Genomic DNA, 72,089 nt, shown 5'->3' with positions numbered 1-72,089 from the left:
CTTTCATTTTGCTTCCTCAAAGGGAGTTAGGTGACCCTAGACCACATTACAAATATTACACCAAAAACCCCCAAAAATGTGAAAAAACCTAATGAAGGGGGTCCGAATAGGGGCTGACAAATGCCACACTGTTTCCATGCTTTGTGTAGGGGATAAGGGCTCATTAACAACACTTTATGGACCACGGAGTCCACCCCTCTTTTATAAAGTGGGATTTGAGACTTAAAAAATATTATTAAGCTTTTGGATGGACATAAATGCCCCTCATCCTCTTATGCTATAGTAAAGAAGAGTTTAAATTGTCACTATAAAGAAATAAAACAAGCTTATGGCCAACACCCCATGTAGGGGAAGGGGTGCAAGTTCATGAATCACATCCTTTGGGTGTCAGGAAGGCAGGCAGCAAAAATCACTCTGCTACCTTAAAAAACCCATTCTTTGTAATTGTAAAACCATTTATAGACGAGATTGAAAAAAAGAAAAAAAGCATTCAGGATGAACGAAAAAAAGTGTTTTTAACAAAATATTGTAGTCCATGCCCAATGGCTGTGGATTAATAAAAATGGCTGCTGATGTAACCAGCAGCATCTAGTGGCTGTAGGATGGATTGCACTATACTGTACAATTTTATTTATCTCTGTGTTTTTACTTCAAAATGCTTTAGTCAGGAATGTGAATGAAGAAAATTTTTCAAGGAACATTGGTTTCCAAAAACTTAAGTTTTACAATCTTATTTCAACCCAATTTGATCCCTAAAATAACAATTCAGTTTCACTATCCTCAGGTAAGAAATCATCTTTTAAAAAAACCTTATTTACAGAAGAAGACTTTATAAGTAGAAGGTGCATATGGCATCTATAAAAATACTGTAAATACACTTAAAATCTGAAAGAACTCCCCTCCAAAAGATATCACTCCAAATTAGTAGTTTTTTCTTGTTAATTCTATGAACATCATTTCTTGTTAATTTGTAAAAATATTCCAGCTAATGCCAAGTATACATTTATAACACTCACTTTAATGGACCTGACCAAATCTAGTGGTTGTCAAAAGATAAGGAATGGTTGTTCTGTCCACAGTATTAAAATAACAATTCAATGCCCCAGAGTAAAAGCAAATGAACAATCATTCTCAGCCAAAATTCACGTAATCTGTAAGCGACCTAACCACACCACAATGTGCATCGTGAGAATAGCCAAGCCATTAACCACCAATTAAAGTAAATTAAAAATTACAAAATGACATTGGTGTGTGCTCTTGACACAGCAAATGCTGATTACAGCCAAATGGAAAACGTGCAACAGCATTTCCAAATAATGTATTTAAACTCCTGCAAAACCGTTGCCAATAGTCTGTGGATGGAGGTTTGTTGGGCTACACCTTCTTTCTTAGCCAATGTATTATTTAGACCAGCCACCCCCAAAGGTACTCTGATACCACTGAGCTTCTATGGAGGAACTCACATTTACCTAAGAACTTTGCATACTATAAGGCCAGTCTATGCTCTGCACCCTGGCAAGCAAACTTACTTTGTTTCATTAATCCCTTCCCATTCTCACAACCATATATATCTGTTTTCCACATCCTCCTTCATTCTCTTTCCTCCTTTCTCTTCCGACCTCTCTGTCCAAGATCTTGCTAGACATTTTAAAAATAAAATAGAAAGCATCAAGATAATATGTTCCCTCATGATGCTGCTCACATGGTACCTCAACCCCTTTTCTTGTTAGCAGTCACCCTCAACTGCTCCAGCCTATCATATCTAACAAGGATTTTAATTTCCTCTTGTCCCCCAAACCCATCGCTTGCCCAATACACCTTAATGTCTTGTATCAATGTCTTTTCACCACCAGCCTATATCTTTAACATCTTTTTCCATTATCTTTTCAGTAAAGGGAAGCATAATGGCAGCCAACTACCTGGAGCTTAATATCTCAATGACTGAGCTGTTGGGCTATTCTCCTATATACTTTATTCCAACTTCCTGATTCCACACTCACCCAACAGACCACGATCTATGCCTTGGCGTATATGGTTTCTCAACTGCCTACTGCCCTTATCTGTACAATATTATCCTTCCTCATACAATAAACTACTAAAAATTGAATACATTTCCTTGTGATATCCTGTGTGGATTATTACATCTGCCTACTAACAGCTTCCTCCTCTCCCCCTGGTTTCTGTTACATATGGTCATGTGGAGAAGGTGCTTTGGGAATCACAGGGACCACCCTCTCTTCCATCCTCACAGTGAAGGGATGGTGAGATTTGAGGGGTATTCAAATAAAAAATACACCATTCCATAAACTATACTTTATTTATTGATGTACAACTATGTGGCCTTCTTTGTTGTCAAAAAGCACTAGGTGCGTTTAAACTGTTGTATAAAAGCAATGTGTTTTTTTCTTTATTACACCATCATGCACACACATAATTTGTGTAAGAAGGGATTCCTCATTGAACACATACAACACAAACTATCATTTTTTTTTGAATGAAATGTGTCTAAACCCCTTGAATATAAATAGGTTAAAAATAATATGATCTTACCTGCGGATTAAAGTTTTAATCTTCAGAGGAAGTGTAACTCTTTAACAACATGACAACTTTAGCAATTTAAGTCTGTGATTGATATTATTTTACATGGTAGTTTATGCAGTACAGGCACCGACATAAAGTTTAAATAATCTCTGCAAATACAGCTTGAAATTATATTAGTTTGACAGTCCATGCTAGAGCTATTTTGGATTGTGGCTTTACCTAAGCAGACTGCCAAGTTTTCAGTGGTTTCTCTTGGAGACATAATTTCATGAAGGGAAAAGGCTTGGACAACTAAGGTTATATTTTTCCAGACATCTAGCAAGCTCCTTCCCCTCATCTTCATACAAAAATGTCTGATGATTTAACCCGCAAAACCTTCTAATCTTCTCAGATTGACTATTTTTAGAATTTTAGGGACTGTAAATGGCCGTTTACAGAAAGCTGGCAAGTCACAGGAGACACTTGTTCTGCTACAGCTGACCGCAAAGGAGGTGATGTGGACAGAGAATAAAGAAGTGTTGTATTGCGATGGCAAAGTAAGGCTGTTGTATTCTACCGTATGGTAATCTACTAAACTTAATAAATATGTTTACTGATGTGCACAGACATACGTATTTATAGTGTTTTAAATTGATTTATGTTAGGTATGAAATGACCTTTTATTACTTTCTAATTAACAATGTTAGGACCGCATGATACTCAAAAATAAAAAACATTGTCCATTCTGTAAAATAAAACAAACAAAAAACCACTATTGAGGTTTATAGAAAAAAACAAAAAATGTGTCCCTCCAGAGATCAGACCGCCCACCCCCCACTGAGAAAAAAAAAATGATGTCAGCATACTTCTACGTAACCATATCAACTTTCAGCTATAAACACTGAAGGAAAAGAGGGTAGATATCTCCTCCTTATAGGCTCCCTTAAAAATGTAACTGCTATTCTTAATATATTTGCCCTATCCCACTAAAATGAATCATTTTACACTAGACCTGGGATTCTTTACCTGTAGGTTGGAGCCGGATTTTGTGTGCACTTTGGATAATGAGAGAAGACACATATGTGTGGATCAGAGGGGGCGAACAGGGATGTAGGGTGTTAATAGCTCTTTTAGGTAACAGGGTCCCTGGTCCTTTAGGGCTTTAAATGACAACACACCTATCTTAAAGTGAATTCTCCATTTGATAGGAAGCCAATGGAGAGACCATAAAAAAAGGCGTAATATGGCAAGAGCGGGGTTGATTTGTTAATAGTCTGGCTGCTGCGTTCTGAACCAACTGCAGTTTGTGAAGATCTTTTTCTGGGAGGCCTACATACAGAGCATTGCAATAATCCAGACGAGATGTCACAAATGCATGGTTTAGGGTGGCAGTATCCTCTGGTGGGATTAGGTGCTTTATCCTGGCTATATTCCTCAAGTGGAAGAAGGCAGATTTTGTTGCAGCAGAGATTTGACGTTTAAGTGACAAACCACTGTCAAGGAGTACTCCGAGATTTCGCACTTCACTTGACCTGTTCTATCTTCTGTTTTATCAGGATTTACCTTTAACCAGCTAGCTTGCATCCATTCTAAGAGATCTGCTAAGCATCTGTTGAAAATAGATGTTGGATCCTTAGTTCCTGGTGCAAAGGAAAGTGCGTCATCTGCATAGCATTGGTATCTTAATCCATGTTGTCTGATGATGTCCCCCAGTGGCAGCATGTATATGGCAAATAGAGTGGGAGATAGAATGGATCCTTGTGGTACTCCACACGTTAGGGGTGCGGGAGCTGAGGAACACATTCTTAATGACACCCTCAGTGACCTGTTTGTGAGGAAAGATTTAAACCATGTTAGAACTGCATGCAAGTTATGAGTGATTATTTGTAAGTACTAATGTGAGTTGGCTATAGTGAATTTGCGAGTCTGTATCAATGCTGCCCGTATTGCTTAATTAATAACTGGAACATATCTAACATGTAGCATGCATGTATGTGTAAAGTGTTAGTGGGTATGTGTATACGTACGTAAGTTTATGGTGTTAAGAGTGGCTGTGTGTATGTATGTGTTAGTGAAGAGCTGCTTTGGTCCATCATCATACCGCCAACAATCTAATTCATTCCAATACCCAACCACAATCGTTATCCTACCACCTTCACAAGAATTTGCAAAGTTCTCCTGGAGTCTCCTACTTTCAAACAGCACCCTGGGCAGCTGCCCTCTGCTCCACTTCAGTTATTCTACCGAGCATGATTACATATTCTGCTTCAAATACATATTCTGCCCCTATACAATAATTGTCACTATGGGACACGTTGTGGTTTAGACGCTGCACATTATTTAGCACTGGCATTATTATTTTTACATTTTATATTACATATCAGATTTACAGCAGATTACGTAGCACTATTATAATGTGGGGAAAAGTGTCAAAATAATACAAACATATTGATACAGAAGAAGAGCGCCCTGCTGTTTAAACTATTGGAATTTATTAGGTAGAGGTGATTAATCTCAGGGGAGTCCCTAGGGCTAGGGTAAGGGGGCTGAAGACCTAATTGTTTTTGGTGGGCAGCACTGAATGAAGACTGACATATACTCTGGCTTTGAGTCATTGGAGCTGCCTACTAATTCATCCTTTAGTCCTCTTGCCCCAAGCATCCTGAGTAGGGGTATCCGGAGGCTGATGCATGGCACCTAGTCACCCTTTTAACAGAAGAGCACGTCGGCCTACACAAGGCTCTGTGAAACATTAAAGGGAGGGGGAGAGAATGGGAAGAAGGGAGAGCTGTGGGAGGGAGAGAGGATGAGAGAGTGAAAAAGTGAGAGTGAGTGTGTGTGTATAAGTTTATTGTGTATGAGTGAGTATGTGTTAATGTACAGTGTTTTAGTCAGTGGCTGTTAGGAGGGGATATTTTACTCATGATACAAGTGGTGCCATTTTGATATGAAGAGGGAAGTCACAAGATGAAAAGCCCCTTGGGTAAAGTCACATTTTAGTGGCACACGTCACAGTTACTACGGGGCTTTAGCCCCAGAAGTTTTTCAAAGCTAGTGTTATCCATGAGTCTGTAAATATTTAATTTACCAGAGAGTTGGAGATGATATTCTAAACTCCATATGTTCACTACGCAATTCTATTTGGTTTTCTGTTTCAGTTTCAGGTTTTCATAAGCAGGTTTTCTCGAGTATTTTTATCCAGAAGTATGGTTCATTTGCTGATTATGTGTAACATTGATGCTTCCTGTATTTGCTTAAACCAAATGATTTCCTCATTTTGGAATTGGACCATATTACCTTTTTTGACCTTAAATAATGGTAAGTTATTCATAAAATGGTGACCTGATATTTTCAAATAACATGCTCGACTCCCCATCCACCTCCCACAGCATCATACTTATATAATGAGAGGCTGTTACCTAGCAACGATTATATCCATTTCGCTGGTACTATTTGATTTTGAATTTCTCTCCTGGCTACCTCATTATTTCCATATTCAGACTTAATTTCTCTTTGTGTCATTGTCTTTGTGTCTAGTTGGAAACATTTAGATTTTTTGTTATATTCCACACAGTTAAAATACTAGTGTTATGTTAAAACAACAAGTTGTTCTAATTATGTTTACACGCCAGTTATTTTATTTACTCCAAAGAATATATAAAAATATATAAATATATATAAAATTTAGGCCAAACATATACAGTTTAGTAACTTAAAGGAGAACTCCTGCCGTTCAGATGAAAAATATGTTTTCAAATATATTGTGCTATTTGGAGTTCGGAAACAGTTCTACTCTGTGCATAATATGTTTTCTGCGAAACGGAATATTTGCTATTTGTATGTGTTCTAGCTCAGGCGAGAAATGTTAGAACAAGAGGCCATAGTCTAAAATTGGAGGGTCAGAAATTCAGCTGTAGTATAAAGTTGTTTTACTTTACTGAGAGGGTGGTAAACAAGTCTAACAGCCTCCTCTCAGAAAGTCTATTACGGACTGAGGAAATGTGAATATTCATAGGCATTAAGCAGAATCAAGTGTCAAATTCTATTTTTCTATGTTACCTTAGACTCCTCAGGTCTCAGGAGTCTAAAGTCTCCGGGTCAATGCTAACATACATTACCTACCTACAGAACTGGATTTTTTGCTCAAGGAGAATTTTTTTTATGTATCTACATTTACATTTCTCAATTACAGTTGTTAAAGTCCTCCAACTTTCCCTAAAATAAAAATGTAATCAGGGAACCCTTTCATAGTGCCACGGCTCTGATCCACATGTGCCTAAGAAGTCTTTTTTTCATGTATGGGGTAGAGACTCTAGTCTCAGTCTGGAGAGAAGAATTATGACATCTTGACAAAAATCTGGACATATCTACAAGAAACCATATTGCATATGAGAATATATCTTATTTCTGAGTGTAGTTCCTGGTTATAGCTCTTCCTTGTTCTTGCCATATGGCCAGGGACAAGTGTACAGTCTTATTAACGTACAAGACATTGTTTTATCGCCATTTGTTTTTAATAGTTTCACATATCATAAATATATAAGATGCCTCTTTTCCGATATAAACAAATTCAGCTTTTCCAACCATTCTTCATAATTAAGCTGTTCACTGCTCTTATTCTACTCTAGAGTGGCATGGTCTTTACACTCCTTAAGCATATTTCCCGGTAGTAATAGGGAAATACTTTTTCCTATGGTGGCTCCGATCGATCTATTTCATTTGTCAGCCTGCCATAGCAGAATTCAAGTGTCATGTAAGTACAGAACAGCACTTTAAGTTTACAAAACAAAAATATATTTACCTGTCTTAGTTTCCCACCCACAGAGTCCCTGCATCCCTCTGTAATGTTGTACACTGTTGGACAGTTGTTGGAGGGGTACGCTACTTATATGGATTCACAAATATTATTCTTGTTTTTTCCTATTTCACCAGCAAAATAACTAGGTGGAATAACTTCAGCTTCACGTTCCTTCAATACTGCAAAGCCTTATGTAGGTATTCAAGTTTGCCCACAATTATTTGTGGACTTCGGGTTGCTTTCCCTGTAACACAATTGACTTTTTGTCTCTCCGTATCTCTATATACATTGTTATGCTGGGAACAAACAGGTCTCAAGATTGGTCCTGCTGAGTTTGTCAATTAACGGTTTGTTGTCTGCCACCGAACACTGATTAGTAATGTATCAATACTGTTTTTCCTTTATGTCTTGGCTGGACTTTGGCGTAAATGTCTAACATATTGGCACAGAGCAACATGTTGTTGTTGAGATACGCATTTACATTACCCAAGTCCCTTTAGAGCGGGGCACAGGACAATGGTTACAAAGCAGGGACTTGCGTAAAATACAAAATGTAACATTAGAGAAACAGTTGATGATAAGTGCACTTTAGAAAGAAATTGTAACCATTTTCAGCTTTCTGATGGTTTATACCCTTTAGTTTTATGTTTATTCTTCAGCAACATAGCAGAGTTTGAATTCAGCAACTGAATATTTCGCACACAGGCATTCCATACTTTTTTTTTTTTAATAAAAAGTGTATAAAAGGCTACACTTCAACACCCCACTTTTCATCGAGTGAGGTTGTTTTACATGAGGCTGTGACAACATCATGGAGGAAGGGGTTGTTGTAACATGTAGTGTATGCTGCAGCTTGGGGGTGTAGTGTGTGTGTGTGGGTGGGAGTTCATGATGTACAAGCAGGACATGTGCCTCTTCTTATGGAGGGCACCCTGTGTCCCATCCGGCACAAGATGTGTTCGAATTCCTGCAAAATGAGAACCCAAGACTGGTGCATTGTGCCGTGCTTGGCTGAATCGAGATTTTTCCCAGAGGAGAATATCTACTCCGAGGACTGAGGTTTTTTGAGTCGACATGGAAGATACTGGGGGTTGGTGCTGCGCAGCCAAGCTTGCGGTCTTCCACAGACGGTGAACAGAGCATGGATTCCATGGACATACTTCCTGCGGAGTACTCTGCGAGGATCAGGAAGCTGCAGTAGAGAAGCGTTTGTATGCAGCAACTTCTCTAATAAATGCGTTTATTACCTTTTTGTCTGTCTGGATGATCTTAGCCCTTGTGTTAACTCTCGGGTCTACCCCTGAGAAATGCTACCATGTCGCCTTGAAACCTGGTCCCCGTTACACCCTATAATGGAGTAAATACATGTTTTCCATTAACTCAAATCAAATGATATTTAATTACAATTTAAGCAGCCCTTCATACAATATTTATATATATTGAAGGAATGTGTTGCAGGCTTTGAGAGGGCTGTAAGAGAGAGTGGTAAATATACTGTTAGAGTGGACAGAGGCAATAAGAGGGCAAATATATAGGAGATAAGGGCTTAGTGGAGCAGAAAAAGAAAAAACAAAACAAAACAGACCTAAGAGAAGACAGGCATGACATACATTTTAGAGTAAATGATGAGCAGGAAATATTGCACAACCGGGATAATTACTAGCGTCTTGTTTCCACTGAGTGCGGCACGGGGAGATGTCTCCTTCTGCTATAGGGCTCTCCTCATACTTTTATGATGTGACAATAAAGCTTGAATTTTTTTACCTAGACAGAGGTGGTAGTACTTTATGAGTTATTAGTTCCCTACGAGGTACACAGCAATCTGCTCATGTTTTCTTATGATATAAATGTTGCCAAATAAAAACCAGTAAGTAATCAGTAAGTAGAGGGATGTGTCCAGGCTTTAAGAGGACTTTCTACAGACATGTACAATATATATATCTTTCCGTGTAATATTTTTTGGGGCAATGATGACAGAAAAAGTAATACTTAGAGCTATAAGGTCATTATGCTACCTGAAAAAGGTAAAGCCACCCAAGGGACCTTGTGTAGAACACCATGGAGGAGCCATGTGCATAGGAGCTTGGAAACATCAAGATGCAAGGTGTTTGTATATAAACAGATGATAGATAAATAGATATACATACTCCTTTAATCTCTGAACATACTGTTAGATTTGAAGTGTAATGTTATAAAACGTGAAAAATCTTTTTAATCTATATTGGGCTCAAAATGTATTTATGGTAAAAAAGATAACTTACCACTAATATAAAAAAAAGCTAAAAACTGCTCCATTTTTCAAATTCAGGATTTTTCTTCTAGTAGAGAGATATTTCTAATAAAGTTCTGTTACCTTATACAGCTCCTTGTGCTCTCATAACGCCAAGACAGAAACAGAATTTGACGACAGATTCAGTCTGCCTGTTTTTCGTGGTGTAAAGTCTCAAACATTAATCGGCCCTTGGTCTTCTAAAAGTTAATAACCAGCCCAATACTTTTTTACATGGAAACGTATCACCACATTGTGGAAAATAACTAAAACTTGCCAAATATTAGTACTATGCAAAATAACAACATTGTCCAAAAAATAAAAACATGGATGCATCTGTCTTACGAAGGAAAGTAGGAGGATATTACACTATCATTTCTCAAAAAAGGGTCATGAAAAAGTTCTCATATGTTCCCATCAATATTCAACCATGGATGGATAGTATTAATGATTAGATGATAGATGATAAGAGACCTGCACATTAAGATAAACATACGGACAGGTAGGCAGACATAGCTAGAAGGTACTTGGGAGTACTTGGGCAAGTTGATGCTTTAAGTGAGCATTAAAAGCAGCAATAAGTAGAGGAGCGTCTGAAGAACGAGGTAATAAGGAAAAACAATTAATTTTATAAATTGGGGATCAATTAGGAATAGAAAATAAACAAAGACTGAATGTGGCAAACAGACGGAAACGGTTAAGTGTATGATCAAACTGCTATGCGACAATGTTTCACACAAAAGACACACAAAGCGAGTATAAGAAAACATGTACTGATAGTTGATATGTGCTTCACGGTGTACAAGGGCTTCTTTTAACAATATAGACATAAAAAACGCACTAGAGACAATAGTTCACTATGAAAGACAGTCATTTTACTTATTTTTCCGCAAAATACAAATGATACCTTGATTCCAGCAGCAGAACGTCTTCATATTTTTTCCTTATTTGTGCACTACAGACAGCTGAATTAAGTCCCTTGAGATACACAGATGTTTTTTACTTAGTTATAATACATCTTGTCATCTAGGGGCGACAAAGTCCAGCTTATGCCGCTGTAAGCCTCTGTTTGCCTGGATGTATATATATATATATATATATATGTGCGTAATCTGCCTTCTTAACTAAATTTGGATTTTAAATACTACTTTTAAATTGAAATAAAATTTCAAAATATATATATACACATAAAACCAACTGGAAGCAATCCAAAGTTTTAAAAATATCAGATTTCCCTGCACTAATCGTTTTTACATATGAGAGATATGGATAGCCAACAAAATCGCACACTCAATCTATAAAGCAGAGGATTGTTTGCCGGCATAGAACATTTAATACAAACGCAACATTCTTTTGAAAACTTGGAGCGCTCCATGTCTTTGGGTATAATAATTTAACAAAAGCTTTACTGCACAACCAGTGTGAAAATACTATAACAGATAACAAGTATTCCAACAGTCTTTCATGAAATCCGGAGTGGGTGAAAAAAATAAAAAAAATAAACATAAAAACACTGTGAAGGTGATTGCATCACAGCAGATGGCACAAACGAGAACAAATTAAGTACTCTGTGGTTAGGCAACCGCCTTTATTCAGTTTCAAGTGGCTTGTTAAAAAAGGAAAGAATACATATAATTTAGGATCCTTGGGGGAAAAACACAATGGTAAGAACAAAACACTATATTGTTATATCTACGATAGAGGAGGGGAATAAAATTCAAGATAAGACGCACATGCAATTATTAGAACTGACATTTTTTTTTTTTTAAGATTATGGGTTTATTTTCCTTATTGCAGCTTATTGTAAAATCATATGGAAATTATAGTAATCCTTTTGTTATCGCCGAACTGCACACTTTCATATAAATCTATGCGATCTGCAATGTTTCCTTTAAAAAAAAAATTTTCTTCAGGTTTCTACATGTGTAATCATAAGATTTAAAAGGAAAGTAAAAAAAAAAAAGCCACCCGGGTTAATAATGCTTTGAAATGAACATGGCGTTATTTTTAATTTAATAAAAGGTCAATTTAAGGTAATTTTGGGGCTCTGCCCCAGTATCACTCATTACAAAGGGATTGCAATAAACACCAAAATTAACATTGCCAAAAAATAATTGGCCAAGTACTTCTCAGAAATGTAAAAAGTTATACTTTACAGAAAGTGACTCATCACAAAGTTGTGCTATTTTTTTTTTATTAATTCAAGGGGATCATTCTCCCTTTACACCACTTTTGCTGGAAACCCGAGGACACGATTTCATCCGTTTCTATCCGATTTTGTCCCATTTTGGTAAAATCCTACATTCTGCCCTAAGTTCTTCTAAAACTGCACTTACATACTTATTTCTGCTGGTTATATGACTTTGCAATGCCATTAAAATGACAAACTGTCTTTACTACAGAATGCTTTTCTTGTGTTTCTGAAACACAATGCTAGGTATACGTTAAGTATGGCTATTTTTTTTTATAATTCCCTAGAAAAAAACCCGTTACCGCTAACATTACTCGTAAAGTCACTTGGTTATATTTGCATATTCTGGACACATCAAAATGTAAAGATTCTTTTTAACAAGAGGACAGGGGCGCAGGTTCATTGCTACATTGAGAAAAGTGATTCGGAAACTGAATATCCTAGCCGAGGCATAATAAATCCTTACTCGTATTTTGTATAAAATAGAGGAGAATAAATATAATTATTATGCACAGTAGAGATTAGTTCCCCCAACTGAATACAAACATAGGTTTACTTAAAATATTTCCAGCAACGTTCAACCTTGCATTTTATTCTTGTGATGTAGCTGAATTTGGATCTGCAAAAAGCATGCCAAGTTAACAAATACATATACATTACGTGTGCATGCGCACAAATAATCATTGTTCCCTCCCGGCTCTTAAGATAAGAAAAAAAAATATGCTAGTTCCATGTTTATTATATATATTAGAATGCTATACACAAGCATGTTAATTTCACAGATTTTTTTTTTAAAGATTCTTAATATTATTTAATATCATTAGAAATACACATTTCAAAAAAAAAAAAAACCAACTTCTACAAAGAGAAAAAAAAACAGTTATCTTGATTAGCAAAAGCGTAGAGATCTTCATGGCATGGGGTGGTAATTTTTTTATTTTTATTTTTTACAAAAAACCCTTAATCTTTGTTTTTTCTTGAGGACTTGTAAAATATTAGCGAAGCTATCAAGGAACAAAAAAAAAAATACATTTTGGCTTAAGTTACCTACAAAAAGCCACAAATGCTTTGCAAACTTTAACTTTTTTTTTTTATATGAAAATAAGCAAAATGTAATGTACATAATTTATATTACTATATATTAATTGGTGTATACCCAGAACCTAACAATAACATATGTAAGCTCTCCAACACAGCATTCCGTATGGTCCGTTATGAAATATTCATGGTTTTTAAATAAGGTCCATACTTTCTTAGTATGCTTGTGTTTTTGCTTAGTCTACCTACAATGGGTGGCCCAGCCATATTACCGGTATCAATAGCCGCCCAACGCTGGGACTGTCAAAACTTCTATACACATCACCATATGTTGCATAACAGCTGCTTCCTCTCTCGGTAAAGATCTGCCACCTCTGGCAAACGTCTCCTTTTTTTGTCTATTTACATGTAAATAACGTTGAACCTGCAACATAACACTATCTATTGTAACATACATTTTGCAAAGGGAGCACAACAGTGAAAAAGAAGTTAGCTTCAAAAACCTATTTTTGTACAAGTTTTCTGTTGTACAGCTTAAGTGCTAAGCTTGTTATCGTTTTTTTCCTTACCCCTATCCTGGATCACGGAGGCGATTTAAAAGTACTTTTACAAAACAGAGTACCTGACTTTCCCCCCCACACACACACACGGCACATATAATGTATATCGACCCTCCCTCCCTACAATTCCCGTTAAGGTATAGCACACACACACACACTGCAAAAAAAATCTAATATATAATAATTCTATCATGTCGCCCATCCTTCAGAGAGCCGCATGCGCTTGACTGAGGGACTTTCTCTTTCGTCCGGCGAAGGTCTGGTGAGTCCAATGGGGGAGTGGAAATCGTTCCGGTGATCTTCTCGGTCGCTTCCGTCATACGAACTGCTGCAGCTGCTCAGACTGTCAACAGGAGATCTCCCCGCTTCGTGGCGCGTGTGGTGTGGGTATCCCGAGGGAGTGTTGGTACGGTCTCTAGGAGGAGAAACAGGTTCTGACTTGATGTGGAGGCTTTGAGTAGAAGGCAGGGAGAGATTTGTACTCTGAGATAAGTGAGTGCTAGTGCAAGCTCTGTAGGAGGAAAGGAAACGCAGTTACAGAATGAGGAGGCTTAAAATGCCTCTAAACACTAACACTCACAAAAACAAGTTACTTTAAGCAGCAGTACCACCTACGTTTCAGTTCCACATACAAAGTCATTCTAGATGTCCACCATAAATGTGGTTTAGCGTTATCCAACAGAAAAGGGTTTATACGGGCAGACAGAGATTGGGACCTCTCAATAATGTTAAAAAAGGCCTCCAACTGGAACGTAAAAACAAGTAGATGTTTTATATATTAGGAGGCATTCTGAAGGACATTAGGGAATTGGTCAAAGTACCTTACTCCACGGTTCAAGGGCCATCAAGCTGGGGACTACTGGAATATAATGTATATTGCTTAATCAATACAATAAAACTAACACATCTTCCAAGAGCAAATTCCATATAGGTGACATCATATCGTAGTCTGCTGCTTAAAATAGTTTGGACTTTAAAGGACCAGGGGAAATGAAACGAATAAAGGGGGTTATTGCAGAATTATAAGCAACGGAATGTGAACTGTCACACATACTACTACTCTGAATGCTGCAGGCCTGGACCAGAACTCCTGTATAGGGATCCATTTCTACAACTTTGGCCACTAGAAGCCTGGACAGAAATGCGAATTTGTACATTACTGTCGTTTTAATAAAACAACACTGGGGAGAGATTGTTAATTGTGTTTCCAGTTCTAAATACAACAGCTTGTCATCATTTACAACTATGTGACAGCAAAAAAAAGCCAAAGAAAATGAAGCATCACCATTGACCTCTATAGGGACCACACTTCTCCTGCCCCGTATAGTTATCACAAGCAGGACATGTAATGTAATGTTTCTACTCTCCATTGTTTTTATTTTACTTTGCCTTTACTGTGCATTTCTTTTAGAATAGCGTCATATAAAGGTTGGTTAATACATCTTCTTATGATTTGAGCTCATAGAGCACATTACTTCTGCCAATAAATGCCACAATTGCACTCTAATATTCCCCAACCCTTGAGAATGCTACTTAAGTGCTTCAAGTACATCACTTAAAACAATACTATATATATAGAGTTCAGTTCTTTTTGTAATGGCTAATATATTGCCTTATAGAATATATTAATGTGGTATAATGCGACATGGAGTATGTTGAGCAGATCTAAAATAAAGAAACAGAGGCTCAGCACTCAAATGATAAGGTGAGTTTATTTCACATAGGTCTCACAATCTGCGTGATTATCCCTCCCCATTAAGGAACTGCTCCCATATTGCCAAGTTGCTGGTTGGGTCGGGCAGCCTTTAAGGAATGAGGAGGGAGGTAACCCCAAGAAACTAAACTGATTAGTTTTGTCACTTTTCATATATATTTTATGTCCACTGAGATAAAATAGTCTTTTACTTTTAAACCAAATATAAATGAATTTAGTAATTTTTTTAACATTCTTATCTGTTTTAGAAACAGCAAATGTTTGGGGTTTACTGGTGCATGGGGTGGTTAAATCTGGTAGGCCAATTGTTACAATGGCATCCAAATATTCCAAAACAGAACCTCAATATATATAATAACACAAAAAAATGAAAACGTGCTGCAAGTGAAGATAAATAAAAGTAAAACAAGTGGAAATTGTTAGAATTATAAACATTTTGAACACAAAATACAAAGCATTTTCTTTGATTAAAGTCTGTGCTGTTTAGAAACACAGCAAGCAAATATCACAGAAATCAGAAATAGCAGAACAGCAGAACAGGGGAGGGCTGGCAAGTTGACAGGGGGCAATTGACCCTTGGGCTGATATTTTTTTAAAAAATAGGTCACTTACGCAAGCTTGTTTGCGTGTATTTTGACTCACAATTCCAAATATATATGTATATATATATATATATATACAAGGCTTTCTACCGTAACAATGACTTTAGGCCACATTTGCACCCTGACTGGATCCTTTCTGTGTTCATTCATGTGTCATATGTTGTGGATCGTGCACATTAAGTGTGTTAGGTGCCAAATGTGAGCTACTGAGCCACATGGCTGGACCCAGCTGAATGGTGCCAGCTCTCCCCTGTACATACAAGCGCAACAGCCCACAGGAACAACCAATCGCTACGGTGAAAGTGGACAGACAAGGACAAGGGTCTGAACTGCAGGGTCCAGCTAGCGTAATAACACCTGTAAATGCTAAATGGATCCCTTGTGAAGAAGAGCTTGCAATCTCTATTCTGATTCTTTGTACAACTCATGTGTACCAGATGCAACGCATCGTAATCTCATCTACTGGTGCCTGCAGCTTTACTGCAAATCTAACAAACACACAAGTAATTGTTAAAAGTCATCTCTCAAATTCTTTTTCTGTTATTAAAAAGCATAATTGCATAATACCCTCTTCCTTTCTCCCACAATGAAGTAACTACATTAATTCCCACTAATCCTATTAGAATATAGTGACTAAGAGATCTAGATGCGAATGATGTTCACAATAGCTAATGACTGGCACACAATAGACTACTTATTAAATTAATCTAAAACGTTATCTAAAAGTGCCACCTGGTGGTAGAAGATGGCAAAGCTAACAGCCTCCTAGTAAGAGAAGCTCACAGGGGTCGACCCTTTATAATGCATATTGGTGGGAAGTATTTCACATAAAGTAACCTGCAACTTTTACAAGGAGAGATCAGGTGCTGGCAGCTATTATAAGATAACATTGTCTATATAGAATGTACATAATGGGAAAATCCTAATCAATGAATAGTTATGTATATAATAATTATTATTTATTGTTTTATAAAGCGCCATCAAATTCGGTAGTGCTGTACAATGGATATATATATATCTATATATATATCTATATATCTATATATATATCTATATATCTATATATATATATATATATATATATATATATATATATATATATATATATAGATATATATATGTCGGTTTTTTCTTAATAGAATGTTATGTATGCTGGCAGGCACTGCATTCTGGGACCCTACAGAGAGGATTATGGACCCTCCAACATAACTGGAGTTTGTCTTTCTATCCCATCATTACTGAGAACAGAGATACAATGTTTCATGTAAAAAGATATTCCACCTATACATTTTACTGGCAAGGTAGCACAATGTATAGGTGACTATATAGTGACACCTTGCCATTTTGCAATGGCAGGCGTGCTTAACAAAGACATTATTTATTACCTATATTTTCATCCTATTTATTATATGTTACCACAAATGGCTGAAAAGGCATTTAAGTTATTTATTATTCACACCACTTGCACTTTCCATTTGTAAATGTTTTCATTTCCTCTATGCTGATCTACGTGTTTAACCCCTTCGTGACAAAGGCTGATTTTACTTTTTGTACCCTTTGTGACAATGGCCGTTTTAACATTTCTGCGCTGCTCGTGTTTAGCTGTAATTTTCTTCTTTCCCGTTTACTGAACCCACACACATTAGATATTGTTTTTTTCAGGACAAGAAGGGCTTTCTTTAGATGACATTGTTTTGATTGTATCGTATTATTTACTATTAAAAAAAGTATAAAATATGGTGAAAAATTTAGAAAAAAATGACTGTTTCTAACTTTTAGTTGAAAAATCTTTTACTCATCTATAAAAGGTAATAAAAAAACCTGCTAAATAGATTCTACTATTTGTCCTGAGTTTAGAAATACCCAATGTTTTTATGTTTTTTTGCTTTTTTCTGCACGTTATGGAGCAATAAGTACAGGTACCGTTTTGCTATTTCAAAGCCATTTTTTCCAAATCTGGTAATTCTTCCCCTCATGTGCCATTTCGGGTATCTTTGAAGCCGGCCAATGCAATTTACCCCATCAAGTCATATATTTTTGAAAACTAGACAGCCCAGGGTATTCCAAATGCTGGTATTTTAACCCTTTCCAAGCACTTATTCTACCATCAGCCTTTGTCAAACTTTATGGTAGTAATTTTTTTGCATTTGTTTTTTCACACACATTTTACTTTAGGTATAAATAAACAGGTTCTGGTATATGTCACTATCAAAAAACACCCCAATATGTGTTTAGCAACATCTCCTGAGTACAGCGATACCTCACATGAATGATTTTGCCTGGCTGTTTGGGGGCAAAAGGGCCACATTTGGGGCATGCACATTTTTCAATGTTGCACTTTGGCATTTGGGGATCCACTGCCCATGCCCTATTTGGTACATCTTTGAGCCGGGCCATTTCAGTGTGCCCAATAAAGCTATATATTTTTGAAAACTAGACTCCCCAGGGTATTTCAAATGCTAGTATTTTAACTCTTTCCATGCACCATATCTACCACCAGTCTTTGTCAAACTTTGTGATAGTCATTTTTTTCCATTTGTTTTGTCACACACATTTTACTTCAGGTATGAATTAAAAAGTTCTCGTATATGTCACTATCACAAAACACCCCAATATGTGTTCAGCAACATCCCCTGAGCGCAGTGATACCCCACATGAATGATTTTGCCTGGCTGTTCGGGGGCAAAAGAGCCACATTTGGGGCATGCACATTTTTCAATGTTGAACTTTGGCATTTGGGGATCCACTGCCCGTGCCCTATTTGGTACATCTTTGAGCCGGGCCATTTCAGTATGCCCAACAAAACCATATATTTTTGAAAACTAGACACCCCAGGGTATTTTAAATGCTGGTATTTTAACTCTTTGCATGCACACATTTTACCACCAGCATTTTTTTAAAGTTTGCAGTAGTATTTTTGTGTGTGTATTTTTCCCACACACACCTACTTTATGTATGAATTTACAGCTCCTGGTATATGCCGCTGTCACACGACACCCCAATATGTGTTCAGCAACATCTCCTGAGTACAGTGATACCCCACATGCATGGGTTTGTCATTTTTGGGGGGAACTAAAAGGCCACATTTGGTACGTGTGCATTTTTCTAATTGGAAATTAGATGTGTGGCCATCCTTCCCCCCGTGTTAATTGGTGCCTTGTTGAACCCGGCCAATTCAATTTACCCCATCAAATCATACATTTTTTAAAAGTAGACACCCCATGGGCATTTAATATGCCAGTATTTTAACTCTTTCCATGCGAGAATTGTTTTAAGCTAATATGCTAATTTTAGGACTTGCTCACAAAAATATATTTTTTATATATATATATTTTTTTTTGCCTTTTTTTTTTTATTTTTTTAACATTTTTTTTCAACTTGAAGGTTCCCCTGATAGTGACATCAGTGGGAAATTATTTTTACATTTTACTGTTTTTTTACTATTTTTTTTCTAATTATTATTAATTTTATTTTATTTTTAATTTATTTTTTCTAATCACACTGTGATTAGAAAGCTGAGCTCCATTGACTTGCATGGTTGAATGCAGTACCTATATTCAACCTGCAAGTGGAGCCAGAGTTCTCTAGAGGGTCTGGAGACCGTCTAGCAAACTTTTTAGACTTTATTGTTTCTTTATTGAATTTTCCCGGACCGCCGCCATCTTGCAGATGGCGAAGATCACCGGCAGCTGCGGCTGTGACCGCTCTCCGGAGCGGTCACAGCCCATCCAAAGGTAAGTGTTTGGTGTCGCTGGATGCCTCCTGATCGAGGCATTCCAGCGACACCATTTAAGTTTAGGAGGCGATCGTTGATCGCCTCCTAAACGCTTTTAAAACGGGCGTCCGCCGCCATACAAAGTATGGCGGATGTTGACGCCCCGGGGAGGGGCCAGAGATGGCCCCTTTGTGCCGATAATGGCGTTGCTGAATGCCTCGAGGTCGAGGCATTACAGCAACGCCGTTTCGGTGCAGAAAGCGAAAATAGATCGCTTTCTGCACCCGTTTAATGACGTGCCGGTCCTGGCACGTCATTTGTCGTTATCGACATGAATTTCCGTGACGTGCCCGGACCGGCAATTGCCATCAAGGGGTTAAGAGGGTTTATAGAGTCAGTGTCCGCAGGAGACACACAGAAAAATAACACACACAAGTTAAGGACAAAGTGACGAGAAGACAGACAGTCAAGCAGGTAGCGGGATGCACAGGGTTTACATTAGAACATATATGAAACTACACAAAGTTACCCAGCTTACCCCAAATGGCTGAGGGCTGATGGCGGCATGTTATGCAGATGATGTTGTTGCCAGCCGGTAACTGAGCCAAGGTGAAGGGCACTGCTGTTAAATCCAGAGAGTGATGAAAGATCTGCACTACTTAAAGAGTATTCTGCAATAAGAGGATATACAATATGAGAACCCAAGGAGTCAAAACACAATTCATGTTAAGTGTAAATAAGACATGGGTAAGCAACTAGTATATACTTTTCGAGATGATTCATGTTAAATATGCGCAGATGTTGCCTCAGTTATAATGTTATTTTTTTTTAACTTCTGTTACATTTAGTAAAGTATGAATTAAGTAAAATATACACTAAAGAGGCAATAATACATTGAAATAAAAATCGTAGATATGAATTTTAATATAAAGAATTTCCATATTGTGGGATGGATTATTATTATTATTATTTTGGTGCAGGAGACCTTAAATCTCTTCATCATGTATGTGATGACCTGACAAACAGGAGATAAAGGATAAAGCTATGATCTCATGCAAGCTTCTCCTTTAGGTTTTATTATTTTGTAATACATCTGACAAATGTATAAACACTAAACACCTACATGCATTACCTGAAACGAGATCAGGATTACATGAAATGAGATCATGAATACATGATAATTAAATATACACACATTTTTTCCTATGTTGATTATTTATGTTGCTTTAATATTTTCCTGCTCTAGAATGACATTTGATGTCAGGTCAGAGTTTCGTATCCCGCTATGTTTGCTTTGACCCCCTCAGATGACAGCGTGTGTCTTCACATTCTTCCCGCACATGTATTTATTCTCAGCACAGTTGAATGTGGGAGTTTGGGAGTGAAAATTAGTAGCAGCTGACATAGCTTGACATACCAGCGCTCACAGATACATCCAGAGTAATACGGGAAATAGAGATGTGCTGTCAAAAAGTAAACCAGGCATATCTTGGTATTTGTTATTTTTTCTTTACTGTTGGATCCCTAACTCTTTGAGTGCCAAGCATGGGTGTTTTCACCACTCGGCCCTTCGGTATTCATATCCTTGGTTACAAAGCATCCAACCACTTCACCCCGATACTTATTTAACGACATGCTGTCTGCCGACACACTTAAGAATGAAATCTTACAAACATACACACACACCCACACGTACTAACACATATATCTAAATCATCTAAAAATGATATGTATGTACACAGGAATGATGATAATAATATTAAAACTAGAATCCCAGTAAATACAGTGACACGTACCAGTGCCATATGTTGATGAAATGGCCGATGGATATCCCCCCATTCCTTGCCCTGGCAAAGTAGGGGTTGCTAAGGGAACCACCGGTGTAGCAAGTGATTGCGCAGACTGAGAGTTATTTATCCTCTGATTCTGAAAAATACAGCAAAATAGTACATTATTCACACATTTTCAAGGTGCATTATTTTTCAAACCCCCTCAAAAACAAAATAAAACATAACAAAAACACACAACTCATGACACAAATTAATCATTTAGCGTGTGGCTCTTGTGAACTCTGCCAGCCCTATCATTTACAATCTTTCAAGAGACCAAGTGTTGCCATGGTAACTAGTTACATCAGCTTCTCCTAGGCAATTGAACTTTCCACAAGTAAAGATTGCTTTATTGTGGGCTAGAAACAGACCTTGTGGAAAACTGATGAAATATGCATACTCAACTACCATTGTTTCTTTATCATTCAAATTTTAAAAAAATAACTTTTAAATTGGTAGTAACGGGTAATAACCTAATTTCACATATCAAAGGCCATGTCTCTGTGTTGTAGTTATGATTACTAACAGCAGATGGCGCTCCAGTACTTTTATCAGTACCTCTAGCTCTCTCACATACACACACACATATATATAAACACACCAATTAATTGATAAATACAGTAACAACTGCATATTTAAATCACTTTTGCCAGAAGAATGGTGCAACGGCATTTCCCCATTTATTTATGATGAATTGGCAACTATTGGCTCTTATATTTACATAAGAGAAAAGTCTTAAAAAAAAAACCCCAAGACGCTAACAACACTTACCAATAGCAGATCCACATCCTCAGACTGAGAGCAAGGGAAAGGAGTATTAATTAACAATTAGTTTCTGAAAATTATTATTTAAGGGCTCTTTCATGTTGCAACACAACATATATAGTGCTCAAAACTCTGATGTTAACCCAGAAATTAAGCGGTTAATGAAAATGCAGAATTCTGTCTAATTTATTGTTTCTCATGCTATTACAGCGATGTCTTGATATAACAAAGTATTGTATCACATAGAGTTACGTTCCAGTGGTGACAATAGTTATGTGGCACCTGGACATCTAACACCAAGAGACAGAAAGACCACTGGGTCCCATAGGATGTTGGAAATGAAACTTCAAAGGAATATGAAATAAATCATTTCTACGACATCTTGTCAGCCTTAAAATAATGGCGTGTAGACTTGCATAATGACCTGCTGTCTTTTTGGAAGGATATAGTGGACTGTAACAAGCAGGTTTATTTAGTATCTTATAAAACATTTCATAGGGACACATGAAAGGTCTTAAAATATTATTATAACTTGTATGTCAATCGTATATCCAAAGATCCATACTGAAACATTTATGTTATTCATCGGTTACAGTCAGAGATTCATTGAATGCATCGTTGATATGAAACAGGATAAATTATAATATAAATTCTTATTATTTTTAAAATAAAATTAATTTTGCAGAGCAGTACTGCGTCCTTTAAAAATAATGAAACAGTGATTACAATATCCAGTTTGGGTAAGAAGCTATTTATTTATTATTCTTCACTATATTTAATGACAGCCATCAGGTTGTCAGAGTTCTCACACTGTAAGAAGACCACATATTCTATCTATGAAATATTTTAAAGTCACCCACTGACATTACCTGTTGTTTTAACATTAATTAATATATACATACTGTATATCTACGCATTTAGTCTTTGTATTCATAAATATTAAAACTAGCTCTTATTTTTAAACCATATTCTTATATATATTAATAGACTGATATACAGACAAGCACTCAAAATGTAGACAGAAAATGTGCATGTCTGTTTTTATGGTAGAAAAATACATTTCCCTTGCTTATCCATAACAGTGTTGCATATAACACAAGGGCGTGTGCTAATTCTTACACCTATATAATGACAATTTATTTATGTTTTATTTTTTAATTTAGTACTAATATATAAATGACCTAATTACCTGTTATTTTTCGATTTGGTGCATGCAGAAAGCGGAATCACATTTGAAATCTGTGCCTAATGTGCAAACCAAGGGGTTGTTTGTGTTTGACCCAGAGTCTTCAAAAGACGCCCAGCTTCCCCAGGTCTCTTCTGGGTTAGTTTCTTCTTCACGGGGCAGGAGAGAGGCATTTGCCACGCCCACTCTCTCCACCCACCAAAGTCTGAATAGCTCTAGCCCTGCCCCTCCACAAAGCCACTCCCCCGGAAGAGGGAGAGCTCTTTTGGAAATGTACATGTATGCTAATGTGATAATAGTTTCACATTTATAAGTAGCTAGCTCTACTGAAGGATGGCCCCATGGTTTTCAAGTGGCCCCTTCTGTATCTGCTGATAACATTGAAAGAAATGTGGCAGCTCAGCGTCCTAAGCAGTAGCCACGTAAAATGCAGAGGCAGCAGATCCACTAAACTAGCTTTGATATTAACACAGTAATATGGGTAAAACAATCTTGTGAATGATGGGTATTCTAAAGAACAGGCAATTTCCTTGATTGCTGAGGACTAGAAATCCTAACATATAAGTAAATTAAGAAGAAATAAACATGAGTTACCACGGAGGGCATAGTATTCTTGCTGCCGGGTGGAATCAGAACTCGGAGATCAGGCTTGCGGTTATTCATCCCCAGGTTCATTGGTGGCGGTGACTTTGCTTGCATATTTTTATTTAGGTTACCAGGTGAGACCAGCAGACCTGGTGAATTACGGTGGTTACCATATCCATTACCTGTTTCAGAATAAAACAAATAATGAGAAATATAGGGACATATACCTGGAATTTCATACAAATTATATATATATCATATCAGAATACATAGATACATTAAAAAGGTACTCAAAATTAAATTATCACCTGCCAAACACTGTTAGGGACATGTATCTAGAGTACACATATTAAAATGAAAGAGTGAATATTTTGTAGATTTTTTGAGTACAAAACCAATATTCAGTAGTCCTCTATTACATCACCTTTTTCCATATAAGGTAACCTATTTGCATATGAGGTCCATATATGTTGCCCTGGATACGTGACTAATCTGCAACATCTTAGAAAATCCCAAACTCATTAAAAACGTATTTAAATGATTTGATCCATTTATACCACGTTTTTACAGTACGCACTATTTTCACTTGTTACGAGAATAAAAATAAAATATATTTGTTTCTTCTTTCACATACAGAAAGGGAGCCCAGACGAGAGGTGAGAAGATATGTTCTTGTGTCTAATTATTCGTGAAGACATCTTATTCCGAGCTTCTTAATTCTAGCACAAATCTTTTCTCATCTCGTGTTTTTTTGTATCCCTACAGTGCTAAATCAACACTTGATGAGAGATTGCTTCCTATTAGGTTCCAACAACACCGCTCTTTGATATGTCAACTTATTGAAACATATGTCTTGCTAATTACATTTGCATGCCTGTGTTTTCTTCCTTGCTTGTGATTGAGGGAATAAGATACGACTTATTTTTATGCTGGTGATTTTTATGATTTCTGACAATCAAGCTGAGTTATGGAAAACAACAAAAAATGACTTTGTAAGGGGCGAAAAAAAAAAAATTGCTTGCAAATGTTGCAAAGTCTTTTAGACGCTAAGGTCTAGGTACAAACATGACGCGTGCACTTAATAGGACATTATGCCAGGGAATGCTCAGACAAAAAAGATAATGGCTGGATTGAATGTTGGAGATGAAACCATCACAAGTAATTGAATAGTAATCCTCCAGTAGATGGAAAAAATGAGTTAAAACAATGATACATTTTATCTGTTTATTAACTCTGGGTAAATATATCTGTTTTTATAACTAGTTTGAGCTGTTCCGACCTACGGAAGGATTACAACTTAATTACTTTATAAGAAAATGGATATAGCTGTATTATCCCAAGAGAAAATTGAGTCTTTCGTTGGTGTTGAAACAATTTATTGTGCCAACGTTGAAAGATCTACAAAGCTAGGTAAGCGTTTTGGGGCCTCAGCAGCCACTTCTTCAGATGTCACCTTTTTAACCAATAAAAGGTATGAAATGTAACTATTCAATAACTTGGGATATCCACCTTAATAAGTCCCTGCTAGTTGTGGCACCAAACAATCAAGGCGTTCAAACATTAAATGATGCCGCCATAGAAACTATTTTATGAATGCATTTTTGTTCTCATTGTGTTTGGCTAACAATGGATAATGTTTGCTTGTTCTTGGCACAAATGAATACAATGTTGAACATAAAGTATAAGCATGTGGTTGTCAGTAAAGAACATCTGGTCTTTAAGGCCACCCCTTAAACGTCATTCTCAGACTGACTTGCAATATTGTGGTCTGGGCTTAAGCTTATATAGCGGATACTGAAAAGGTCTTTTGGACCTTGAAGTCAGTGGCGATTTTTGATGACTTTGATATGGGCAGAAAGCCATGTATAAGAACCTGTGCTCCCTAGGTAAGGAAGCTGCCATAGGTTAAAACACACAAAGAACAGAGGATTCATGGTTTCCTTTTAATAGATGTAACTAGAAAAATTCTCGGAAAGTTAAAAGGAAATCTCACCAAATTTGTTACTACTAGTATCCGATTAATGGCAGCCTCCGGGTCATCAGATAAAAGAAGTTTATTAGAACAAAAGGAAATAAAATTAGGGTTTGTTTTTTTAATACTAGGAGAAAAATATGTTGGTTTTTTTATGGGACTTCCCCATTAAACTGGTAATTTACATATTTCTATCTGGTCTACTAAAATGGGGCCAAACAACTCGTGGAAAGGGTGCAGACTTTGTAATAGCTGACACTAATAGACTAAGACAGTTCTAGAATGTACTGGATTGGAAAAAAATCCACTTCAACCAAAAGTATAAACACTTTGGAGAATCGTCAATCTCAAAGCGCCAAGTTTTCTATTTTTTTATAATTTCCTAACTTGACAAAAGATTGTTGTTTTTTTTTTAAAAAATTGCGGTGGAGAAAAAAAAAAGAAAAAGACGACAGTGTCCGAGTATTTTCGTCAAAATTACCAGTCACTTACACAAGTAGGGTTGTGAAATATGGTATTATTTTGCAGTTTAGAAGAAATATTATATTTTCTATGGCAAAGAAAATGATCACTTAGTTAAGTTCTCTTTTCAAATCTAGAATATTTCGTGACGTTTTCATATTTATGCAATAGCTTTGGTGCTGTACACTGTTAAATCGGTATACAAAGGTTGAAAAAGAATAAATCCATTTACATTTGAAAGAGATTTAAAGAAAAGGGGAAAACTTAAATGCACATTTTAAACCTGCACCAAACCTATACTTTACAATTACATTCCTTCTGGAAAACGATCAAATTAAATGGGTCTGTATGTGCTGTGTCACATTCCACTGCCCACTTGAAAGCGCAAAAATTATATGTCATAAATGAATAGATTTCCTGATTATACAGTGTAAGAAAATGGAAAACAGATGGATTTACAGAAAGCGTGCACTATACTTTTAAAGCTAAATTCTGAATGAAATTCATAGCTGCGTGTAGAACCCAAAAACATCTAGAACATCAAAAACAAAATCACAGCAATAATATAAATTTAGTATAATTTAAGGCTTATAATTTAGGAGCAGGTCCCTTAGAAAATATTACTATGTGTTTATGGGGCATCTCTAATTATCATAATAAAATAAATGAATATTCCTGTATTAATTGACAGCCTCGATATGGCTTTACATTCGTACTGGAATATGCACATTTTTTACAATTATTCATCTTAGTAAATCTGATTTGAAAGTTTACCAAAATATACAAATGATGTTTCAAAAATAATATTTATGAAAAAAATGGCTTATATATTTTGGTCTACATTACACACATTTGGGACATGTTAGCAGGTAATAGATGTAAAAATCAGTTCATCTATTTTATTACAAAAAATATATCATTAATTAAAATGTATCACTTTATAAATTAATATTTATCACACTGGCACATCTATTTCGCTTTATGATAGATTTTAATGTCAAGACAGGTCCCCTTTTGTAAACAGTATTACTTTAAATCTCTTACTTAAGCAATACAAACTCATAAACCCTTCAGAATTAGAAAAATGTTCCCTATGGTACCTTAGGTTTCAGCGGTGTTAAATAAATATTAGAATAATTCAACAGAAAATATAAAGGCTCAGGAATGTCTCACTGTGTGTTTGTCTTCCATGAAATCCACAGTCAAATTCTCTTTATTAATCTATTTTTCATTAAGTTTCCAGTTATTCTTCTGTTTTTCTGTAGCAAAAGAGAAGGCTTTTGTGGAAAGAAGCCTCTCCTACGAACAGTCATATTTGACTATATTCATATCTTACTAGGGGGGTCTGGGCCGGACTTGAATCCAGTAGCATGGAGTTTGGGACGAGCATTTAGGGACTCAGCACTCACTCAGTTAAGTGTGATCTTACCCTCTATCCCATGGCCTTTATGATAACCTGGAGACTTCTGTCTGCTGAGAAGGACTTGGCTTAGCTTTCACGCTAGCTCCACAAGCAGGGCTAGGCTCTGGCTTATGAGGTCCCTCTAGTTTTGTCCAACGCACCCTTTTGTCAAATGTCATTTTTCAGCATAATTAAAGAGCCATTGTCTTCTCTATAATAATTGAAAGAATCTTCTAAGTCTACTCCCAGGAAGACATCCAAGTAAGTAAATTAACATACTGCATGTGTCTCCATGTCCACTTATAGTAATAATTTGGAGAAGACTGCTTACATAACAGAAAAGATCTAATTGTGCCATATATACTAGGACAATTAAAATAGGTTGTCCTTCACAATATTTTTTTTAACTGAAAAAAATCCCTTGACAGAATACATGCTGTCCTTGAGTGCTAAAGAACTCAAGTAAACAGACTCAAAATAAAGTGGAAGGAAATACACAAAATAAGCTATTCAACCGAATAAACAAACTTCTAACAAAGGTACAAATGGGAATGCGCAGGTTACGAGAAATGAGTATATCCAATGAGCTAAAGGGAAAGAGGTTCATCAAGGAGTGATGGGGGGCTCTGGGCCAAACATCAGATAAACGTGCTATTAATAAACCACAAGGCATTAATTTGGACAAGAAATGATATCAATACATATATATATATATATATATATATATATTTGATTCATTATTCTGTATTTGATAGGTGTGCACCGATTCCTTGCTTTATTGTATGGCATGTTGGTTATTTCAGCAGCAGCCTTGTATCTCTATTTATTGTAGAATATTTGCCACCTAGTAAGTCTACATCTAATATATTAATAAAAAAAATAATAATTTAACTAAAAAAAGATTATCTCTTAGTTTTGATATTTCTTCATCTTTTTAAATGGCATATAGAAGAGGAAAAAAACGGTATGTGTTCTCTATTTACAGCTCTATGTTTACAGGCTCCGTAATGTATACTAATATTTAAATATGAATTTATATCAAACAAGTCATGTAATACTTGGGTTGCAAGAACTCTGTTTCTTACTTTAGGAGAAGAATATGGAAATCAACTGCACTCTGTGAAATTATTAGCATCACATGGTGGATTGTAACATTTTCAAATGCAATTTCACAGCATTTATAGTAAAGAATTGTAAACCAGGTTTAATTTTAGGAAACAATATTCTATGTTTTCCTTTTTTTTGTTGACTGTTTTCCTGACTGTAAACAAAAGCTAACCGTGATCTGCAAGAAAATTCCACTATAAATATACATCTTCTCGAAATATGAAATTCAAGCTATTTTGGCTCATTTGAAAAAAAGTTGAAATATCAATACAGTAAGAAAATGACTAATTTTCTATTATATGTATGTACCGGTTTCTTAAACTGATTGCCCCCTATATAATTCCAGTAATTAAATATATGCTGGCATCTCACAATACCATTTGGGTTTTGCAAACCAATTCAATATGTGAACACTGGTTGCTTTTGATGGTTAAGAGTTTTCTATAAAGCTTTGATTCCAAGCTTTTCACTTAGTTTGGAATGGAAAATGTAAAACACAGAGATGCAATAAGGACTCTAACCCAGACATATTTCTCTTATTTAAAACTACCTAAGATATACTGTGGATCGATGGTACAATTAAAAGCCAGCTGCAAAACATTAACACCAAGCATAAAAAGAAATAAAATTAGATGCCAGCTGAAATCTGTACAGTTGTTTCATAAAGGGAACTCTAAGATACAGTTTCAGTTTTATTTTTACCACTATTTTTATAATGCACATACCTCTTTATAAATATTCCTTAATCTAAGCGATTATATATATATATATATATATATATATATATATAATCGCTTAGATTAAGGAATATTTATAAAGAGGTATGTGCATTATAAAAATATCGGTAAAAATATAACTGAAACTGTATATATATATATTCCCTGAATCAATTTAATATTATTTATCACATATTCAGTACAGGCAAGGACCCTAACACTAGAAGGATCTGGGTACAGCAGGTTTACTGGGATTTTTTATATTCCTATTTTCCGGATTTTTTTTTTGCACAATCTATTAATCATTTCTATATTCCTAATCTACATGGTTGCAGAGAATATGAAATCTATATATTTGGAAGAAATTCAAGGCTTCATTATTCTTACCTTCAGTCTTGTGCCATTCTAGTGCTAAAACTTCATTTTTCTGATAATATATTGTCTTAGGATACTAGGATGTGAATAATTATTGACTATTTTGTGTATCCAACATATGCGCTGGTAAAGCATGTTTTGGAAATGAATGTCTCTAAAGCATTTCCAATGTCTTATCATGTGCCCATATCTGTTTTTGTGTCTGCCTGTAAACCAATCAACATCCAACATTACATATAATTTAGAAAATATGGCACTAACATTCTTCACCGACTCATTATGTGTTTGTGTAGCTGCATGTATTTAAATTCTAGTTATGAACCTGCAATGTATACAGATTACCTTACTTGTTCTACCATTGTTTGCTATGGGAAAAAAAAAATCAGTTTCTCGATTTAGCAAGGATCATGAACTCTGTTAGATTAAACCACATGATTATACCACCACCACCACTTTTAACCTATTAAGTACTGAAAATACAAAGCTCTCTGTTACACAGAGGAAGACTAAACAATGGGAACATTTGCTTTCAATGAATCTGAACTAAGAAATATCAATCTCTCCTAAATAGATGTATTGTTAAACATGTCATTGGGCAGACGGTTCAACTTTAACATGAACTCTTCTTCTTAACTGTCTTTTTATAAAAAGTCTCTCTTCTTAATCCACCACACGAGCCTGTGCAGTGACAGCATTAGATACTACACAAAGCCTATTCATGATAATTCTTCACGGCCTCTGTGATATGATTCCATATTTATCATCACTGTCATGTCAACCACTGGCCAATACACATGTGAAGGGTGCAGTGTAGCATACAGTTGGCACCCAATTTAAGCATCATTTTTTGTATTTGAGCTGTCCCTAAAAATCCTTACAACCAACATTCATGGAACATGGGGCATCAATACATGAAGGCTGGGTGTAGTGCAAAAAAATCTCTATTCTTCATCCAGTTACCCTTACTGGGCTAGTTATCTAATGTCAGTATGTGTTAAAGGGTGCAATAATAAAATGAACTCAAGAACGGAGGAGTCATGCACCATTTTAATGGATGATGGATTACAATCTATTTGTAATGGTGAATTTCCATTAATGTTCTACATCTTGTAGAAACGGTGCTGGTCCTAGAACTGGATTGGTGGACACCTGCATGAATTACAATGCAGCAACCCTAATATCCCTCAAAGTATTAAATTTCATTGAACTTTCCCTATACTCATAGAATTCTAAATAGGTGAGCTTATGGTCTGTCTATAGCATTTTTTGTATGACTCCCAATGCTGGTAGATTAACCGTGTTGTAACAACATAGACATGGACATGGTGCATGTTGAGGTATATTCAAAACAAGTTACATTTGTGGGAGAGAAGGAACAATGGACATAGTGCAGTTGGTGGTAGTCAGAGATTGACTGGAGAGAGAGAACAAGGATGCTTAGGAAAACAAGTTATGCAGGGGGAGCAGAATAATGTCCTACAGGACTATGGGGGTTCTGAGTAAAAAGCAGGAAACTGTGGTAAAGGGATGGTAGGATGCGATATAAAACACACTAAATACCAGATAGGATCAGAGGCCAAAGTTGGGTGCTGGAAAGTCTGTATACAATGTGGTTGGAAAGGAGAGACTATTTGTGGAGATTATGGCTCAGAATACACAGAAGCACTGTGATGCTTCATTGCCAAGCAAACAGTCCTTAACCATAGAATCGCGGGTGTTTTTGGGGTAGGGGTGGGTGGGCAGTTGTGCATGACTTAACAAAGGGGCCACACAGCCAATCCATCTACACATAGGCAATCTAGGACAATCTAAGAAAAACCTGCTGTACCTATTTATTATGATTTACACGCTGCCATCAATACAATTCAATAATCATGTCAGTAAACAGGGAAAATTCTTGAATTCGGTGGACAACACTACATCTATACCTCATTATGCCTTTTTTCATTTTTTTACAAATGCTTTTTTAATAGAAACAGAATACATTCACAATTTGTTAGTCTTTAAGCTCCTTTTTTGATAGAAAGAAGTCAGGTTTCTGTGAAGCAGTATGTTTGACAGAAGGGTGATAAAAACAAAATTTTACAAATGTTAGTGACAAATAGGAAATGCAGTTAGTTGCATTTTAGTAGATCTCTGTCTCTACGATAGCTGTAGAGGTTGGCATAGCTGCCAGCAAACGCCATGTCCCACGGGGTCTGGAACCACTGCACCCTCTGCTACATTATCTCCTGCTGGACTAGTGAGAGGGAATTGGTCAGTATCGAGAAGGATCTTCCCTGCTTACTCTCCAGTTGCAAGTCTGTGGGCATCAGGTCGTGGAAGTTTTTTTTTTTTTAATTTAAAGAAAACAACATTTTCTATTCATATGGATATCTATGCAAGAATAACAGCATATTACACATTATCTAAATACTCTTGGTTAGAGAACATTTAGTAATTTTGTGCTTTACCTGCACTGGTGCCTGCACCGGTAGTGAGTTCTCCACCCATCAGACCACCTAAGTATTAAAAAAACAAAGCATAGCACCAGTCAGCACTTCTAAACTTGACCTCAGACACCACATCTTAAGTCTCTTCCATAAAACTACAAGGTACGTTAAAGGAAGCATTTCAGTGACCTTAGTTTTGTCTAGTTAGCAATATCATTCATATATACATACAGTATATACAATATATATATATATATATATATATATATATATATATATATATATATAACTTTTTTAAAATTATTTATAATCTTATTTTTATTCTATTTGATCCTGCAGTATAAAAGTTGTCAGATTTAAATGTATATTATTCAATTACTACTCTATGTGTGTTCTTCTTCTTTCGATACACCTGCAACCAATTTAAATGGAGAAATCTTACAATAATCATAATGTCCCTCCAGTGGGCCACCCATCCCAGCAGACCATTCTGACAATAACCCCAGCTGATGTACACAGCGTTATGTGCCTGTGCAATAGAGGAATACTAAAAAAATTGCAGGGCGGTTATTGAGGCGTCCCAAGGGTCTGCTGCTATGAGCCTGTAAGGTCGGAGTGGACCCAGGGCAGCTGATCTTTTTGCCCACTTTTAATAGACTTTTAAGGGCAGAGTGCATTGAATATGTTCAGAAACCATCACTAACTTATGATGTTTGGAATTAAAATAAAATTTATTTGTGCATTTGTGTGTGTTATGGATATTTGCTGAACACAAAGACCTAATCACAGCGCCATTCTTGCCATTACATATGAATATATGTGTGATGTTTTGCTGGGTAGTAGCTTCTTGGTAGTAATATTCCCACACGCAATCAGATCTTCTGTATTATTATTTATTGTTTTATTATAAACGGCATCATGTTCCACGCCATGGTACGATGTGTAAACAGGGCATAACAAGTAGCGTATAACTTAACAATTACAAAAACAAGAGGTAAGGAGGGCCCTGCTCAAATTCGTTTATAATCTAGATGTAATAAAACTGTAAAATATAACAATGTGGCTAATTAGCGTGGAAAATATTAAGTGGAATAAGAAATCTGTGCATTGCTGTTCTTGTACATTCAGAACTGTTTGGTACAATGGATAATATGGCTAATGAGTTGCACTTCATTAGCACACACAGCCATTGGATGCAATACAGCAGATATATTGTTACAAGATGCCTCACTGTTTTCTAAATGTAGCAAATAATTCAGATGTTTTGGCTACATCTTAGGACATGTTTACTGATCACTGTCTGACCACTTAAAGCATTGTGTTCAGTTAAAAACAACACTCATTTATCATACTTGCCATGAGACGGACACAGATGCTCTCTAGTGTGAATGAATGAGTGACACTGATTGCGCAAGCACTGCAGGTCCCAGTGCTTTCTCCCCTAGTGGTGGGTTTGGAATTGATCCCTTCTCAGACCATATTTCAGACCATAAGACCTATAGGGCCTGGATCAAGCTTCCTGAAGATTGTTCCATTTAGAAATAATGGTCTCCTACCCACTGTATTTGGAGGCTTGGGCTGTTCAGAGTATACAGACAGCATGGGATCGCTGACCAAGCCCAAGCAGAGGAAGATCAAGGTCTATAAAATTTCCCATCTGCTCTGTGTCTGTGATCCTGTGACACAGAGCAGTGACACGGCTTTCATATATTTAGATATTCCGCAGGAATTTAAGGCTGGAGTTTATATCTTTCCTGAAATGGCAAGGCAATGCAAGCCATACCTGTGTTACCTGCACTTGGTGGTCGATGTGTCACACCAGGAGACATGCTGTTTCTTTGCAATGATGGGTGGGTCAGGGGCAAAAGGTTGTGATTCCCCAGAGAACCAACTGGATTGCTGTACGCCAGACTGTTGGGATTGCTCACTGGGATAGAAACTGGCATCTCGAAATTGGGAGGTGGAACGGCCTGGTGGGGGGAAAAAAAGCAATAAGATACTAAGTATTATTGGTTTCACTTTTTCAAGAATACTTTTGATACTTCAAGAACTAAAACTCATCAATCAAAAAGATAAAATATAATTTACATTTATACCAGTTTTAGTTAAAGAATAGGTAGCTAGTTATATGATCATATTCACTGAATAGAGAGTTTTCACTATTCATTATGCCCAACAACAGCAGGTTTCTTAAGCAAGAGCTGGTCTTGTATAATGCATGGGTGACAATATTGTACAAATATTGCATGAAATATTGAACAAATCTCTCTGATTTATGTTTACATTATACAGGGCTGCAAAAGCCCTTCCTACAGCAGAAGCTCACTGAGGTTGGACCTTCATAATATAAAGTTATAACCACAACTCTCCCAAAGCCCCAAATAATAAATATTACATGCTGATTTCATTGAAACATTCTGTCTTAATTGTTATACTTTACAAAGGATACTAAAACACCACAACAAGGTATTTAATGCATATTGTGCCATAAATATCTCAGTGTTTCAACTTAAATGCCTTATATCATTTACAAGTAAGATCAGTTTATATTGCCTCTACGATATGAAATAACAAAAACTACAATTTCCCAAACAACACTTAAAATAATCCCATATATAGGCTAATATATATTAATTAGACAAAGCTTGCTGGATGTTAATAAATGTTATACTGTCTCCAGTAATGACTTGCAGCTGTTCCTTGATCATGCATGTGTCTCTCAAACATCCACAACACGCATAGAATGAAAGTCATTTAAGTGTAAAGGAAACAGAAACTACCTGTTGAAAAAAGGGTTTGCTTTATTCATAGAACACTAATATACGTATTAATCCTAGGCGTACCACATATACATTGTAATATGTAGTCAGTCGCGATTTGCCCACAAACTTGCCCTTGCCAAGGGCAGTAAGGGCAACATTTATTTAAGGAAAAGATTAGTGGCACATGGTCAATGGTAAATGGTTTCTATTTAAATTTAGTGGAAAACACTATGTAAATGTTTGTGGCTCCTTTTGTAAATTAAAGAGATAACATAATAATAAGATAATATAATAATAGGAAGAAGATCAGAGTTATACTGTTCTTGTGATATATATGTACTCTTAGGGAGCAGGTTTGTAATACCATGTAGGTCTCTTCATCAAATAACTTTGAAGAAGACTCGTAAGTGGTCTTGACAGCCGGCAGTTTAAGATACAACTATTTTATCCTGTAATCTTTCTTCATATGAAAAGTCATATTTAATTTTAATATCTGTTTTCTTTAGCCACTACCTCAGAGACCAATTTTTGGAGGCTGTGAAGCAACAGCAGCTCTAGAAACTGCCAATCTAGACCTAGTTCATTTTACTTGTAAGAAAAAGTTATCCTGCCAAAAAATGTGGTTTAACATAATAATATTTTTCTTTTGATTTCAAGCCAACTGGATGGTAAAATATTACATTGCTTATTGTTCTGGGGTATGAAGTTTAATTTAGGAATAACATTCGGGAGAAACCAAAAAGTAGCAGGCAGAGAATGATGGGAATTGTAGTTTAGTAACCGGTAAGGACCAAGTTGGTCAGCGCTGCAGTGGACAATGGTTTTTGAACCAGTGTCTTCCTCTTTTTCTGTTTTTCTAGAAGAGTTAGGACATCACCCCCTCACTTAGATGTCTGGGTGGGCTAAGTTCTCTAGATAAGTAAGGAAGGGCAACACTAGGCACAAGACTGCACCCACAACGACCAATGTGCTCCTCGCTAGTAATTAGCGAGCTTCTTTAATCATATTTTCAGCAGAGCACTCCAATGATGTTATATGCAAAGTACAAATGCATGTGTAATTATTATCAGATGTTTTTGAACCACAAAATACATGTCCTTAGGCTCTTCTGCGGAAACCTGAGGGACCCTTTTCATGGAGTGCCATAACCAGCCTTTTCTGTTGGCAGGGGTAGTGTTTTCTTATGGACGAAGAAGTCAGGTTCCTTTTCGTACGGGTGGTTACAGATATAACCAATGTTTCATATCCACAACCCGGCTTTTCAATGGTTCTTTCTTTCTTTCTGCAGGAGCAAAGGCTCGCCGTTGTGCATTTTAACTGCTAGGCTGTGTGTTCTTACCACCCCTAGTTTGTGGTCAGGTGGGCAAGACAAACCGAAAATGGATATAGTGTGCCATGTGTTTAGAGCGTCTGTAAGGCTGTCATTTTGATGGTGCCATCCTTCCTGTGTAAAATGGCAGTGTCCAGCTTGCAGACCAGGACACCCTATACTTTGAAACCACAATAACCACATTCTGAATTGGCCTTTGTGGCGCACAAGGTCAGTAATTGATTCTGGACACCATTTTGTTTTGTTTTAAGGTTTTCATTGCCGAGGTTTTTGAGTACATTTTTTATGCAGCAATGACACATTAAGTCATATATTTACTTGTTCCAATTTTTTTTAGCATGGTACATAAATGACAGATAAGACAGCTGTATAATCCTTCCTGTGACTAATATCCTACATTCATGTGCAGAAGTGTATTTCCCTTCTATGAATGTCTGTTTAATTAGCCAATATATAATATTTGCAAATTTGGTTTTATTTTTTATATATATTTATATTTGATATGTTGTGACACATTTTAATTCCAAGACTGAAGGAGGAGTCAACACAATTGAGGCACAGCCAAAACTGGATCCATGACTGAAAACCATGTGTTATTACTCATTTCATGTTCTTTCTCTTTTAAGTTATTAAAAATAATATTTTCTAGTTCTAGTTCTGCTTCCAATAAAAGCACGGCCAGAGCACTGAATGCAAATTTTCCTTCATTCCCCATGATCCCCCAGTGCAGATTACGTTGGAACCCTGAAGTTAGTAAATGTTCTTTAAGTGCAACGAGAATTAAGAACATTTGTCATGTCAACAAGATGACAGCCTGCACATATAGCACAACAGGAAAGAACCTGTTAATTGTATTACTTAAGCAAAAGGGGAAACTGATTTATATGTTGCACATCGGTATTAAGAAATGGGTCCAGGGATGCTGTGGAATGCCATAGTTCCTCTTTAAGGAGTTCATATAACTTTGTGTGTTCTCCACCCGTTGGTAACTCGTACCTCCTGTCCATCTCAGAGGCAACAGCTGTTACTGCTGCGATCAACATGGATTTTAAGAGGCATTCGTGTTCCTGTTCTCAGATTGCAGCACAGCTACATAAGCATCTATAACGGCTTCTATGAAAACATACTGCAACCATCCAGTCACCCAGGAATTTAGCATCTTAACTCTAAAGCTCTGGTGGAAGAGCACAGAGCTTCAGACTCGATATCCAAATCCTTTGAGTGCAAGAGAGCTAAATTTATCACATATTTTATATATATGTATTTATATATATTATAACATCTTTTGAGAAGTTCCTCAACTCGGAAGTGAAAAAAAAAACATTATGTAGTCCCTAAACTTTTCTTTTACCATGGTACACTCAAAGGGTTAAACTAGAAATTATAGGTTATATCTAATTATAAATATAAACCACGGTCTCAATGTTTTTTTTCCTGTTTTTAACTTTAACATGATCATGTGGCCATCAAAAAAAAAAGTACTATGGATATTATAATGCTCGTTAAGAATAAGATTCCATAGCAAACAAAAAAAAATCTGCAACAAATAAAACCCCGGCTTACATTTCTATACATCTGCCAACCCACCCAAAGAAAACAATCAATCATGTAGTGATTTATATGCATGTAAACATGCAGAGCATTATTCATTGCATCGAAAAACAAAACCATAAAAAGCTCATGCGGTGTTATTTCTCTTAAACTACTGGCACGGCATGTGTTTTTTTTTAATGGTACTATTATTAAATTTAACTGTAAATACACAAAAATGAATGCAGATTATTAAGAAACCAAAGCTTTTGATTGCTTTACCATCACTCCAACACGCAAACAACACCGATGTCCTGTAGAAGGGTCTCATGCATTTCATTTGCTTGAGGTTTTTGTTATCAGCATTCACATAATGCTATTATTATATGTTTTAGTGAAGCCACTGCACTGTTTTTGCTACAAAATCAGATATTAGATCTAAATTTGTATTTGCATCATTTATGTAACCTGCTCATATTTTACTTTTTGGTAAGGTTTTTTTTTAAAATAAATATATTACTAATTGTCAATTAGTAATTAATATTACTATATTACTATACTATATATATTAATATACAACAAAGGGAGGCTCCAGGATTTACTCTGTTAAAAGTGTGATCTACATGCATTTTTAATAACCATTTAAAATATGGTACAGTCCAAGGAACCCTGTGGACTTGGTATGGCCCACAGTGAGTTTTATGGTATATATGGCCACCAGCCAAGATTTTGATTATTACATTATAATTTTAAAAGGGCATGGGTCACCAGTTTACAGAACCATAGCTCTGCAGATTTGGTGTTTTAGTACCATCCAATTGTTGGCTAATTTTGAAGGAAGTAATAGCCAAATTGTTCAGTATATTTCAGCCACACTTTTGTGAGCCACACACCGGCTTGTTGTAGACCTCCAAAGTTTGTTTCATGGCACCTATCCTCACTGTTTAAAACAAAACCTATTAAATTATTAAAAGGGTCAGCTAACCTGATCAAAACGATGCTGGGTTATACACGATAGTCTAAACTCCTCATATTGGTTTAACTTACACTCTTTACGATATATATAGTGTTTTAATTCTTGGTCCAGGTAGAGTTATAGGATTTGGTTTAATTGGCGAGGGTTTGCCAAACCCCACTGTGCAACATTCTACAATCTCCCGTTCGAGATTCCGTTCTGTATTTAGCTGAAGATTATGGCAATTTTTCTTTAATGAAACAAAATCTATCTTGAGTCCTTTAATTTGGAAGCCAGCACTACACAGGTTAAGGGATGTTACTTTAGCACTTATCAGCAGACCAGCCATCTAACCTTTGGTACTTACAGGTATTTTATGGCTCTTGATCATATTATCAAACTCTTCATTAATTTTTTTATATTTTTCTTCAGTGCGTGGGGTGAGAGCATAAGAGGAATCTGGATCGGGGCTTTCACAAGCTTTGTTTTCTTTCTTGTTCAATGCCTGCCAGGTTTAGAGAAATATCACAAAGTAAAAAAAAACTGAACGCACGCTCAGAGTACTTACACACAATCTTTGCCTGCTGATCATAAGATCAATATCTTCATTAATCTTTCTGTACTTGTCCTCAGACTCAGGGCTGTGACCTACTGAATCGTCTGCATCGGGATCTGGACTGTCACAACCATTAAGTCCTTTCTTTCTTAACGTCTGAAATACATAATTTGAACATTTCAGGCCATGCCGTGGTGCAGAAGACAGATTCTGGGAGCTTTGTTTGACAGTGTTTAATGCTTATGATTGATGTGTGGAACTCCAGCTCCTTGGAACTACAACTCCCCCAGGAGTAGCCAGTCTAATAAGAATTGTAGCCTTCTGTAGCCAGATGATGACGCTTCATGAGCATAAAGAGTCCTTAATATCACAAAATATACATACGGTAATATTTTTTAATGGTGGAAGCAACAGAAGGTATTACACATAAATAGCACCGCACCGAGCCCCTGTTGGCAGCGCTAGGACGTCTACTATAAATGGAAAGATCACATGACCAGCTTGGTGTCCCTGTCTAACATACCACTAGACAAGGTAATGTATTCCAGCTCCAGCCCGATTCCATGCATGATTTGCTCTCATACATAGATACATCCTCTTTTGAACTTGAACCCTGCTGATATCCAGTCCCATCCCCCACTCATATGCTTAGTACATTTAAAAGCGAAGGGAATAAAAACATTAGTTATGTTTTGTAATGGATTATGGTATACAAAATGAAAAAGTGTTCTTATCACCCTATAGAATTCTCTGGCTGATCGAATCACTGGATTTATGAATTAGACCAATTTTGTAACTTAGTACCAGAATCAAACTCCCGTAGTGATCTTGCAACCAGATCTTGTAACCTCTACCAATCACAGTTTGACATGAAGTATATGTTGCATGTAGCCTTCGGGATGACTGCAATACGTTTTACTATTTGAAACCTAACCTTCTTAATGTCATTTCACGGGACTGTTCGACTTAAATACCTACAATTTATCACCAATCACCTAAGATGAGCCACTCAGTTTGTCATCCATAAAAGTACCAACTAAGTAGTTGGAAAATTAACAGAAAGTTCCCAAAATAAATTTTTTTTCTGAACATTGGAAAAAAAAAACCTTTAAGATATATGGCTTGGATCAATCCCAAACTTGATGGTGGGGTAAAGACAGTTTCTACCCCTACTACCACAACAGTCACAATAATGCGTATATAAAAATGCAGAAAATGTGTGTAAATTATATACATTATTCTCCTTGTTAATGCCTCTACATTTATATATAATATACATTATTAGCAAGCCTTTGTTAACATATTGGATGCCATCTTAATTAACTGCAACAAAAACATTTACCACTTTGTTATATATTATTCCTCTTTGATTTAATGAGTATATTTTTGTACACCTCCAGAAAAAAAGTTCTGAATGTTTGGGTGTAACATTCATGTTCCACCTACTAAATATAGACGTTTATATGAAACCTTTCAGATCAGACCCACCGAACACTAATATTGTGTTCTTTAAAGTGCTCCAGGGAGTGTGTGTTAAACCATTTACCGACATGAACTAAATCCGTCCCCTGCAAATGGAACAGAATTCTGACTGCCAGAGAGACAAATCACGTCAACATTCTGACACCATTTCCCAATTGACAAGATCGTGTTTCCAGGCCTTTGATTAACCTCCTAGATAATAAGATCTGTGGGTGCTGTTCGGACCTGACCATGTACACTGTGGATTTGACTCAGGGCCAAGGGTGCTTCAAAGTGATTGAGAGAATCAAATGCTCTCGAAGCATGCAGGCTGGCTATCTGTTCTGTCAGAGCTCAGCAGTTTACAATCTGACACAAGGCTACATCACTAGCCATCAGCAATTTTACTTATCTTAGAAATCCCCACCTGTCAGCAAGTCTGCACCTGTTGTCTAACTCCGCAAAGGCCAAGTGACAACAGCCAATCGGAAGCGCCTGCTCTGCAACATGGCCATAGATGGCTCTTAATTCCTCGCTTCCCCAGATCGTGCCCTTAACCTCCATGGGTTTAAACCGACTGTTTTTCATACTTGACATACTGTCAAAAATATGAGCTCCCTCCACTTAATGTAAAGGACAAATCAAAGTCTTGTGACCTAAGATAATAGATATTTTTTTAAGGGCTTTAAATTTCACAGCCCTATAAAGATATCCACGCTATGAAATGGTAGGATCCCTGTTTTAGGCACTTTCATGGGAGCATTTATGAGTTACAGACCCTGAAGGAGATGACTATGACTATATAGGAAATGGATATGGGAAGCTTGTACGTCAATGGATTATTTACTAGTTACTTCTTCACCAACAAGGATGTTGTCAGACACTTTACTGTAAACAGATGTATAACATTATAGATACATATATAGTATCTGAGTCAGTAGGACGCACTTTGAAAAGTGTCAGCCTACCTTTATTAATTATAAGAAATACACTTTGTTAAAGGTAGGTTGAGATATACACTTAAACCCATTCTAAAGTTTAATGCTAGTCCAATAATAAGGTATTAAACAAACTGGAATACTTTGAAATATTATTGAATATATGCCAAATGACTAACACAGCTATCCTCAATAAAGTGTTTAGTAACTGAAATATTCAATAAATGATGGGGATTTCTCTTCAGTGGTCTTTATGACATTTAAAAAAAACATTTGTATCTGATTTCCTTTTGACCTAATGCTTAAAACTAGATAACAATCACACAAAGTGACTTGTTTAGCTGGGACTTTCCTGAATACAAATAATATAAGGGGGATACAGGTCTGAAACGTTGAACTATCCCATGGCAGAAGGGGACAGCTGGTGACCCACCTGCTCCATGACTAGCTTGCAGAAAAATTTGAAAAGTAACGGACAGCATTTATTCACTAAAGAAAGCAGTAATGCTTTGGTAGAGGGAAGAAGAGCTCGAGACCCCTCCTGTCTCAGTGTTTTTCCGATGAGGCTAAGTACTACATTTCAGAGGCCAACAAAAGCATATATGGCATTTAGCTACAACAGAATGCAACTGACTGCTAAGATGCTTTTAGTATCATTTTCTACAATCATACAGATATGTTTATTTATTTTATTGAATTTGTGTTAGTTTATAAATGGTGTAGCCAATAGGTATATGAAGTCCCTTGAAGGAACGAACGTCTCCCTCTAAATGCTGTAAGGAAGAGCATTTATCCCTCTCCAAATTTGTTCTAGAGGCCACCAGAAACCAGAGCTGATTACTAAGTCCCTGGGTCGGTGTTTCATAACTCTTCCTCCTCAATGAGGCCCGGCGCTGCTTCTTATAAGGGAGACCTCTATGGCATCATATGTGGGAAGTTCACTGGCTTTTTAGAGTCTAGCAGCCATACATCATTACTATTTCACATCTCCTATTATAGTATTATGTGCCGCGCATTGTATAGAACAACATACCAGATTAAACCTTAGACTGTGCATAGTTAGGTTTGTATCTTGTAGGTTTGCCCTGTTTCTAAAATAGCATAAAATGCCTGAGGTTATATCTCCAGTTATCTTAGCTGGTCACGAGGACTAACAGAGACCTCGGGACTGTCATTACTCTTATGAAAACAGATTTATGAGATAAACAGGCCGACAAAAGTAATTGCAGAGATGGTGAAAGTCACCTCAAAAAGGAGGTGGAGTCCTCAACACCCAGGAAGTGAGGAAGAAAAGATGGTGTAAAAGGCTTGTCAAGGAGAGTCATCAAGACCAAGTATGACTTGGGACTGAGTACAAAAAAAGAGCATAACAAACTGAGAAAGATTGAGTAAGAAAATAAGCGGACGTGAGGTTTGAATATCTGTTCCTCTTTCTTCAGGGGCGTCCCTGGAGTATTTGGAACCCAGGGCTGATCCTATATTTGGCATCCCCACCCCCCCACTTCCATAAAATGGCGGACCCTCCATCCACACCATCCCCTCTGATTGGGAGAACAGGGGAGAGGCTGTTTCCATGGCTCTGCTCTTTTGCAGAAGTACTCTAAGGGGCCAGAATAACGAAGCCCGATTCACAGAATAAGAGAAGCATTTTGGCACCTCTCTTTTCTGCAGAGCCACATGACCACCCCTCCAATAAGTACCCCACTTACTATAATAAATTGCTTAGTCATTTTTTGTTAGGAACACTTAACCTTTATTTTGGCTCATAAGTAATGTGTTCCTTAATCTGCTTACTAATGTGGAAATTGACAGATGTAGGCAAACTTCCTCTTAACATTGACCACTTGTCTTTAATAGCGTGAACAGGTGGACCAAATGTAACCCTGGCGTATTGTTTTTTAGCACATCGATAAAAGGGCCTGCATGCCACGTAACCTCTGTGTTACATTTGGTCCTTCAATTCATGCTACTGGAGTAGTGACTTGAGTCACACTTTCACATATTCCCGCACACTTGTTTTTTCAGCTTGATAGCACACAATTTATGGAGCTGATTGCATAATCAACTTTCCAATTGAATCAAAAGCCAGTTAATTATAACATTAACCCTTATTTTATTATGTTTTTTTATTATCATTCAATCTCAGTATGTCTCAGTTACATGATCACATGATTTGTAGCTACTGTACGCACCCACACATTGTGCAATACATGTCACATACATAAGTACATAAAGAATACACATCATCGCCATCTGAGATAGCTTGTTGGTGATGAGGTCCTGCTGAAAATCATTTAGATTAAGTTCAGTTTTTGTAGGGTCAAACTAAAATGCAACACTGCATTTCTAATGACTTATACTTTCTTTCTGTGTCTTAACCCCTTAATGACAAAGCCCGTACATGTACGGGTTTAAAATGCATTGTTTTCAATGGGTTGAGGGGCCGCCCCTTGGTCCTTAAGGGGTTAAATACAGAGCAGAATATACTAAGGTCTGAGGAACACATTACTTTCACTGTTACAGAGCTTAGACTTATCACAAGGTTAACTTGAATAAATACATGGACTCAGAACTGTGAGTTGTTTTTTGGTCTCTTTGTAGCATCTGTGTTCTTTAAAGTTACTTTTAAGTAACATAATACATATTTAGCTAATATTGGCATGGCAAAAAGTGACTTAATATACCCATGGACATTAACCACTAAATGGATAGTTTGCAGGAGAAATTTGGTGAATATTTCAGTTCCCCAAGTTTGCACTGCTATATGAAGGAGTAGTTCTGTCAGGCAAACCTGCAACCCTGTGGATTCTAGGTTTATCACCTATCCACTACTCCACCAGGTGGATCTTGGACTACAGTGTCCTTCTGCCTCTCCTTGGACCAGGCTGTTCCCTAATGCTCTTGAAACACCTGCCCCTCGTTTGGTCAATTAAGGCTTAATATAAACCAGGCATCAGCCTAGCCTCATTGCTAGAGCATTGTGTTCCTGGCCCTGTATACTGAGCTACTGCTTTGCTGCATTTGATCTGTCTCCTGTGTATGACTCTTGGCTACGTCAACGATCCAGTTTGATCGTTGCCTGAAGGCTTCCTAGCCGCGTGCCCTGCCAGTGGGCTTCCTAGCCGCGTGCCCTGCCAGTGGGCTTCCTAGCCGCGTGCCCTGCCAGTGGGCTTCAAGTTTCCTGCCTGTTTTTCTCCTGCTCTCTCCGAATACCTAAAGATGGCGCCTAAGAGAAAATCTAAAGTAGCGCACAGCCCTGAACTGGACACATCAGCTGGCTTACAGCCATGTTCTGAACCTGCCCCTGCATTGAGACTCCTACCTGATCCGGCACCGAGTGACCTGACAAGTTCCAACAAACTTACACCAGATGGACAGCGGGCTTCAACTGAGCATTTATAACCCCAACACTTAGTATGTAAGACTAAAGGATAACGAGTGAAATAAGTTAAAACAATGGAGCTTTGCAATATCCTACACTGAAATTTATTGGCGCTGGCACTGCCCTAGGGCTAATGTTTGGTGATGTCAGCATGATTCATAATAAACACATATACAACTGTCCAAGTAACAAATATTGTATAAAAGTGAGGTTAAAAACAATATGTCAATACACTTTCATACATTTTTTTTCTCAGAAGCACAGAAAATGATGGTAGATAAGAACCATTTGGCCCATCTAGTCTAAAACCTTAATCAGTCCTCGGTCTCGTCTTGGATTCAGCCTATCCCACGCACTTTTGAATTCCCTTACTGTATTAATTCCCGTGCTGTATTATGCAATCGAATTGCAGAAGTAGTATGACTAGAGAGAATGTTTGTCATATGGATGACAGCTATTAAACCGTTTGAAGTAGAACCTTCTTCTTATAAATAACTTAATTCAATGACAAACGTTTTCTGTATTTTTCATTATTTATGAAGACTCTACTTGACCTACTGCCCATGTATGTACAGAGCTAGATCGTGGCCAAGGTAGGTGACTACCTAGGGTTTAAGGTGCCGGATAGAGGGAGACTGACACACAAGGTGTTATCTGACTACAGAGGCATGTAGCTAAAGTTGATTTTCCATACATTCCATGTGCAGGTGATAAATAAAATAAATGTTAACTTAGGGGAAAAACATCAATTGAGAAGTATTACAATAAAATTTAGATCATCTTAAGTTTAATATAAGAGGAGCAAATAAGAAAATAAAAATATGTAACAAATCTAAAAACAGGGAGAGAATAATACATTGTGTTTTTTCAAGTTAAAAGGAACATACAATTCTAATGAATAACATATTACTGTTTAAAGAGACTTTTTTTATCATCTGTTTACATTCGGCAACTAAAAAAGCAGGTGCTCTAATAATTTTGCATACATTACATTTAATTATTTTATCTATCAAAAAAAATTCAATTGATTAACATTATCAAAAATAAAAATATAATAATTTAAATATGTAATACAATATACCGCTAAATTATTACATTTACATAGAGAAGAGAAGCAGAGCAAGTGAACTGAATGTTTTGAGTTGGCCACAATGTGCCATATATGACAAAGTATCAGGAGCTTTCAAAGTTTCTACTGTTTATGTCAAATTGCTTAGCTTTTTAATAATTATAACAGATATTTCATATTTCTAAGATTTCAGTGACACTTGCTTTGGTTACTGCTAGTAATTAAAACAGCTGTCACACAATCAAAATCATTCATCACAAGGCTTTTCAGTCAATTATTAAGTATTTTTCAAATTTTCATAAAGAGCGTTGGCCTTGGACTGATATACTAAGGGAGGGAATAAAAAAAACACTAAGCCAAATGCTCTTTCATCACACTTAGAGATGTGGAATAGGTCTTCTTTGCATTTAAGTAGCTAATCCACATGTATTGAGTCTTGGAAAGAGAAAAGAAGGCACAAGAAAGAAAAGGGGAAAAATAAGTGGGGGGATAATAGAAATTGAACCAATGCAAGAACAAAAAGATCTCTAAAATGCACAAATGCCCATGGCAGAAAACATTGGGGAGTCAGGGCCCACAGGAATAAATATTAATATTGGATTTCCAAATGTTATTCCGTATGGAGCGTCAGCATATGTATGGTGTGAGAAGGTGGGAGAGATCGGTAATGAACAATGGACACACACAGTGTGCAGCCAGTGTACATGTAGAAAAAAGCTTTAATACTAAGCACAAGAGTAGCCACTGGGTTTAGTAATATGCTACAGAATATGGGCAAGATGAGTTCCAAAACATGGATCTACATGGACATTGTGGACAACCTTTCCTCATAACACCCTCAGCCAGCCCCCTTTCTAATCCATCGGAAGGACCAACAACCTTTACAGCTCATCCTGACTCAGCCAACTCATCCCCATCCAAGCAGTCATCTCCTACTGTTTCACCTCCCCCTCAACCGACTAGATTGTAAACTCGCAAGAGCAGGGCCCTCTTCTCATTTTGTTTGGTACTGTTTGCATCTTTAAATTTATTCTTTCGACTCATTGTAAAGCGCTACGGAGTCTGCTGGCGCTATATATATAAATATAATGAAATGTGGAGCAATAACGATAGCGTGAGATACCATATAAATTCTTATTTTCGATTTTTTTAATATTAATATTCTTTAAACGTCGCCTATCCACAGAATTCCACCAAAATTAAGCGTTTATATACTTAATTTCCTGTGTCTATCATTTAAAACATGCGGACCTATGATTGACAGGTACATATTAACACTGTTCCTACTGTTGATGTTCTCAATCAAAATCTACTTGATTGTACTTGAAATAATTTATTTCTATTGTGTAAAAATTATACCCATAAAGCCATCTACTAGAGCAATCTTTCTGCATTCACAATCCTACTAACTGAATTTAAACTCATGTGAAACTGGCATTGGATTATACTGGGCATAAAAAACACTGGGTTAGGGGGAGTTAAAGTGCAGCACATTTAAACAGCCCTAGAACTGTTGATTATCTAGAACGACAATTCCTATCATGCTAGCCAAAACCAAACACGGACGTTCTTGGACTAAGTTTGGACTGTGTATGGACTAGGTTTCAGCTGTTTGGCCTATTTCTTCTTTGGCTTAATGACAGTTGGCTTTGTGTTATGGGAGTTGTTGTCCAAGGACTCTTGTATGCTTTAGGTTTTCCTATTATTGATGTATAAACATTATTAGAACAGACCTGCTTGGTTTACTCATCAGTTTATTGAAATACCGCTACACAAATCTGCTTTTTAAACACCCCATGGCACAACAGGAGCAGCTGCTTGGCAAGAACTTTATTCAGCCCGGGTCAGCTGTTTGTTATTTAAGTGTAATTGCTCTATTATAATTTAACCGCTTTGAATATTTGATGCGCACTAAGCCCGATCAAAGCAGTAAATGTGCTCTTAAACCTGATGTACATGCAAATTTTTTTCACGTTAAAATTAAATTACTGTTAACAGTTATTGATTTCGCATCATGATATATAAAATGCGATTTTATTTATTTTAACAGCTTTTATAGTTTCATTCAGCACCATCCAATCACATCCTTCGTCATAATAATTGAATTCCTGCTCAAAATTAACTACTTAGGTGCTCTTGAATATAATAAACAAAGATGTGAAAGATATACCATGCAAAAAATGTGGACTTTAATTTTACCACATCAACATGACATTAGCTGCTTTTAATGGCAAGCAAAGTTATGTATTTAGTACTAACCACAAAACAAAACCACTGTTAAATTTGATGAGCACAGACCATGCTTCCCAACTGTCCCACTTTGAGTGGGACAGACCCGATTTTGCCACTCTATCTCACTATCCTGACGACTACCTCTGTCCTGCTATTCTGGGCTATTAAATGGTTAATATTTGGAGTGTCCAGCGGTCAACACATTTGGAATATTCCTGATTTGAATATGAGCCATTTAAAAGAAGTCTTACCCTACACTATAGAATCCATACACTCAATTACATTATTTATACCATTGTATGGATTCCATAATGACATAGTATGATGTATTAATAGTGAACAAACCAACAGAAATATAGTAATCCTTATATCCCTAAAATACATGTTATTTAATGTATTTAATAATAGACTACAAACTCGCAAGAGAAGGCCTCTCTTCTGTACTGATATCCTTTAAAGTGTGCTAATCTTATTTGTATATTGTCAATTTATTTATTATTTATTTACAATTTTAATATTATTGTAATAGAGCTATGGAATCTGTTGTATCTCTGTCAATGTAATGTAACATGGATTTTTCTCTGTTAAATAAAACCTTGTATTATTACTGACATAAGATGCTTATTGCATTTTTCTGAATTTTTCAGTTAAGGAAATAAGAATGCACAATTTTATGGGTGCAGTATGCGTCATGGCCATTCGTTTTTCTGGGGGCGCTGTTGCAGTTGTAGTCTATGGGAGATGTTTTTTTAATATTAACTCTATTGAAACAAACCCGCGGAAAGTTCTTAAAAAAATATCAGTTATATGCCACACTGTGCACAGAAACCGTAATACAATGTTAGTGATTATATATATATATATATATATATATATATATATATATATATACATATACACACACACACCGGTATATATATATATATATATATATATATATATATATATATATATATATACACATTTATATTTTATCAGTACCCGTGGCTATGTTTGTATTATAACTGGTTGCAGATGTGTGCCAAGAAGATTTACAACTTTACAAATAGTATTTAATTCTTAGAGTTATACATAATATGTGCTGTGCTATGTTAAGTATAAACTGGAACAAATAGCTCATTACTTTACTGCTTCTTTTACAAATGAATCCAACGCTACAGGCTCCATATGTTACAAAGTGCAGCTATATTTCAGTAGCAGGCAATAAATTATATGGTATGTAAGCATGTTTAATTACAAGTATATGCGTTTTCGAAAAACACTAGTTTATCACATGCATTAAATCTGACCACCGCTCCCTATTAAGCTTCCATGCTTCAATTCGGTATCATACATTAAAATTAGTGGCGGCATATTAAAATGTAGCCTATTTTTAGATTATTGATTAATAGAGGAGCTGAATATGTAAATATTAAATTTCTTAAGACACAGTATGGAGTTATTCATGCTAAAATTAAAAATGCATTCGGTCATGAAAGCCTCCTGTCTTAAGGATCGTAACTATAAGTAGCTCACTATCTAGGCTGAATGTGGCTGAGCGAGGCTGTGTGTCCTATTTTCCATATCCGTAATAAAGATACAATATGGGAATTCAGCCTGGTAATTACTAATACACCACATAGACAATTACAGTCAGTGTACTACATAAAAGAGTTACTTGTGGTCTCCATGCATTACAAAGAACAGCATGGGGGCAGAAAGGGGGTCAACATTCACCGAGACAAAATGGCTCGTAAGAAGGAAGGAGACCATGCAACTTAAATGTGATCAGACACAAGGACTTCAGTTCTTCCTAAAAAGGTCTTGGTCCCCTTCATCATCTTTTGTTTTCTAACTCTTATCACAAGCAGTCTTACAGGAACCAGACAAAACAATACTAAGGTTCCAGTGCCTAGGAAAGCTGAGCTAAGCTATTCCACACCCTGTCACTGTGCTAGAAAACAGGCTAATCAGAGCTTTAACTCTTTCGGTGACAAACAGGGCAGAATTCGAGACTGGACTGCCCCAGATCTACTGCACCTGCGTGGGCTTCACGTCTTGGCACTATACCATACCAAGCCGGTGCCAGATTCCAATTCTCACACATATTCCAACATAAAGATTTGAGATAAAAACCAACGCTACCATTTAATCAAAATCTGATGCCCCAGCTGAAACTGGGAAGGTGCCAGTATAATTCTAAAAATACAATTCTGGTAATGATTGATTGGATAAACAACCTTAAAACATGGAAAAAAGGAGAACATTATACCATCATTATAGATGGCGGATCAGATTGTTAAGGAAAAAGTGTGTGTATATATATATATATATATATATATATATATATATATATATATATATAAAATTTCTGTATCTCCTGTTGTTTTACATACTCCATAGAAGAAATGTTGAAATTTATATTCTGCTGTCCTTTGTCCATTATTACTGTTAGATAAATAACATAAAATAAAAAAACTAATTATTTTCTCTTCAGTCTTCCTGTTCTCACCTAGAAGCTGCTTTGGAAAGAATTCTTTATTTTTTTTTTTAACATGCAAACTACTATAACCATAAAAATGTCTACAAAGCATAATGTGCTTTCTGTCTGCCAAATCACTAGCTTTTATTGCAATATATTACAATCAGACAAAATAAAAATCCAAAAAAAATCCAGTTTGTGGTTTGCAACAATTATTTAACAGGAGGATGGAGAGAGTGCTTGGCTACACGGCGCTGCTTATGTATGTACGGGGCATACGTGTAAGATTGCCCAAAAATACACAACAAAACGGTAACGTTCCAGATAGCAACGCCTGTGAAACAAAGCCTTGTCTTTGAGAAAGTGTTTACGATCAATGTGAAAAAAATATATCCTTGGGCTTAAATGTTTGGTGGCACCCAGAAGTCTGAAGAAAGCAGTTCAGACCTGTGGTTTTTCAAGGGCACTTCAGCATCGCTCGCATTCTCAAAGGGATCTCTGAATGAATAGTGCTGGGTTACTCAGCCATTACTCCACGCCTATTCCTCTTCATTTTCCTTGGCAAGACTGCAAGCTGGTCTATTTTTAGCCGAATTGCTTTCTATTTTTAGAAGACTACCAGTTAAGAGACATTTATTAGGGGGGGGGGGATGGAATACAAAAGAAGGAGGAGATAGAACTTCCCTTCGCGTATTGTAAACCAAGACCTTAAACCTGTAACTCCGGGCATTTCAGCTGCTTCCAATCTTAGAAAAATGAAGGAAAAAAAAGTTCAGTGATTTAAAAATAAACCTACCCTCTGGCTAAGGGACTAAAATACAACAAGCTGTTACTATGTGAAACAATGTCAATGAAAACAAAGAGCATTCTTCTACGACCTGATTGAAATAAAGACTTCAGGACGCCTGCCATATGAGAATATTGTGTGTAAGATTTTTCCGAAGCGTCAGCCAAATATGTTTTGGAGGGAAAAAAAGACAGTTGTGCAACTTTGAGTTAATACTTCAAACGTAGGATACGAAGAGTATGATCTACGTTAAAAAAGATTTCGTCCTTAACCAAAGTCTTCGAAATCTCTTTCCACGTACTTAGGTTGACAACGTGCCAACCGGCTTCCTAGGCCTAGATTTTAACTCCATTTCTTTTCTAAACAGGAAACAAGTTTCCTAATTTGAGTTCCATTGATTATTAATGTTCAAAAAAACTATTATGAAAAAAAATCGAGAAAACACGTTAGGTAATCAAACAGAAGGCATTTAGTGAAAAAAAAAAAGAACTTGGAGCTAACAGGATTAAAAAACAAACTCCAGCAGCTAACTCTCGAGATTTAATTCCCGCAGGAAACTGTATAAATTCCTGTAGCATGGGAGTCCAGCCTTTCCAAATCCTTATGTAAATACGGATAGACATAAGAAACATTTTGGGCATAACTGGGAGCTGGAAATGGCAATCTTGGGGGGGGGGGGGGTTAACATATACGAAATACAAAATCATTTGCACACATTTTTAATTCCAAATGTGATTTTGCCCATTTGTTACTAACAATTTACATAATAAATTCTAATTTATAATAATTCTAATAAATAGAAACTCAATCAACAGGTTGCTTTCAGGCATATCGATACACAAAGTGAGAAACAGAGAGATACATAGATAGACAGATAGATAGAGACAGACTGCACAGACATATACATAAATCAAGTAAATATCACTAGGTGGAAGCAAATACATTTCCTATAAAGAAAGACATTCATTATGTTCAAATATCAAGTTTCAAATGTTTCAGTTTATGAACTCATGTCACACAAGATGAGTGTCGAGTGTGACATCAAAAGAAAAGTGCAAAACAGATGTTACAGAATGAAACATAAAATATTTAGCTCTTGCAATAGTAAGGTTGGCGGGCAGAGCACTCTCTAATGTATCTGTTTGTCTTAGTCTGTCAATTCCTGTTTTGTGATTTTCTGCGAATATGTATTGTACGAAGCGATATGTAAATTGGTGGCGCTATATAAATAAAATATAATAATAATCATCATCAAATAGACATCACTATAAAAACTAAGCATTTAACCAACAATAAGATCTAGGAGTGTCAATGAAATGAGAATCTCCAGAAGCTGAATACCAGTTCTCCAATACTACACAAACAATCTGACATAAAACCCAATGATTTAAGTACGAAAACATAGAAACATCTATTGTGACAGCAGAAAAGAACCAATTGGCCCATCAGGTTACTTTTTTATTCCATGGGATAGTTTCCCAAGCTTTCTTAAATTCCTGATGATAGAAGGTTATATCTCATATCTACTTCTTTTTCTGTAAAGTAAAGAATTTTCTTACTTTTTCCCTCATCCTTCTATCTTCTAACTTCAAATAACACCCTCTAGGTTTTCTACTTCTGTTTTAACTCAGAATGCTACATTTTACATACAGGTAGCCTATTATATAGACACTTTTTTAAAGAACATAAAGGTTAAGCCAAACCCTAAAAATGTTACATTTTGCTGTAAATATGTTCTATATTATATTTTTTTATTTTATATATTTTTTTATATGTATTTTTATGCTCTACAGTTCTCTCTCCCTCTCTCTGTCTCTCTCTGTGTTTAAGTGGTACAAACAACACCACAAAGATAAAGTGCTTATTTACTGCACATTTGAAGATACATGACTTAATTGATATGAAGACACTTTGAAAATCTAATTAACCGCACAGCTAGTTATTAACTCTGCAACCTTTAAAAGTAATTGACACAGAGGATTTTTTTCCCTACAATCCCATTCAAAACATCCCAACAGGTGACTTGACACAAGCCAGGTCACCGAACCCACCGCTAGCTCTTAAGATTTGACAGGCTAATGCAAAATAAGACAATCAACCAAATGGGATTGTAGGATTTCTGCCGAAGGCGCACGTGGTTGAGCAGTATGAAAGGAATGTCACATGAAGCTGGATCAGTCTGTCTATTCAACAATTAATTACGCTCACATTTTCTTAGTGTTAACCTGCGGTGTGCCAGAATGGTATGCATCGGGTACTACAAACACGTGTATCGTCACATGTCAATGGTACATTTTGCCAAGGGTGACTGTATTGAACTTCCCTGTTTGAGGCTGTATTTCTACCCATATGATATAATTTCCTCTTGAAGGGTAATTTCTTAACTAGTTTTGTTCAAGATACAATTGATTGATCAGAAAAAGACTGTTTACATACACATATAAGGCGTGTCACTGCGGGACTTGTCAGTCGCGCTGGGAGGGACTTAGGTTCTGGTGGAACAATGTGGGAGAGGTTGGGTTTTGGCATGCACGCTGAGCAGTTGATTGTGATGTGTAGGGTGAGCTGGGTATGGGTAAGTGTGATACATTGTGGCATTTAAGGAAGAGGAGGGATGGGGTGCAGAGGTACATTGTGCCATGCATTGGGTGGAAGGTACTGGGTGAGGCAGTAGATTGGTAGGGTGAGGCATTTATGGTATGGGGTGGTACTTCATGGCGAGAGAACATATATATATATATGTGTGTGTGGTTGAAGACTAGAAGACTTTGATGATTCTTTTATTTCATTCCCTCCAATTTTAAGGACCAGGCACAGTCTTATCTGTCTTCAGGTCTACAACTTCTAATCTTGTGACTGTGAATCCCATCTGTCTCTAGTTCTAATGTGATAAGCTTTCAGTACACGGCCCTCACCAACATATTAAAGCACATCCTGCTATGTTATCACTATGTCAGACCCACATATGTTTTGCAGCTATTCTTTGGGCACTTGCCTTAATGTGTACCCACTTCAAATATAGCTACACTACTGTTCAAAAGTTTTGGGGTCACTTAGCCTATTTCATGGAAAACAGGGGCATTTCTAGCTGTAACATAAATGCATAAGGGTTTTCTAACAACCAGTTAGCTTTTTAAACTTGCCAACATGTCATTGGAACACAGGCGTGATGGGAGCGATAAAGGACCTCTGTACACCTATGAAGATATTCCATTAAAAATCAGCCATTTCAGCTACAATAGTCATTTACAACAGCAATATCCACGTTGTATTTCTGATCCATCTTTTGAACGGTAATATATATATATATATATATATATATATATCCCTTTTAGTGTTCAGAAACGACTAGGACATAGGTAATTTCAAAATACGAAATGCAATTCTTGAATTTGTTCTTCATACTATAATAAACCAAGCCTCTGATATTCAAACAGAATATGCTGTAATATGGAATGTATCAGTTTATTCTGTAACTTAGAAACTCGACTGCAATGCCAGTGGTGACATCAAGCTGTTCGTTTTCACACTTCTAGTGTTTCCTATGTGCTAAACGTATCCATGACAGAAAGTGAAATTTCAGAAAAAAAGAAGCTTTCCTTACAGAACTGTAAATACTGCTTGGTACAAATGTTGAATAGTCACCTACATCTCCATGGTAGATATAAAAACAAATGAAACGCTGTCATTTACACATTGGATTGAAACATTGTCCTAGCAGAGGGATAGAAGGAATGTTAAAAAAAAGGGACAAGACATTTTTCCCCTTAAGGACAATGGGCGGTCCCTTAACCCATTGAAAACAATGCATTTTGAGCCCGTACATGTACGGGCTTTGTCATTAAGGGGTAAATGTCCTCCAGAGGGCCAAAGGATACATTTAATGACCTGCCAAGAATTGACCTGCGGCCTAACCTTGACAATCATGAGTCCAAGCTAAGCCTGAATCTCCTGCAACATAAGGAAAGCCCTCACAAGCACCTTTACAGACCATAATATAACAAAAAGAGGATTCCAAGCTAGCTTGGCTCAAGCTCAACAGTGGCTCTTCAGCTCCATTAAGGCTTACGTGTGTGAAACTGGTACGGATGGCACACCCTTGGATTTTGGGGTATTATCGGCAGTCCAGGGCACTGCCATTCTACTCCTATGTAACTTGAAAGATTTTCAACTATGTTTGATCCTTTTGCTAAAGACAGGTATAAGGCTGAGAATCAAACTTGAAGCTATTATATTTATTGTACTCACCATAAACAGAGGATAAAAACAATAAACTGACTATTAATCCTACATTTAGGAAGGGATAGTGCAACAAATGAATGTAAGATTTTTTTTTTTTAACATACGTTTGAGTTTATGGTTTAATGAGAAAAAACCCATCTTTCTGAATAGACTGGCTGTCTGTGACATATTTGTAATAAATAGATAGATAGATACATTGATAGATAGAATCTGCAAAAAGTGGTTTCCGTTGAAGGAAGAAGAGTTTAAAGTGTAAATGTAGACCTACATTAAAAAAAGGGTGTTTGATCACAAGAGATAAATTGATCTCAGGAAACGAATCCAGCCCTAGGAGGGTAACTGTGAAGCATGCGGCACAGTAACAAAGAAGAAAGAGAAACAAAGAGAAAATTCAGCAGATGGAAATCAAATACAGAAAAGGAAAAGAAAGGGAAGATAAGGCAGAATAAGGCAAATAACCCTGTTTGGGAGGGAATTGATTTTACGGTGAAATATGGTATCTTTTTTTCCCCCCTTTCTATTGTGGTCTGTGGGAGGATTGGTAACAGATGATTATGATAAACAGTAACCAAACTGCAAATTATGTGTGCCCATCCACGTAAAATGCATCAGTATATCTCTTTACGGAAAATCTTAAACAGATTCAAAAAGCTTTAACCCTTCAACTAAAAGAGAAAGTAAAGGCAACAAACAAGCTTCATCATTGAAAAAGTTATAGTTGTAGGGTTATAGCTGATTATCACTGTGACAAAAGCCCAGAGGGCATAAAAAGAAGAGGAGGAAAAAAATGCAAATAAAATATCCCATAAGTGGAAGTATATCATATAGAATAGCAACAACTACCTAGGGATGAGACATTTTAGAAATGTGATTGTGGCATTGGGGGTAAAATTGGGGTAAAATGATATCACATAGCCCAATTAATCTAGCTTTCTGCAAAATGAAATAAATGACACCATATTTAATAATATGCCAAGAAGTAAGAAAGTTATAAAAAAAGAAAAACAAGAATAAGAGATACATAATTCCACTCAAAGACCAGAAAGAGTTAAATTAGACTCAAACATGAAACTTCAGTTTGTTAAGAGAGATATTACACCAAAAAACCTTTTGATAGCAAATTATATTATTTTGCTATAAATCTGAAGACATAAATGTATATATGAAATTTGCAGAATTCACAAAATGCTTTTCTTTACATTTTCTTGAATAGATCTAGAATTTAATTTATATTGCCTTTGGGTCACTGTGATCTTACTATATAATTAAGAGTCAGAGCAAACATCTGGAAGTCAGGAGATCACTAATCAACTCAGCAGGACATCACAGCCAACTCATCAGAAAAGTAGACAAAATGGTACATTTTTACTTTGAAACATTTGAATACACCAGAAATGTAGACGAAATGGAGCACACATTGCTTTGTTGGGATTATGTGAATCTTTATCAAAAAATAGATTTAAGATATACACAAAAATAATGTATATTATATCTTCAATCAGAATATATTTAACATGTTATAAAAAAATATTAAATACATTGACATTTAATAATGAATACAAATAATCAGAATGTACCTTACACTCGTTAAAAAGTACTTTTTGCTCATTTAACCCTTTGTCGTGGGGGAGGGATTTACTACTACTCAAAATACATATTCAGAAAAAAGATTTTGCCACTTTTAGTTTGCATCGTATATATATATATATATATATATATATATATGTATATATATATGTATATATATATGTATATATATATATATATATATATGTATATATATATATATATATGTATATATATATGTATATATATATCAGAAAGAGTTAATAGTGTCTATGCAGAATAATAATGATTGAAATAATCTACTCGGTCTTACCTCTACAATGTCTGAATTTGTTCGACTTTCATGCGGCTCATTGTATTCTGTGTATTTGAGCAAAACCTTATCCATATCGGTGCTAGCGTACTGGAACAGTTTGTTAGTGCTGTTGAAGATGATTAGCGCTATTTCACAGTCGCATAAAACACTCAATTCGTAAGCCTTCTTCATTAACCCAAACTTTCTCTTCGTAAATGTCACCTAGAGGGGAAAAAATAAAAACAGTGTTTTTTATTTTATTTAAACATTCTATTGAAGGGATGGATTTTTTTAGTTTCTAATTTTTTTTTTTAATTGTATACAAAAACGCAAAGCAATAATTTAGATTCAAATACCACACAGAAAAGGGGGTTTGCAGGCCAGAGGGAGCCATCAATGGATTTTGTGAGGATTCACTTGTGCCCCACAATATATTATATTCTATACATCATTAATTTGAATATCCATCATTCACAGGCATATCTTATCTCAGTTTTCATTTCAACATTCTAGGTGGTAAGATGTCTGTACTGTATAACCACAGGAATTTTTGATGGTTCAAAAATTATGGAATAAAATAGATTATCAGAAATCGGATATTGGGTACACATGAGTGCCACTGATTTTGTTGTCTCATTACTTAATTCATTTTGGAAAAATAGAAACATAGAATTTGATGGCAGATAGGAACCTTTCAGCCCATCTAGTCTGCCATTTTTCCTAAAGACCATTACTAGTCCTTGGCCATGTGATAGCTTTATTTTTATCCCATACATATATATTGCTCACTGTATTAGCCTCTACCACTTCTACTGTCCTCGGTAAAGTCAAACATTACATCTAAGCCACTGACCTTCTACTTTTACATTATGACTTCTTGTTCTAGCATTTCTACTCCTTTGAAAGAAATGTCCCTTTAAGTATTTCAATGTTTCTATCACATGTCCCCTGCATCTTCTTCCCTCCAAATTATTGCTTATTGGTCCTCCCGTTTGGTGGAACATGATCGTACCGATTTCCACATGTTCCGACACATGCAAAGGTTCTAGACTTGTTCTAAGCACTTGCTTTGAACCATAGATATTTGCTTCTAAAAAACGTACGGCAAGAATTCACGCCGCATTACAGAAAAAAAAGATGATACATCAGTTACTGTATTACAAAAATATAAAAATATTGTATGAGTGACATCCAATCCAGTTTTAAATGACTAACTTGTACCCAAGCCAGAAAACCCAATATGTTGCTCTGGTTCATAACAGTTAAGATACTTAAATATGTATATCTTTATTGGAATGAGTCCTATAACTAAGAATACTGCAGCATTTGAATGTTGTGTTGAGACATGAGATCAGGTTGTTATGGTGATGGGTTAGCGGCATGGATTTATGACAATACTTCCACTTACAAAAACGATCTAAACAAGGTGTTCCTTCTCACGACTAGATTAGAATCTAATTGACAATTGTAATTTTGTATTTGGAATAAAACATGCACACCATTGTTGGAAGAAATATATTAATATGCAATGCACTACAGGCGCTGTCTGACAACCACGTTATTAAAAGCAGTAGAGATTTTTGTTGTTGTATAAATCACATATCTTTTAAAATCAATTAATAATTTAAGAACCTGCCTCTACTTTGTGCAGGAGATTGGCAGTTATGTCTACACAATATTATTTTTTTTATTAAATATACATTTCTCTTTGTAAAGGGATACTGTCATCCGATGATTTAACTGAGTATTCAGTTACACATAGAATTCTCTTTTTTTGCTTTTATAAAAAGCATATTATATATATATATATATATATATCAAATAATTTATTGATATATAATCTATAGAGCCATCGTATTCCACAACTCTGTAAAATACAAGAACAAAGAGAGGTAAAAGTTGCCAAAAAGATTTTTCGATATAGTTAACTCCTGGCACTTTTATAACTTTCTTTAATATATACCTGGTACAAAGTAAAAATACTAGAACAAGACTTTGCTATCATAATGAAGCAGGTGGAAAAATACCAGGTGCCAGATATAATTCTGTGTTTTATAAGAGTGGCTCTTTTATACATTGCGTTTTATACTGCTCATGGTACGGTACGGAATTCAGCGAACTTTTGAACAGAAGAAACACAAAATTCCAGTGGATGCCATTTAAAACCTTGTTTTATATGGTTACATTCCAAATGCAATTTGAAACCAACTGCCAACCCCCTGAATGTTTGAATGCCAGCTGGTAATGCCATAGGATTTTGCAAGCACTTTAAAGCCAGTCAGTAGGTCTATAACCGTTCAAAGGAGCGGCTCTCACATGCTTTCAGTCTGAGCGTTTATCCCTTCCAGCTTAAAGAGCTTTCACACTCATTACTGATACAGCTAACAGAATACATTGTTCAGAAGTACGGTATATTAAACATTCTAATGTGAATTTTGGTGTCCAAAGGACAATGAACTTATGAAAGAACCAAGGATCAAGAAATTACTTTAGGATCTCCCATGATCCCAATAGCAGCAATTATGGATCTCAAGCCTCCAAAAAATGGGGCAAAATAATTTTTTTACAGGTGGAATTTTAAGAAATGGTAAACAGCCTAGGTTACTCCAGGTGAAGTGGACTCCATCGCCCACAACACTGTATTTTACTTAAAATATATTGATCCCCCACTTCAGCAGCAAGAGCATTTCTACCTCTGGCATAAATTAGTTTTATGGATTGTTTTATGTACAAATTAACCATACCAGCAATGCACTAAAGCACCAAAGGATCCAGGTAGCCATGGCTCATAGGATTTTAGATCTGGCTGCTAACTGTGATTATCTCAACTCTGGATGTTTGGCTGCTTGCAGGTAGTCTGCAGTAAGAAAGACAGCCCAACAGGGATTTGGTTAATCCATAAACAGGACAAAATTAAGGAGTCGGTGGCAGGAAAATAAACCAGCCGCTAAACACCTCTTTACCAAGTTTATTGAGTTAAAAACATGAGAAAAAGCATTAGGGTGCAAATCAACAGGGTAAATCGGGAAAAATGAGAAAATGAATTAAAATCATACCATAAATGGTAAATAAGGAATATTACTCACTGAGCTGAATATATTTCTAAGATTGTTTTTAAGAATTGAATGAATGAAAATATGAAACCATATGTATTTGATGAATAATCACAAAGCAGAGACTAGCACGGTGGACAGCCAGTGATATGCAAACAGCTGTCTGCTTGTAGGTTTGTGGGTTCTTTGATGGAAAGGTTCTACTGCTCTGTCACCCATACCACAACTGATGTTCCACCTTCAATCATCACAGCTACTGATCTAGTCCCACGATGAGAAAAACCCAGTCATGTTGGGTCAGCTGTCCGTCGGTAAACTTGCTGGTTGTTCACTTACAACACGCTACTATTTTAAAAGTATGCTGTATACTTATTAGGATACATGTAAACGGATGGGGGATGAGATGGGACAGTAAGAGTTTTCCCCTTTACTCAATACCTAATATGTATTTGGTTGAAGTATAACTAAATGGTGAATTGGAAAAGACATTCCTGGTAATATAAAATACCCAAATCCTTCCCAGGAATAATTCTTTCATCAAGAAGAATTCAATCAAGTAGACTTGATCGTGTTTTTATTTGAATAAACCATCAGCAGTTTATTTTATTCAAGTTTATTTACTTAATGTATAATAGAGTGCAGTTAATAGACTGCCTGTACAGGAAAAGTTTACCCGTTTTTGTTAGATATATGTATTTTATTTTGTAAACTTCCCATATGACAGCATAGTATGATAAACACAGCGCCCCCCTCTGTCCTTCTCAACAGACATCTATACCACTGGCACTTAGAGGGCACTGCTGGGTTAATTAATATTCTGCAAGGTAGGGACATACACCAGGAGCCCCATGGCAAGCAACCACGCAATACACTTGGAGCATGTGCATGCAGCCCAATGGCATGCACCCAAGCAATACACTTGAAGCATGACCATGCATTCCAATGGCACCTAACCAAGCAAAACATGGACAGCATGCGCATGCAGCCTAATGAAATGTAATCAAGCAAAGCACTGGGAGCATGTGAATGCAGCCCCATGGCAAGCAACCAAGAATTACACTGGGAGCAGCCCCTATGGATCCACGATGGGCCTACGGAGGCTCATCTTCAGCTTTCTCACCTCCCGGGACACACCAGTCCCTTTAAACTCTATAGTTCAACCTTCGACCTATCATTATGTTATAGTACAATACAGATAAAAAGATATAGGTACTTAATAACAAAAATACAAGTTCAACTTTTAATTATTGTATTTATTTTCCTTCTGCTGAAGTTCACAATGGCAGAAGAATGGAAAGTTTCTCTGCGGGAACATTGAAGGAAGGTGGAAAGAAATGGATTATGCCAATAATTGGTGGAATCTGCTCGTTTCTGAAGCCTGCGCTGCGACTCAGTGGAATTTTCCATAGCACCTTAACCAGAGTAGATAAATAATGCTGCACATATGGAATCCAAACTGTTACATGATTATTCAGATTATTTTCATCCATCGGAATAGAAAAATATGTATACATGGAAACCAACGTGACAAATATGCTGAGAAAATTTGCACATTCTAAGTGTTCCAGGTATAAATATTTTTATTTTCTCGTAACCTTATTTTCAAATCAGACTAGATGTTGACCACAGTACTGTAGATAGACTTTCTATATACAGTATGCTGTCTGTAGTACCGAAACCTCAACTTTCAGCATTTCTCTATCTCACCATCAAAGCCTTCAAATCCACAGTTTGTAAATACCCTAAAAAAACTATTTTTATTTATTTTGGAGGCTGCTAAATCTTTAAGGTGGAAAGCAGGATGGGCGAAAAACCAAAATATGGTAAACTATTTTATTTAACAAATCGTGTCTCTCATGTAGACAAACAGACGTTTGGCTTAGTGTCATGGGAGTCAGTTTCTATGAAATAATGACCAACTACTGAATACATTTATTACTGAGACCATCTGTAAATTTTCCGAGACCAAAACTATTATCACAATAAATTGTTCTCATCGGAGATAATATAAACAAGACCTTAATATTTTTTTCTAGAATCTCATCCACCATGAAGGATTCTCCCCGACATAAAGTATTAGTATTAGGTAAATATTAAGATGGAGAGATATTAAATTTACGGAAAAAAAAGTGGAAGATTTACGGAAGAAAAGACTTTCGAGCCACAATAAAAAAAACATTTAGTCTTATATATAGTTTAAGTTATTTAAATATTCTTAATGACTGAATAGGCCGCAAATATTTATGTTAAGCACGGGTCTTCAAGATTTGATTAGGCAGAAATGTGCGTAACCTAAAGGTCAATAAAAACTTAATTCTCTAATGTGAGAATGGTCAGGAAGCACATTTGTCTCCATTTCCTGTCAAAACAGGAAAAGAGTAACTTCTTCCTTTTCACAATGACTTCAGTTGTGTTTCCCACCTCTAGCTCTCTTTCCCCCCAGGGCCATGATAATCGCTCCTTAAGAGAGAGCGAGAGATAGAGAGAGAGGGAGAGAGGAGAAAAGGCTAGCAGCTGGCTAATTTTCAATATACACAACGAACTGTGAGGTTATCGAGCTCCAACCTCGCTCTAAATCAGAAATCAGAGCTCTCACGGCTCTCCAACTCTACCTGCATCAGCACGTACGGACAATGGATACTTTATTTCTTTGTTCCATAAAACTATGCCTGAAAGGTTACAAACCCAAGATATTTTATCTAAGTTTTACCTGAATTTTAACTTATCGCAGCAATAAAAATCCCAACGAGGTTAAGATGAAATGCAAGTGACAGATGTTTCATGTTACAACGTTTATATAAAATGAAACTTGGACAACTGAAAAGTTAAAAAAAGACGATAGAGAAATCCACTTTTCCTAACAGTGAATTTTTTTCTGGGTTTGCAAGATAAAAAAAAAATACTTTGAAGAGAAAGGGACACAAGGTCTTTTTTTGTAATATAAGCTTTTGTCTTGGGATTTAAGACAGAGGATGGAGGCTCTTATATCTAAAAATGTAACTAATGCTAAATAAAGAACAAGTAAAAAGCAGGGAATATGGAGCCATGTTCTGAAGTAACGAGCATGTAATAGTGCACTAGGCTGATCTAAGAAAGGTTCCGGTTAGGGTAACATTCACTTCTTTCAATGACTCATCTGAGCGCCGTTAAGAGGGATTTATTGCACTATACGTCTCTTTGATATTCCCCGTTGACATGTTTATTTGACGGCAATGTTCTCTATTCGCCGTTTTCCTTGTTTAGTATAAATTGGTGAGCTAGCCATAATTCTATATCTGTCAACAATATTTGTTGTAAGCGCTAAAAACATGCGGCTGTACAATATATGTGTACGTGTTACATTCAAGGGGAATATAATGATTTATTGTAAGTGTACTTTTTGTTCCTGATAGTCCTTATTGATACATGTAGCCGTTTGTATCATGAACTATGTTCTTTTTAACGCATGGGTCTTGGAGTGCACTGTTAATATCCATTTGTATATCATTATTGATGTTATAATAAAAAAAGAGCAAAAGCATCAATCCAATTAATTTAAATGACCAATTTCCCCTTTCCTTTATTGAGACTTTGTTCTCCACTAATTGAATATCATTGTCTTCTTCCCAACCCTCTGTTTCTCAAGCTATTGTCCTTTTAAAATAATGCTATTATTTCTTCCTTTAACCTATCTTGGAAATATCATTCAAAGCAAAATGTATCTGTAGTTTAATGTTTGGGATTGTAGCACTGCCTATTCAAACTGTTCAAAGACACCAAGAAATATCAGTAAATCTACAATACATATCAAAAGATCATGGACTAATACCATGCCCTAATTAAGACTGCTATAAGGCTTCTAATCTATATGTTAGAAAATAATTTACATTATTACGGGGTATGGGCTATCTATGTATGCAGCAGAGATCAATCCTTTGTACCTTCCCATTGTTGATGCCTGAGTGATGCCTCCTATTTTATGGAAAGTGGCCTCCATAAAATGGTTGACCATGCACATTACTGGATTTTTCTAAATAATTTCCAATTAATCAGTAAAAAAATATTCTACAGACAATTTAGTGTCTGTGTCCAGTGAGGACAGTCAATCAAATATTAAAGAGGTTAAATATCTGATCCCTGATTATGTGTCCCAGTCCTTAGAAGACATTGGTCTCCTCCTTGGTAGACGTTCATTTAAACATTCACTGCATTCATAAATATTTGGAAACGTGATGGTATGTCTTGTTCATATACCCAAGCTTGCCAGCACCCCTTTAGGACTTAGGTTCCCAATATTGAGAGTTTAAGTAAATTCATATTTTCTGAGCAAATTATCCAAGCGCCAGATACCTCTCCCTTGGAAGAGGTTAAAATAAAAAGACCCAAAGTAATTGCTAAGTTACTGAAAAATTGACTACATGAAAAGGGGATTTCATGTTCATTTATAAAAGCAAACTGTAAACCAATTAAAACAAATATAGTGGTTTTCTATTGACAGAATTATTGCTCTACGGTTTGGCCCACAGCAAAAAGTATTCTGCAGGGACAGCGCAGAATGTATCTGTAGTAAATCATGGTTTTTGTTTGTTTTTTGAAACTCAGTATTTCACGACTAATAGCTGAAATCATATAAATAGTACATCAATATCCCTGAGAGGAGCACGGAAAAGACTCAAACTGCACCCATTTGTGGACCTTCAACCCATCCCACCCAACAAACACCTTTAGCCCTTACTTTTCATTATCTCAACATTCTTGTCTAGGCCAACCAAGTGCCCTGGTTCTTCGGAGAACATAGAGCTTTGGAGCTGCTCAAAACCAACATGTGCTAATGATTCAGATGTTGCTGCCCTCAAGGCCATGCTGGCTATCAAGTCCCTGCCGTCTGTCACAATAGATATGTTGCCATGGTTCTAATGCCGCTTTCAATGTCAGGCACATCAACGACTATTTATATTATTATTTCACAAATGGGGGTTCAACTCCAACCATGTATGATGAAATATTGCTCAGATCTGCACAGCTAATATGTTATTACTTGTACAATCAGCCTTAATTTTACATCGGTTGCTTACAGATGTTTATAATCTTTACATTAAGACCTGACATTAAGTTAACTCCCAGGAGGCTGCAATTTACATCCCATGCCCTCTCATTAACATGTATTTGACCCCTAAAATTAAAGCTGCCCCATACCCCCATTTCACATGATCTGAAATGTATAATATTATACTTTTTAACAATGGGAGTATTTGGTTTAGTTGGAAAAGACTAGTTAAAGCTACATTATATAAAAAAAGGTAATATCTAAATTTATTTTGCCATTAGAAAATACAAAACCTTTGTCTTTAGCGCAACAAGAAGCTTCAATGAGAGATTTGGACAACATCCTAAATAGGACAAATGGAAATTTATACCCTAACGGAAGAGCCATTACTGTGTTTTAACTAAACCGAAACCAGAAGCCCTCTTGCAAATGTGGTTCTAAGGTAGGAAACAAAGGATGGTGTGATAATCATGGGGAGGAAAAATGCGGGACCTTTTAGTCCTAAAGGAAGGGAACATGATAATATAGAATTTGTTTCGTATTGTTCGCTCTTGTGACTTCACAACCACAGTGATATTTATACAGTTCAGGAATGAGTGGAGTAGCAATCACGCCTTTATTGGTTTAATGCGAAGGGTTAAAGTTCATAACATGCATGGTGCTGAAAATAACCCAGCTGTCAAAATTCTCATACAAAAAGTATATATATGGGACTGGGAGGAGCAAAAAGCGGATTATTCATCATATATCTGAAATAAACCAAACGGCTTGAAAATGTCTAAGGTTATAAATATTTAACTAACATCCGACTGATTATGTGACCTGATGCACTAATTTATCCAATCGGTGAGTCCTAATTTCCACTGATCAGATGAACCGATCTATTGACAAACACTCAACGGCCAAGACTAGACCTTTTTCAGAGCTTAAAGGACACAATTTATGGTTCAAGATCATTGCCTCAATACTGATACTAATGGTTTATACTGTATATACATGCTACATTTCTCACATAGTATACGGTATGCATACATTTTACCCACAATCCTACTGATACAAAATTACTATGTCATTCCGTCCGTTAATAATATATAGTAAACACCTATATATATATATATATATATATATATATATATATATATATATATATATATATATATATATATATATACATACACTATATAATTCAGAAAATACAAAAAAATAAAACTGAAAGGTTGGAAAATGTAAAATACCAAATAAATACCAATAAAAAAACAGGCTTACTTATGTAGCATATGCTTCTTCATTGTTTACTTTTTATATGTGGGTATTCCTACATATTGATCCATGTTAAATACATAAACAAGGCTTTCTCTAATGCAGCCTAGTATATAGTATATACACAATACTGTTCAAAAGTTTGGGGTCACTTAGCTGTTTTCATGGAAAACAAGGAAATTTCTAACTGTGCTAACATAATTGTAAAAGGGTTTTCTAATTAACAATTAGCCTTTTTAACTTAAACTTGGATTAGCGAACACAACGTGGTTCTGGGATACTATGAGCATATTATACCTTCTATAGTCAATAGTTAACCATTTGCATCAATCTGTCTTTAAAGCTCCTGATTCCCTTTGACAATTTGGAATGGAGGGTATCATTTCTTTTGTGTATAATCGTATTACTGCCTGTAAATTTACCTCTCATAATGCTTAGAAAAGCTAAATAAGCCAACTGTATGAGCAATTAGTCGAGTAACCATAGACGACCCATTTACTACTAATATTTGAAAAGTAGGACTTTGTCTGATGAAGCATGTAATGTGCCAATGCTATGATTTGTCAGGTCTTAATTAGCCAGATAAATGTGAGCTGCATTATGTAGCTCCCACTTCGATTCCTTGCCAAGCAGAAAAGTGGAGACAAACAATTAGGAAAAACAGAAAGCCAACCGTGGAATACAGTCTGTCATGGCGTGTTCAGTGTAGCTTGGCACATTCATGCCGACGTCGCCACCCGTCATAAATTATGAAATCTTACTTTAAAAAATGATGATGTTTTTGTCTAAAAAGATTTTTGCCCTTACCATGGTTTTAGGTAATAAGTAAAGAGATAAGTGATGGATATATCGATAGATCAATAGATAGATAGATAGATAGATAGATAGATAGATAGATAGATAGATAGATAGATAGATAGATAGATAGATAGCTGTAATAATTGTAGAAATTCTTTCCTTCTCTGCAATCTCTATAAGAAATACCCCAAAAGGTTATTTTTTTAACAAATGCTTTTTTTAAAAAAAAAATCTTTCTGTAAGTCAAAGTTTAAATATCTAGCACTTGCACACAGAACAATGAAGCCCCACTTAGAAGAAGCTTTTTAAAGGTGTGAAGTGAGATAATTAAGAATGTGGAACAATTAAAGCACAATTACTGGAAGATAGAATGCAGATATTTTCTTCTTTAGAAAAAAAAATCCTGTGTCGGTTCAAATTTAATTCAAATAAATAAAATTATTAGAAGAGAATTTCTTTTGCTATAGATCCCCTTTTCAGTAATTTTTTTAATGAGTTTATTAGAAAACATGTTTGTAATTTGTGTATTGTATTAAGTATTTACATGTAGTTCCATGGGCCTGCACGATATATAGGAAGAATGTAAGCGCCAATGTAAAATATGCATATTTATTATTTAAAGGGTACCCTGAACACATATGGGCTACTAAGTTACAATTGTAAAAGGTGTCCAATGGGCAGTTAAATAGTTTTCTAGGTTAAATTCCATCAAAGTGCATTCAGTGCGAAGGCCCCCAAATGCACTAGTCCTGTGGCTGCCAAGTTGTGTTACTATTCTATCCACAAGCAGCGCTCAAAAGGACCTTCTCACACCAGTTCAGGTGATCGGTAATGACATTTCTTGCCAAATTCAGCAAAAAAACCTAAGAATCTCATTACGACCACTGCTATTTATTGGTGTGATTCCAAATAATTACTCACAAATTCTCTTCCGCCATTTCCCCGCGAATAAATAGGTGTCTAAAGATATAATTCCTCTTTGTCCAGCTAATCTTGAAGATAAATATGTAGGGTCTGTATACATATAGAAACAAATAATTTGCAGATAAGAACCATTTGGCCCATCTTGTCTGCCCATTTCTCCTTTTATAATGACTCTAATAAGGCCTTGGTCTTATCTTAAATATTGCTTCATGCCTATCCCATGCATGTTTATATTCCTCTCTGTTTTAGCCTCTACCACGTCTGATGGGAGGCTGTTCCATTTATCTACCACCCTTTCTGTGAAGTAAAACATCCTTACATTACATCTAAGCTTTGGATCCTGGACTTTGTTAAAGCCCATTTAAGTATTTCTCTGTCTTCTTTCCTCCAAGCTATTCATTTTGAGATCCCTTAGTCCGTTATCCTGCAAACCATTCACCGTTTGAGTACCCCTCTGAACTCTCCTCGACTTCTGTTGGTTGGCTGATGAAAATAAGAACAGAATGAACAAGCCTAGAACTAAAAGCTTGCAGATTCGATTATTTTTTTTCCTTGTAAGACAAAACCTTATTTCCCATTACTATACAGTGTTGTGATTAGACGGTGGCACATTTTTCCCACGAACATGACAAGCCGCCTCCATGCAAGTTGCTGCGCTAGTGCCACCATTGCTCTTCTTGTCAATTATTTTACAATGTAACGAAACCCAAAATGTTTCTACATACGGCATCTATTAATGTATTCACTGTGATTAATTACATGAGTGTGATTCTTAAGGAAGGACTCATTACTTTGTATCCTGATGGGAACAGCCAACAACAGTTTTCCCGAGAAATAGCTGTATTTTCTTACCTGTCTGTTGCGTTCATCCATTATCCTCGTGATCTGAATCTTTTTTCTCCCCATAGTCCCCGTTTTCCTTTCTTCCCTCGTCCTTGAAGCTATGTATTTCCCTTCCTCTTCCCTTCTCTCTTCCTTCTTTCAACAATTCTTTCACTTTCTTTTTTTTGCACTTTTCAATTCCCAGATCCCGTCATTCGTGCCTAAAACAAAATATGCACAAGGTCAACATTACTTTAATAGCAAAGCTTAAAAGATAACATTGTTAAAGCTCTGTATGCCGTCAACGTAGGCCTATCGATATGATATGCCGGCCTTTTAAAATTCGCACACAATAGACATAAAACCAGTGACCTCTTACTACTATAATCACAAGAATATGTCTTTTCCAAATTGAATTTGTGTTTAGCGGACTAGTTCACTAATTTTATTATACACTTGCTTTGTTATTTAAATGATAGTTTCTAATTGTGACCATTCCAAAAAGTTTACACCTTGTTAAAGCACTATATAAAGTTTACAAGTGTGTTTTGTTTACTGGAAAGCACAGAAGAAGAGGTCAAGGTTATTTACAATGTACTTAAAATCACATTAGGCTTCGTTAAACTAGTTAGTAACTCCATCTATTTTCCTTTGATCGTAACTGAGCTGTTAAATACATAAATTATCGTTATTAATGTTTAGAACCAGTAGACGGAAATAAAAGTACAATTTGTATATTTTACTGAATCAACATTCAATTGCTTTCGTATAGAAGTGATCATGCTTGTGCAGCCTTTTAATTACTAAATTCTAAAGTCAGGGGTTGAATGCTGTGTATACAGAAATCCTTTTACGCCCGAGGCAGCTTTCTATGAAACATCTGGCTGCCAAAGGCGTTCAATGCTTTGTGGTGGAATGGGTTAATGTCCCCTGTACGCGTGGGCATGAAAATGTGCTACATCCTTTTCATTTGCTGGAATGTCCTTTCTGCTATGCTTCTAGCAGCCAAACTGATAGATCCTCACAACACACCGTGTAACATTAAGCCAATGTCCTGGCAATTTAATCCATTGTTTGGCTCCAATTCAAAGCCGATGAGGTAGAAAAGCTGTAACACGCCGAGGACGTCTCACCAGACACCGCTGCTTTCTTCGAACGAACGCAGCTCCTTCATCAATTCACTTATACTCCTCACTCAAATCAATTCTTGTCCACTTCCTAATTTATAAATATCTGTATATTTGTTGTAAGCCGAACTGGATGATGTAACTTTGTTCTTGTTCGCTAGTTTGTTTTATATATACGTTTAATTTTTTAAAATAATAATAATATAGTAAAATATAGCTATTTTGAAATTTACAACAAAAATTTCACTGCTTAGTAAAGTTTAATTAGGGTGTAATATATTTAATATAAAATTTGTATTATAAATGTCATCATAGTGAGTCAGATCCCATCCAATATGAAAAAAAACCCCAAAAATTTAAAATAAGCCAATAATCGTGATTAGTTAACAGCCGTTAATGGATACATAACTATTAACATATGGTTTTAAAGATGCCGGCATGGCAGACAGAAATTGCCAAAACCCAAATTTCCCTGCAAACTATAATTACTTGTCAGACTATTTTTTGTAATCAATTTTGTTTCTTGAGTGAGACACAACAGCCTTTTTTAAATATCCCACTTCCTAAAAGCATCAAAAGGTTAAGGGGGCAACCTTCCTACATAAGCGTTTTGCATTTAAAGGGATACTAACACCATTTCCTTATCAGCATGTTTTAATTCAAACAAAATAAATACAAAAAAAAAACAAAACACATAGAAAAAACTTATCGGCATACATACTAATTTTATGAACACAATGAATGTATATCATATTTCTATTGATTAAGGATATATGTGCAACGTGCACTTCAAGCCTATCACAATCAGTACAAAATGCTACCAAATTGGATTACGCTTGCTCATTTGTTTTGACAGTCTTCTTACCTCCGACATTAAGTTAAAAAGTAGCTCACATGCAGGACCCAAAGGAGCTTAACAGGCTTTCTCAGTAGCCATAAGCCAATATGTTAATCCTCAGCAAAAGCATATGGAACAATTTCTTTCCTGTGTTTCAGCTGGAGTCAGTGTCCCTATCGGCTTACAGCACTGTGCCTGCATAAGCTTCTGTTCACACCGGGGTGGAAGGTCAGGGTGGACAACTTACATGATTGGTTAGGAGAATGAAAGCTGCTTTATGGATCACGACCGTGGAAGAAAAAAAAAAAGAATCAGACAGCTACAAGGAAGAGTTGAGTCCTCTCCCAGTACAGTAACAGAATCATGGGTCCCTCCCACAGGCTTATCAGTTCTACATTTTCAGACTTTCAAACAAAACGTATTCAACAGCTTGTTGT

At 36.2% G+C, this 72,089-nt stretch overlaps 1 protein-coding gene across 11 annotated transcripts; it reads right to left on the bottom strand.

The window, feature by feature from the left end:
- Positions 1-13,565: 13,565 nt before the first annotated feature.
- Positions 13,566-69,771, bottom strand: LOC149303046 (myocyte-specific enhancer factor 2C-like). Of its 11 annotated transcripts, none has more exons than XM_089481920.1 (10): positions 69,718-69,771; positions 57,823-58,026; positions 39,384-39,527; positions 34,022-34,208; positions 32,260-32,307; positions 23,782-23,954; positions 22,008-22,031; positions 21,204-21,333; positions 19,946-20,078; positions 13,566-13,887 (listed from the first exon to the last, which is right to left on the bottom strand). In XM_089481920.1, exons 1-10 carry the CDS (start codon positions 69,769-69,771, stop codon positions 13,566-13,568), a joined length of 1,419 nt encoding a protein of 472 aa, XP_089338046.1. The 11 variants fall into 11 exon arrangements, with proteins under 11 accessions (XP_089338046.1, XP_089338051.1, XP_089338045.1 ...); XM_089481925.1 differs by having other exon boundaries at positions 13,566-13,791; XM_089481919.1 differs by lacking the exon at positions 22,008-22,031 and adding an exon at positions 39,183-39,320 and having other exon boundaries at positions 39,468-39,527.
- Positions 69,772-72,089: the final 2,318 nt, after the last annotated feature.

This window comes from Sceloporus occidentalis, unplaced genomic scaffold (assembly GCF_023333645.1).
Source record: "Sceloporus occidentalis isolate IW3139 unplaced genomic scaffold, rSceOcc1.0.p SCAF_16, whole genome shotgun sequence".
Taxonomy (NCBI): Eukaryota; Metazoa; Chordata; class Lepidosauria; order Squamata; family Phrynosomatidae; genus Sceloporus; species Sceloporus occidentalis.
This window is presented reverse-complemented; position numbering and strand designations above follow the sequence as displayed.

Bases quoted from the DNA above. Each gene is read 5' to 3' on its own strand.
- LOC149303046 (XM_089481919.1), bottom strand. From the start codon at position 69,771: ATGGGGAGAAAAAAGATTCAGATCACGAGGATAATGGATGAACGCAAC. The intron at 39,321-39,467 runs GTAGGTCACAGC...TAAACCTGGCAG, and splicing joins ATCCCGATGCAGACGATTCA to GCATTGAACAAGAAAGAAAA. The intron at 34,209-39,182 runs GTAAGTACCAAA...TCCCCCCACCAG, and splicing joins TCAAGAGCCATAAAATACCT to GCCGTTCCACCTCCCAATTT.